Raw genomic sequence first — 72089 nt, 5'->3', positions numbered from 1 at the left:
TGACACTACAGGTGTGACATTTATAGTATGATTTATAGTATGATACACAATTGTAGGAGATTAAGCAGAGAATGAACAATAAAGAAGTAGAGATGAGGAATGAAGGCAACTCTTCTTAAAATTTAGAAAATAAAAGGTAGGGTTGGGATTGTACCTTGAGTTAGCAAGAAATAAAGTGATGGAGAGCATTTTGGTTAGGAGTTGGTTAGTGAGGAAGACTTGGGAATGTCTGCTGGCTGGGAGGAAGGACCCAATGGGAAGGGAAAGTGTGGTCATTTAAGAGAATGGGAAATTACTACCTGATAGTAGAATTGAGAGCATAAGAAGGATTTATATTTAAAGCTAAAAATTATTGTTGGGGTTAACATTGGAAGAAAAAGCAAACCATAACAGGAGACAAGGAAAACAAAAGTTGAGTGAAGATATGGAAGGATTGTGGTAGAAGGGAATGGGAACTGAAGACATTTATATTTTATAACTTGACATTTTGAGAAGCATGAAAAGGGTCAGAAAATCGTGAAGAGACAAATAAGAGGATTGGACAGTATTGTTCTTGGTCTGACTGAGGTTGTACATATGAGTGTGTAATGGGGTCACCCAGCATGATGAGTTGCTTGTGTGTTCACTAGGATCTCTATAGATGGGAAGGATTAAAACAGTGAGTGCACTAGGGATTGAGTTTAGCACAGTTGTCTCAGAAAAGGAGGAAATTAGGGAAAATGGATTATCGTTGCGTTTAGAGTAGAAATGGTTGCCTCTGGTTTCCAGAATGGGTAGGGGTAGGTAGGGGTAGAAAAGGAGGTGAAAGCAAGTGGTGTTAGGAGACAAGAATAGGGAGGTATAGAGAGTGGAAAGTCCAATGGGGTGGAAGAATATGTTTAGTGGGAGTGAAGGAGAGAAGAGCTGGAAGGCTCCTGTTGGAGACAGAGGTAAGAGAGGGCATTTATAAGGTTTAAGATTTCAAGGTTAGAACCATTTCAGGTAATAACAAAGTCATGGTGTGGCCACTGAGTCAATTGCTCAAGAACACAGGAGATGAAGGTCACTGGAATAAAGGAGGTTGTGATATTGTGATTTATAAGAAATACGTATGTGGTCATTTAGACCACATATATATTTCGGTTTTGTCCACAGTTCCTGGCTTACGGCTCCCCAAACCCTTGGAATTTCCTGAACAAGAAGAGCAACGGGAACATCTTTTGTCATAATATTTGGTCCCTTGCTTCAGGAACTGAGGAGTTTCTGAATTGCTTCAGAGCCATAAAAGTGAAATGGGTGTCTTGTTATTCATAACAAGCCCCTTTCCGCCAGGACTGGGTTTATGTTAATGAGATGACTTTCAGATAGCCCCTTAGGATGGGGGTGGGTTGGCAGGGGAACCAACTGTGACTAGAGGGTTGGAACTTTCAGTCCCACCCCCAGATTGGAGGGAGAGGAGGGGCTGGAGGTTGAATCATCCACCAATGGATAATGATTTAATCAATCATGCCTATGTTATGAAGGCTCCATAAAAACCCAAAAGGACTGGGTTCAGAGAGTTTCCAGGTTGGTGAACACATGAAGATTGGGAAGAGTGGTGGCCTGGAGAGGGCATGGAAGTTTCGTGCCCTTTCCCCAGACCTCACACTATATATCTCTTCATCTGGCTGTTGATACATATCCTTTATCACATCCTTTACTGGTAAACATAAGTGTTTCCCTGAATTCTGCGAGCTGCTCTAGCAAACAAATCAAGCCTAAGGAGGTTGTTAAAATCTCCAGTCTGTAGAGAATTGGTCAGAAGCACAGGTAATAGCCTGGGGCTCCCAGCTAGTGTCTGAAGTGGAGGGTTGGGGCAGTCTTGTAGGGCTGAACGCTTAACCCGTGGAATCTGATGCTTCCTCTGGTAGATAGTGTCAGCATTGAGTTGAATTCTCAAGACACCCTGCTGGGGTCCAAGAGTTGCTTGGTGTTGTGGCGGGAACTATCCCCACCCCATTGGAATTGGATCTGGGAACACCAACTCTAAAAAAGAGGTCAAGGCCAGTGTCATGAGTGGGTCATCCACATGAAGATTGTCCAAGAAGGTAAGAGGAGGGTATATGATGGAAAGAATATGATAATGTGGGTTCCAGGGTGTTCGATGAATGCAAAAGAGTGCCTGTGAAGGGGATCTAGAGATGACTGTGAAGAGAGTTTATCTGTCAGATGATGAGGGCTTCAAAAGAGGAGGAGTTATTGATGAAAGGAAGTCCAGAAGATATAGTGGGGAGTCTAGAAGCTTCCTACCAGTTTTCTTTACCCCAGGATATATGGAGTGTGGATGAATGAAGAAACAATAGTTTTGCAAATTCACATGCAGCCTGTGGGCCAGCAGCAGAGGGAATCACCTGGGAGCTTGCTAGAGATGCAGAATCTCAGGTCCTACCCCTGATCTACCGAATCAGAATCTGCATTTTATCCAGATCTCCGGGTGATTTAGATATATAATACCATTCAAGAAGTACCGAAGGAAGTGCCATTATCAGAGGAAAGCTAAGGTTTAGTGAAGGAGTAAAAGAAACCTTCCAAAAGATATGTCAACAAGGCCTAGCCATGTGTGTAGTTCACCTAAGTTGGAGAAAAGAACAGTTACACTGGAACTAAGGTATGAACTTAAACTGCTTAAGACTTTCCACCAATTCATGGAACACTACATCAAAAACTAATGATGTACTGTATGGTGATTGACATAACAAAATAAAATTAAGAAAACAACAAAAAAAGACTTTCCACCACTGGTGGGGTGAACCCAGGAAGATGATCTTTGTCGTGGGTTAGCTGCGGGTCTGCCGGGCTGTGGTGCCTCAGGCAGTTGGTGAACCTTCCTGGAAGGCTCTTCTTAGGGAGGACCATCAGTGCTTGTCTGTAGCTTGGGTTGTGGCTGAGGCCTGGTGGAGTGGCTTGGAATAACGAGGCTTCTTGCTATGGGACAGAATCCATGTTGGAAGGCAATGTGAACATTTCCTGTTAGTCGATGAGATAAATTAAATCCTTTGTGAGGTGCTGCTTTGAGACAACAGTTAAGTGTGCAGTGGTGGTGTCAGCAAAGTTCTTTACAGAATTTATTCCCCCAGAGATTTTGAGGTGGGTCTGGGAAAAAGTTGAGGATGTCAACAAAAGAGGACAAAGGTGCCTCCAGCCAAAAACTCATCAAAGTTGCCTCTAGCTTTTCAAAGCTTTGTTTACTGCGTTTTCTTTCTGTATTTGTTTTACTAGCTTCTTCATTTCCCCTTCCAAATAAGAGGTGAATATTAATCTAGGCAATATTAATTAAAATACCCTAAAAACTCCAAGTCTTAAAACTTAAACGAGTATAACGTATACTGGCTGAACATATGTGCACGTAATAGTATCAATATTGAAAGCCCCTGCTGTGAGAAGCCATAGCAAAGCATTTTTCGCAGACTTACTTCTGGGATCACTAATGATTAATTAGTGTGTATCATAATGTAAAGCAAATGTCACCCTAGCTACCTGGGGTTGCTGTCATTTGAGAGTGGAAGGATTTCCTGTTGATCACCAACAGTAAAATGAAAACTGCCTGCCATCTTGTGGAAGATGGTGGGTATCTCATGCCCAGCATAAAAAGCAAGTAAGTCTCTTAGATTCTTGCAAGTTCTCTTGGGGGTTTTCATGGACGCATTGTTTCCTGTAGCTAAGTGTGGTGAGAATTAAAATGGAAATGATCACATCTCAGTTAAAAATTGCACAATTGCATTTCCTTTCTCATCACGTATTTCGAAACTGAGGCATTTAGCCTGCACGGTAAATGAACAGTGTCTTTCCATTGGGTGGCTGCTTCCTGAAGAATTGTGAGTTGGCCTGACCTGCTCAGTTTATTGGCTGGCCCCAAGAGAAATCGTAGCTGAATGAGTATTTCAGACCTCTAGCTCCGAGGAGGCAGAGTGCAGGCTGTGAAGCAGTGGACTGAATGCCACGCCAGTGGTTTGGGTAGTTTTCGACTGAAGCAGAATTCTCGGCGCATTCAGGAGTTTTAACGTGCTCCTCAGGGGCCTTCAAATGGCTCTGCTCAGGCAGCCATCAGCTCAGTTGATTACTGTAACTCGCTCAATCCCAGGAAAATGTGTGTCCTTGGGAACAAATAGTTATTCCCTAACTCCAATTACAATTGAGAAAACAATTGAATCAGTAAAGGGCTGCTTGGAGGAGACAGGCGAGTAGAGCAGTGGAGGGAATTGGTGTTTGGAAGAGCAGGAAAATGACTGTCCGCAAGTTCCTGAACAGGTGGTTTGGGTGAATTTGAGGTGGGAGGGAGTTAAGTGGCTGTTTCCTTAAATTGACTGGTCAATTTAGTCAAAATGGTCAATTTGGTAAACTTGTATAGACCCAGTCAGAGTCTTTTTCAGAGGTACTGTGACAAGCTAGATCCACTCCCCTCTTACAGCCCCAGTCCGTAGTCCTTAGTAGTGCATTTTATCTATCTGCCTGTCTATCTCTCGATCAGCTTTAAATATCAAATAGACTTCTGGATTTCAAGTTCAAGTATGTATTCCTGGCTTTCTTGTAGTAGTGCAGGAGCTAATCTTAGTGATATCAAAATTTATTTTAAGAATATGGAAGCAGACTATGTATTAAAAATAATGCACATCTAAACACACCCATAAATTGAGAGAATAAACTTATGAGTGCCTGAGGGGAGGAGGGGATGGGCAAAATGGGTGAAGAGGAGAGGGAGGTGCAGCCTTCCAGTTATGGAATGAATAAGTCACAGGGATGAAAGGTACAACACAGGGAATGCTGCAGATAGGACTGTAATGGCGCTGTATGGGGACAGAGGGCAGCCACACTTGTGGGGAGCACAGCACTACATTGCACACCCGAAACTAATGGAACGTTGTGTGTCAACTACAATTAAAAAAAAATTTAAGATTTTTAAAATTTATTTGACAGAGAGCGAGAGAACACAAGCAGGGGGAGTAGCAGAGGGAAAGGGAGAAGCAGGCTCCCCAACATGGAGCTCCCCGATGTGGGGCTCGACCCCAGGACCCTGAGATCATGACCTGAGCCAAAGGCAGACCCTTAACCCACTGAGCCACCCAGGTGCCCCAGAATAGTTTTGATAAGAACTTAAAATTATTTTTGCTACTTTGCGGCCTACATTTTAATTGAAGGGCTTCCATGCAAGCTTTCCACAACAAATAGTTACAGAGTCATCAGAAATAATAGGACACTCTCAAACATTTATTATTCAGGAACCAGGTTATATATGAGCATGTAGTCAAAACTTGGTATTTCTCCAGTGAGAAACCACACAATTGTACCATCAAAAATGAAAGGAATAAAAAATACTTCATTCACTCAGTAGAAAATAGATCATTTGGTGACTTTTCTTTTATCCAGTTTCTAGTAAGAATTTCAGAATGTGCCCCCTCCCTATAAATTCTGATTCAAGCGTTTTTAACCTTATTAGTTCCCTGGAAATGAGAACTACATTTCCCAGGAACCTCAGTAGCATTTTGACACAATAATGGCCAATGGTAAAGAAAACAGTTCAAGTTTATCATGGTAATGTCATTCTCTTTGGATATGTGGCACATATTTCTGAGACAGCAAGCATGAAACCTGGTATGCAAGTTGAGGCCAAACTAACAGGGGAAAAACTTCTCATTTTCAGTTATGCTCTTGACAAAGTGTGAGTTTGAAATGTACATTCTTTTCAAATATGAATGTAGCTATATGTTTTACCTGTAAGAATAAATGTCAACCATGGGTATTTCAGTTTTTTAAAGGTACTTAGAATTTATTAAAGAGTTGGAATTTTGGGAACCAAAATAAGAATTTATGTTTTCCCGCTGAGATAAAGCTTTCTAATGGGTGGAATATATTCTAGGTCCAAAAAGCACAGTGGTGAGAAGAAATAAATTGCTTCCCAACTGCTGTAAGAGTGTAATACTCCTCAGTTTGATTGTTAACAGGCTGCTGTTAAGGCTGTTCAAACTATAGGTCTTAGCTTTCTCTCCCTCAGCATTAGATGATACACATCATTTAATAAGAGCAAGTTCATTAAATGTTTTACCCTTTATAATTTCAGGCTACTGGTGATGGACAGAACCGTATTATAATAGAAAGTGGAAGTTATTGGTATAAACTGTTTTTTTTTTTTCACTCATTAGGAAACACTGAGTAGCACACTTAAGGTTATGCTACCCTGGGGCATAGCTATTATACTTTTAACTAATGGAAATATTCTACTAGATCTGAAACTACTATGTGTTTTATTTGTTTATTAAAATAGTGTTTAAAACTACATGTTTGTTGCAGAAGATTACACACTTAAGAGGAAAGTGGCAAAAATAGCCTCTTTCTGTAGTAAAGGACCAGAAATGATAACGGATCCATCTGCAATTTAAATTTCTTTTTCTATAGGTATAGGTCCTCTTTGTGTGTTTTCTCCTGTTTTCTTTGTGTTAGCTTTGGCTTGTGCAGTATGAACACTGCCTCGCCTTTGGCCCCCAGTTGAAGCAGGCTTCATGACATCAGCGTCATCTTGTTCCTCCTCCTGATGTGTCTTTGTTTGATATGCAGTTTCATTTGGTGTCATTGTTTAGCTTAAGCAGTTGGCACTTGGGAAAGTCTGTGGAAACCTTCAATTCATCCAATCAGGACTGGCTGGGAAAAATATCGCTAATACAGACAACCCCATGTTTGGTTACTTAAGAATTGCATGTGAATTTCAGCCCTGATTAGAAAGAAAATCTTTGGGGGGTCACACAGCTGCCAAGGTAGGGGGAGGTACAGAGATGGTTGGAGAGGCTTAGATGAGAAAATCTCCAAACAGGAATGACTTCAGGTGTCTAATATTTGTAGTCTTTAGAAAGGGGCATTTGAGAGGTGAAAAGAGCCTGATACCTTACTGAGAGAGAGGACGCTGATTATACAAGAGCCCTGATTATATAAGTAGTGAAAAATTGAGTCAATCAGTTGGGTATTTTGAATTCATGACATCAAACAACTGATCGGGCTGTTCTCCACCCCCACTCCTGAGGGGCCTAAAAGGACTGGTTGTAGACGCAGCCTCTTACACCACTGTTCGGTCTCAGGTTCATGCTGATGGTCACAGCTCAGGATAGGGATGTGATCACATCTACCAGACACCGGCATGCATTTTGATTCATTTTGTTTTTATTTCTTTGTTTGTTTTGTCAATTCAGACAAAAGACTGGGCAGTTGAGTAGAAAAAATACCAGTCAAACCAGTCATTTGGCTGGTCTCCTCCCTCCATTTACTGACCAGTTCCACACAGCCAACTGCGTCGGTAGAACTGTACAGAGTCTGATCGTGTCCCTGGGACCAGACACAGGAATAGGAATTAGGACTTGAGCTGTACGTTTGCTGACAACAAATGTTGACAGTGTGACCCAGGGATGCTGAGGTTGATTTACGTTCAATTGTTCATTCATCCACAGTATTTCTTTTCTTTTTAAAGATCTAATTGGCTTTATTAAGTGATTCATGGAGCAGACAGCATCCCATCTAGCAAGTCGAGGGGAACTCTCTTTTCATCCACAATATTTCTTGAGCATTTACTGTTTGGCAGTCACTCTGCTGATGATGAACAAGACAGATCAGTTGCCGGGATATAGAGGCATTACAGAGGAAAATTACAGTACGGTGTGTTAAAAAAATGTGTAACTCTCTTTGACTTTGTAAAAACCTTCTTCCCTTCTTCAGTCCCTGTTTTCTCAGGCGAGATGGTTAGTGCCTGCTTCCTACACTCTCTCCCATCAGATGACGCTTTGAAATTCCAGAATGTTCTAACACTAACACTTCTGTGTTATGTGTCAGCACTTATTTCACATCAACTTGTAACTGCCACCGAGTCTGGGAGCACACATGAAGGATTTCTCTGTGGCTAGTTCCACAAAGGAAATCAATTGTGCTCCGGCCCCAGCACCTGTGGGTTGGCTTTGCTTGCAGAATATACCCTCCTGCCTGTGAAGTGCAAAAGGACCTCTAACGGGCAGACTTTCTAGCCCCGCTGCAATTGGGTTTGCTCTTACTCTCCTGTCGCATCTGCAGGGCACGCAGTGCATGCAGATCCCCCAGCCACCATCTCCTGCTTAAGAACAGCTTGAGGCACTATAGCAATCACTACCACTTTGGAAGGCACCAGATGGGTGTGCCTCAGTGTGTGTTGGAGTGTCAGCTCCAGGAGTAGTTTGACAAAGTGAAGACCTCCTCGATTCAGTCAGTCAAAACAGGAAACACTGGCTTTGGCCAATCCTAGAAGTGAATTGTCAACAAGATCATCTTCAATTACTCCCTGTATTTCTGTAACTCTCTCTTCTCTCTCTCCCTCTCCTCTCTCTCCCTCTCTCTCTCTCTCTCTCTCTCTCTCTCTCTCTCTCACACACACACACACACACACACACACACACACATTCTTCCCTTTTAGGACTGAAATCTTCCTGATTTGGCTCTCAGTAATCTCTTCCTCCAACCCACTTATTGTCCAAATCACTCACTTGACATTTTGACCCTAGCTATAGTGTTGTTAATACAAGTCCTGTCCTTCTCTCACATCCTACATCTAACCTTTCAGCAAATTCTTTTGGCTTTGCTTTTTATTTTTTATTTTTTTTGAAATATATCCAGAGTCTGACCACTTCTCACCATCTCCACAGCCACTATCCTGGTCCAAGCCACCATCACCTCTCTCCCAAATTACTGCAATAATTTTTTAACTGGCATTCCTGTTTCTATTCCCTGTATAGCCTATTTTATCCACAGCTGCCAGAGTACTTCTTTTAAAACAGAAGGTAGATGGTTACTCCTCTGCTCGGAACTCACTATTATCTTCCCGTTGTCCTTAGTTATAGAATAAATTATTTACTGTGGCCTCCAGGGCCCTACATAATCTGCTCCATCTCCAACCTCATTTTGTATGACTTTCTCCTCTGTTCACTAAGCTCCAGCCACAGTGGTCTTTTTGACTCAAACATGGCCAAGCTCATTCATAATGCAGAGCCTTCATACTGGTGATTCTTTCTGCCTGTTTCAAACTAACTGTCCCCAGACCTTCTTGTGGCTTGCTTCCTCGCCTCACTCTGATCTCAGCTCAAATGAACTCCTGCCTCTAGATCTTCACTTGATTAGCTCCTTCTCACCATGTGGGTCTCAGCTCAAGAATCCTCTCCTCAGAAAAGCCTACTTTGCCCTAAGTACAGTAATTTTTCTCTGCACACTACACATATTAAAAGTCAATTACTAGTTATCAGTACATCATATGAGTATTTGAAATTTTCTTGTTTATTTATTCCTTATTTATTGTCTCCCCATCCCTCTTCTAGAATGTGCCTTCCATGAAGACAGGGACTGTCTACTTTGTTAATTGCCATATCCCTAGCACCTAGAACAGTTTCTGACATATAGTAGTTATGCAATCAGTATCAGTGAATGAATGAATGAATGAATGAATGAATGCTGTGTAGCAGGCACTCTTATACAAAGAATTGATGCAAAAAAGGGAAATTGGAAAAATACCTGATCTGAATAATGCATATGGCTATGCTTTTATTTCAAGGTAAGAGTTTCCTTCTGTTTTAGTGAGGTATACCCGGAATAGCCAGAGGAGAAACTGCCGCTGAGGCTCACAACTGATAAAAGTCTTAAAAATTTCACTGCTACGGCATGCCGAAAGGTGTTAGTGTTCCGCCCACCATGAATGGAATGCTCTCTAAGGGGTGCTAAGTTTCCTGAGGAGACTCTTGCAGCTTTTCCTGAATATCCTCTTTCCTACCTCATCTGGCAAATTCTAAAGAGAAACCTGGCCAGCATGAAGATCGTGGGGAACCATTTCATGTGAAAAGACCCCTCCAACTCCTCTGCCATAACTTCACATCACCAGCACCGTTAACCCAAGGAGGAGGGGGATGGTAGCAGATATTATGATGTACCACATAAATACCCCATCCGATACTGAGCCCCTCCTCCCCTAGACTGCTAGGAATGCTGGCTGCTGCTGACGCACCGCTGAGTCCCTCTCCAGGCTCTGGCTTCATCTCAAGGGAACCACCTCACCTCGCATTACACCTTTCCTCTGGAGAGCAGCTCCTATCTAGAGACTTGATGGAGGACTACGGGACCTAGTCCCCTTGCCTCAGTTCAGGACAACTTTGAAGGGCCATCCCAGCTCGATCACCCACTGTTGGATTGCTTGAAGCCTCTATTGCAATTGCACAGTGGTTTAAGTTCTTCCTGTGTCCAGTCCTGCTTCCCCGGTTCTCTTAGCGGTGTTATTCTGAGAGAACCCCCCTCCTCCCCTCCCAAACTCCTGTGTGCAGGAGTGTATTTCCCAAGGAATCTGACTTAAGACTTGGTTCTAGGAAGAAAACTCTAAGATGGGATTTTGGAAGTGGGTTACCCACCAGCAAGCTCAAATGAAAACCATTTCACTGATGGTAGGTGGAATTCTAACATCCATTCTTGGCATCGTGTGGCTGTGAAATTGTTTCGACTTTTCTCAGTGGTGAACTGGGATGTAATACCAGAGGAAGTGAAGACACTGGCAGGAGCAATATCTTGTGCATTTGAGTGTTTGGGTGAAGTAATAATTATAAGGATTGGGGAATTAGATGGCTTTCTTTTCTTTCTTTCTTTTTTTTTTTTTTTAGAGAGGGAGGTGGGGAAGGGGTGGAGGGAGAGGGAGAGAGAATCCTAAGCAGGCTCCATGCCCAGCACGTGAGCCCAAGGTGGGCCTAGATCTCACAACCCCAAGATCATGACCTGAGCTGAAATCAAGAATCTGACACTTAATGGACTGGGCAACCCAGGCATCCCTGGATGGCTTTTTCTAGATGCTATGGATGCTTTTGACAAAGACAATGAAAAGCTAATGAGGACTAGTAGCTGATTTAAGGTGGAGTGTGAATGCCAAATATCCTTGGCAGCATATAAAGAGACACTCATCTCTTTCAGCTGGAAGGTAGAAAAAGTTGAGGATCGAGGCCACGACATAATTCTGAGGATCTCAGGTTTCCAGATAAGGTTTAATTCTCAACCCTAGCAAGTCAGTTTTGCCAAGGTCAGGACACTGATGGAAAGAAGTGGTACTCTGAGGCGTGGGATAAGGCATCAGGATCAATGCACTCTAAATTTTTGACTTCCAAAATTGCCGCAAACTCTCTATGCCTTAGAAGTGAGCTACTCCTTGTTGAAGCCTAGTACTCCCCCTAACTTGCTGGAAGATGTTATAGATATTTCTGCCTTGCAAGAAAACATGTACCCCTCTCTCCTCAGAATCTACCCCCGGTTCCCATCCTGGCCACCAGATACGTGATTTAAAATTAAGTTACATTACCCAGTTGTGGAAGTGCTAGGCCTCTTAAGGGAGAAAAGTGACTGTATACCAAAGGAGCCACAGGACCCATTCACCAAGGATTAACAGGGGCCAGGGAATTATATATGGTACCGGATCCTAACTGTGCTGGATCAAGAGGAGCAAAACATAAAGTTGGATAAATGAGAATTTACTAATATAAGATTACTTTACCATGACATAGAACTTACTCTGTCAAGGACCCTGCAGGATAGTGCTGACGTGCTGCTAGGATGACTCTTAGAAGCTTGGGAAAAGTGACCATCCAACATAAAGTGAAATAAAAATGCTAGAAATTGCATGGAAGATGGTGGAAGAAGGAATCAGAAGTCTCCAGAACTGGTCATACCAGTGAAAGGTAACACACTGCAAAACCAGAAAACCCACCAGAGCTGAAGTTTAGAGAGGTTAAGATTATTACTCAATGTCTCCTGGGTAATAACAGAATTGAGAACCTAGGTTTTCTGATCAGAAAGTCCAGTGATCTTTTCACTACACCAGGGTTGCTTTGTGAAATGCAAGGAAGAGAAAGCATAAGTGAATTTAAGACAGTCCCAGAATACGGTAGGGAGTAAGGAAAAGCATTCAAACAGACATTTTCAGATACATGCATATTTTTTAAATTTGTTTTTCTCCCTTAAAAATTTTGGCTGACACTTGTAAAATGATTTGATCATCTCCAGTTCTTTTTCTGAGAAATCCAAGGCAAGAGAGAAGTAATATTTATGGGGAGACTACTATGTGTCAAGCACTGTACAAGATGATTTACAGAATTAGTTCTTTTTTTTTTTTTTTAAAGATTTTATTTATTTATTTGACAGAGAGATAGCCAGAGAGGGAACACAAGCAGGGGGAGTGGGAGAGGGAGAAGCAGGCTTCCTGCGGAGCAGGGGGCCCGATGCGGGGCTCGATCCCAGGACTCTGGGATCATGACCTGAGCCGAAGGCAGACACTTAACGACTGAGCCACCCAGGCGCCCCTACAGAATTAGTTCTTATAATCTTCGGTTACTCTGTTATTTGTGGATGAGGAAATTATGGTTCAGAGGGGATAAATAACTTGCCCAGAGTTCCATAGCTTATAAGGACCTGCGCTGGGATTCCAACCCAGGTTCTCTGGCTTCAAAGTGCTTGTTACAACAATTAGTCAGTCAGTTAATCCAGAAACATTTAAGTGGCCCCAATTATGAACTCAGCATTGTGAAGGTGTATACAAGAAATATAAGCTAGGATCCCTGGCCTCAGAGGCTTGATAACCTATATGGAGAGGTAAAAGATTAGGATTGTTAAATCGTGTGGCACAGACTGATACTCTTAAAAGTACAGTCTGTGGATCAGCGGCATTTTCGTCAACTGGGAGCCCCACTGAAATACAGAATCTCAGGCCGCCAGCCCAGTCCTGCATTTTACTAAGATCCTCTGGTAACTTGCATACGTAGTAAAGTTAGAGACGTTCTCATATAGCTCATCAGTGCTACAGGGAGGAGGCAGGAGGGGTCAAGGAGGAGATGGCTGGAACCAGGTTATGCAGTGGGGGCGGATGGCTGTCACTCTCCATGTTGCCTGCAAGTTGGCTTGTCTCTTGTGAAAGCCAGTTCTAGTCTCCAGAGGGCCTGGGAGGGCCAGTCTGAGACAAGTGATGGGAGGATAGAGGTAGGTAGGGTTCTCTTTGCTTGAAGTATGAGGGAAGGATTCAGGGAAGCAGTATAAGGAACGGAGGAGTGGTGGAAGTGCAGGGGTGATCAGAGGGTTCTGATTCCACCGACAGGAATGGAGAACATACAAATTCATTTACACTCTTACTCCACATCCTTCCCTTCCCTCTTCCCTTGCATGATCACCCCCTCGGGAGGCAGGGAGGGGGCTGAGACACAGACCACTAGCTGGCAGTCTGGTGTGTGTGTGTGTGTGTGTGTGTGTGTGTGTGAGTGTGCGCGTGCGCACATGTGGACGCGTGCACGCGAGTCACTGTGTCTTTGGATGTGCGTGTACATGCTTAAGCCTCTACCTCTGGAGTCCTTTAATGCTATAGGCCAAATTGGTGCATTTTAATAATAAAGTCTCTTTCCAGATAAGCTTATACCATAAAGCTGCATTTTTTTTTTTGGTGAAGCTGAGTACAACTGGTCTTCAGTACAATTTCCATTTGCACTAGGGACTTAAGAACATTAAACGTCTTACTCTTAACCAAGCACCATTCTAATTAGGAAAAAATTGCATTAGGGAGCCCCGTGAATGTCTGAGAAGAACGCATTCATTCTTGATTTTTATATTTTAAAATATAGCAGATTGCAGAAATGCAGATTACGACATGTATATAGTGTTAAAATTGCTTTTGCCATTATAAAGATAAAAATAGCTCTTGGTTCAAATTTCCTGCTGCTTCTTTCTAAATGAAGGAGTTAAATACTGAAAAGCAGGTGGATGCTGCCGCTCCTTTAGAATGAGCTGAATAGGGTTGATGGCAGGAGCTACAGGGAAGCTATTGAGGCTGCAGATGCATATGCTGCCCTTACTTCCCACGAAGTTCAAAGTGGGGTGAAGCTGCCCGGGTAATTGGCTATGAAATAGCAAACCCTCTGGATAAAAATGGCCCTTGTACTTAATTGCCCATGGTTCTGGGCAGCGGGTAGCCACCTGGTTGATTAGTGACCCTACCTATATTCACAACCACCCAAGTTTAAGTGCGAGTGCAATTGTTAGGACACTGACACCGAGTTCAATCAGGGGCCTTGGAGTCTCAATCAGTTCTGACCACCCCTGGTCCAGATCCCCCACCTTCCAGATCTAAGCAGATGGTCCTACAAAGCCCCAACGCAAAAGCCCATTTTATAATTGAGCAGGATGAGGACATGCATATTTGTAAAATAGCAGCTACAATAGCAACAACTGTGATGAGAAAAAAGGCATTTTATGTGTGTAGTACTTAATAATTTGCCAAGCCCGTTTCCTGGAATTTCTATTATGGCCTTCACAATAAGCTTGTAACATAGGGCTGATAGTGCCAATTTCTTAGTTGGATAAATTAAGACTCAGTGAAGGTAAGTGAGTTTCATAAGGCTGCACAATTTGTAGGCAACAGAACTGCACTCAAATTTGTATCTTTTGACACGAAATTCAGTCTTTATTCACCGTAGTAGTTTGCCCTAATTCTGTCCTTCCTCAAAGTTCTGCAGAACTGCTTTAGCCCCAGAATACCTTTGAGTGGGAGATAGCCATGTGTGAATCATACACAGGCTTCCAGTCTGTGAATCAGCCAATCACAATGACTGTCATTTACTTCGCTAATACTCAATCATCATAGCCTGTTCTGAAGCAGTAACAATGACTGACACTTAGTGTGTGCCAAGTGTCATACGAAGCGTTTCACATGTATTTACTCATTCAAACCTTACCTTACAACTAACTCTATCATGTAGGTTTTGTTACTTTGTTTTAGCAACTATTGCCTTAATTTTATTTTTTCCAACTTCATTGAGATGTAAGTGACATATAACACTATATAACTTTAAGGTGTACAGCTTCTTGATTTGATACATTTATATATTACACAATGTTTACCACCATAGCGTTAGCTAACATCTCCATCATGTCACATAATTACCATTTCTTTTTTGGGGGATGAGAACATTTAAGACCTACTCCCTTAGAAACTTTCAAATATATAGTACGGTATTGTTATTTATAACTGAACTGCTGTGCGTTCGATTCCCAGAACTTATTCATCTTTTAACTGGAAGTTTGTACCCTTTGATGAACCTTTCCCCATTTCCCCCAACTCCCCAGCCCATGGTAACTACCATTCTACTCTCTGTTTCTAAGAGTTTGGCTTTTTAAGATTGTACATAGAAGTCATATTGTACGGTATTTGTCTTTCTCTGTCTGACTTATTTCACTTGGCATAATGACCCCAAGGACCATCCATGTTGTCACAAGTGGCAGGATTTCATTTTTTCTCATGGCTGTGTGTGTGTGTGTGTGTGTATCTTCTCTATTCACCCATTGATGGACACTGAGGTTGTTTCCATATCTTGGCTATTGTGAATAATGCTGCAATAAATATGAGCATGCAGATAACTCTTTGATAGCCTATTTTCATTTCCTTTGGATATATACCCAGAGGTGGGATTGCTAGAACATACGGTGGTTTTATTTTTAGTTTTTTGAGGAGCCTGCATATTGTTTGCTATAGTGGCTTCACCAATTTACATTCCCACCAACAGTGCACAAGGGTTCCCTTTTCTCCACATCCTCACCACCACTGTCATCTCTTGTCTTTTTGATGACAGCCATTCTGACAGTTTTGCGTGGTTTTGGTTTGTATTTCCCTGAATTCATTGATTAGTTCCATTTTTTGCTTAGGTCGTTAGGATTTTCTGTATCTAATATCATACCATCTGCAAATAAAGACAATTTTACTTTTTCTTTTCTGATTTGGATGCCTCTCTTTTCTTTCTTTTGCTTGATTGCTGTGGCTAGGACTGCCAATGCTATATTGAGTAAGAGTGGTGAGAGTAGGCACTCTTATCTCGTTCATGATCTTGGAGGAAAAGCTTTCAAACCTTCACCATTGAGTATGATGTTAGTGGTGGGCTTGTCACATATGGCCTTCACTGTGTTAAGATATATTCCTTCCACACCCAATTTGTTGAGAGTTTTTATCATGAAAGAATGCTATATTTTGTCAAATGCTTTTTCTGCAGCTATTGAGATGAGCATATTATTTTTATTTTTCATCCTATTAATGTGTATCACATGTATTGATTTGCATTTGTTGAACCATCCTTGCATCCCAGGGATAAAACCCACTTGCTAGTGGTGTATGATCCCTTTATTGTGCTACTGAATTCAGTTTGCTATTTTGTTAAGAATTTTTGCATCTTTGTTCATCAGGGATATTGGTCTGTAGTTTTTTTGCAGTGTCCTTATCTGGCTTTGGTATCAGGGTAATGCTGGCCTCATGAGTTTGGGAGTATTCCCTCCTCTTCAGTTTTTTGGAAGAGTTTGAGAAGGATTGGTGTTAATTCTTCTTTAAATGTTTGGTAGAATTCACCAGTGAAACCATCTGGTGCTGTGATTTTGTTTGGAGGTTGTTGAATACTGATTCAATCTCCTTAGTTGTTACTAGTCTGTTCATATTTTATTTTCTTCCTGACTCAGTCTTGGCAAGTTGTATGTTCCTAAGAATTCAACCATTTCTTCTAGATTATCCAATTTGTTGGCATATAATTGTTCATAATAATCTCTTATGAACCTTGTAGGTGGTTTTTTTTTTTTTTAAAGATTTTATTTATTCATTTGACAGAGATAGACACAGCGAGAGTGGGAACACAAGCAGGGGGAGTGGGAGAGGGAGAAGCAGGCCTCCCGCAGAGCAAGGAGCCCGACGCGGGGCTCGATCCCAGGACTCTGAGATCATGACCTGAGCCGAAGGCAGATGCTCAACGACTGAGCCACCCAGGCGCCCCATAGGTGTTCTTTTTAATCTCCATTTTATAGTTGAAGAAACTGAGGCACAGAAAAATTAAGTAACTTGTTCAAGGTCATATCATGCCAGAGCCAGGATAGAAACCCGAGCAGTGTGGTCCCTGAGCCCACCATTTTAGCACTATGCAAAATCACTTCTCTGTGGCAGAATTTGGAAATCCATCCACAGGTCTAAGACACACACCCAAAACTGATCCATAACAATCCTATAAATGCCCCAGAAATATGTATCCCTTTTATTGAATTGGAGTGGGAGACATGAGGGTAGATGGCCAGAGGTTGCCATGCTGAGGTGAGGGGAGAGATGAAACTAAAATTAGGGGGGGGGGGGAATACCCTAAAATTGGCACCTGTGTGGTTACCAGGTATTACATTAGTCAATTCACCTGTCTTCTTTCATCTTTATATTATAAGACCTATTTTTTAGGTAAGGAAACAGGCTCAGTGAGTTTAAGTAAATTGTCTAATATAGCTAGTAAGTGGCAGATCCATGATTGCATCCTACGTGGTCTGACTTTATTTATTTTTATTTTTTTAAGAAAGAGAGAGGGGTGGGGCACCTGGGTGGCTCAGTCGTTAAGCGTCTGCCTTCGGCTCAGGTCATGATCCCAGGGTCCTGGGATCGAGCCCCACGTCTGGCTCCCTGCTCAGCCGGGAGCCTGCTTCTCCCTCTCCCACTGCCCCTGCTTGTATTCCCTCTCTCGCTGTGTCTCTCTCTGTCAAATAAATAAATAAATAAAATCTTTAAAAAAAAAAAAAAAGAGAGGGGTGGGGGCAGGGGCAGAGGGAGAGGAAGAGGAAGAGAGAGAATCTTAAGCTGGCTTCACACCCAGTGTGGAACCTGATGCAGGGCTCAGTCTCATGACACTGAGATCATGACCTGAGCTGAAATCAAGAGTCGGAGGCTTAACTGACCGAGCCACCCAGGTGCCTCATAGGCAGTCTGATTTTAGAGCTTGGCCACTTAACACTATCAGGGTCACATAATGACAGTCATTAAACATTATCACTTACTGGGCACATGACAAGTGCCAGGCATTACTTTGAATACTTTATCCACCGTAGCTCACTTAATCTTCACAACAACCCTATGAAGCCAGTATTATCATTATCCCTATTTTGAAGATAAGAAAAAAAAGATACAGATCCAGTAAGTTGTGAAACCAGGATTTGAACCCACTCTTGCTTATATCCAAAGTTGTTTCCAATAGAGGGGAGATGGTGGAAAGCTGAGCTTAGCCTGTGATTGCCCAGGGACACTGCTGGCTATTTGCCTAGCTGACTCTGGGGGTTTAAAAGGAACTTGATAAAAAGAAGAGGCTTTGGATTTTCTCCAAAATGAATGTCCCAACAATAAAGCAGAGGTCGCCACTTCAGTGTAACCTTTCTCTTGCCAAACAGTGGACCACCTTGTGCCCATCTCTGAGTGCCCATGGCATCTGAAAAACATTTTTCATCAATGGATATGGTAGTTATAATGTCCATAAATATAGGTACATAAGTGAAGGTAGTCATAAATCATTCTTATCTGCTCCTTAAAGCAGGTTTCCTAAGGATTTCTGCTCATTAGCAGGTTTCATTCGTTTTATGCAATTGAAAGAACTATATCTTTTCTTTATACATCAGAACAAAACAACTGACACTCTCAAAGTCAATCTTTTGGTTAATTCCATCCGGTCTCCTTCACAGTTACTGAGATTTTTCTGTATTTCGTTTGATTTTTAGTTTTTCACATATGCTAAGGTTTAGGTTTAGAATTAAACCACTATCAATAAGGAAGCTGGAAATATGACAGCCGTGTTTCCAATAGTTTAGAAGTTAAGACATATGTTCTAGAACCAAACTGCCTGGCTTCAAATCCCAGCTGTGTAACTAGCTGGGAGACCTTGGGCTGGTTATGTAACTTGTCTTTGCCTCAGTTACCCATCTGTAAAATGAGAACAATAACGTTCTTTCCTTGTAGCCTTGTTAGGATTGAATGAGTAAATACATTTAGGTGCTTTAAACAGTGTTTCAGTGGTAAGTTCTCAATACATATTAGCTGTTATTTTATTAGTTGAGGCCGCAGAAAATAACAATTTAGGAGGTCCTGAGGGACTGTTATCAATGATTCTTTCCTTTGGTGGAGGACAGGTGAGGGTGGGTTATATCTTGCAATAAAGGGGGTAAATGGCTTATGTTGGCACTGGCCTAGGTTGAGATACACAAGTTAGTCTGTGATCAGTGTCTTAGATGGGAGAATGGTTTTGAGGTGGTAGTCACTATCTAGGAAGAATGCCATGTTCTAGGATAACTGTATAATTGCATCAGGGTTTCTGATCTTGCTGTTGCTAAAGATTGTTAAAGCTGAGATCTAGGACAAGATCTGACACAGATTAACACACATTAAATGTTGAATGAGTGATTGCATAGTCTATACAATATATTTAAACACACCAATTAGTAAATTAGAGCATATATTTTATCCCTTACTAATGTCAATGTCATGAAAGTTACTTAGTCTCTTTACCTAAATAGCCCACCATCTGATTGAGAAAGCAACTGGCTTATAGACTTTAGATTAAGTCCCAAGATGAGTTTTATGACAGAATCAGTGTCAGTTCCCTGCCAATGTCTACTTGGCATTCATCTCTTGTAAATTGAACATTTTATTTTTCTTTCTTGCCAAGGGATCAGGCTTATATTATTGACAGTATAAGTCAAAAGTGCTACAGAGTTAAAGCCCTTGGAAACAGCCCTAAACCAAAGAAAAACAGGGAGTCAGTGGACATACAATTGAGCCTTGAACAATGCAGGAGGTAGGAGTGCTGACCTTCCAAAGAGTCAAAAATCTGCATGTAAGTTTTGACTCCCTGAAACCTTAACTGCTAATAACCTACTGTTGACCAGAAGCCTTACTGATAACATAAACAGTTGATTAACACATTTTGCATATGTATGAAATACTATATTCTTTCAATAAAGTAAGCTAGAGAAAAGAAAATATTAAGAAAATCATAAGGAAGAGAAAATACATTTACAGTACTGTACTGTACTGATCCAAAAAGAAATCCACATACAAGTGGACCTGCATAGTTCAAACCCATGTCATTCAAGGGTCAACTGTATACTGCAGCTTATTTTCCCTCCGTTGAGATAACTCTGGAGTATTCTTCATTGTCTCCCAGAGTTCCCCAGGACTGAGTTCCGGTTGTCCACCGTGGCTAACTGGCTTGATTAGCACAAATGTTACTGAGTTCCTTTCCTTTGCTGTCGCTTGTGACTGCTTCCCTCCCAGTGCTTACAGGGATCATGTCCCAACAGACTACTTGCACTGGAATCCTTGTTTCAGGGTGTGTGTTGGTGAGGGTAACTCAAACCAAGATAGAAAATAACATGTGCGGGGCACCTGGATGGCTCAGTCGTTAAGCGTCTGCCTTTGGCTCAGGTCATGATCCCAGGGTCCTGGGATCGAGCCCCACATCGGGCTCCCTGCTCCGCGGGAAGCCTGCTTCTCCCTCTCCCGCTCCCCCTGCTTGTGTTCCCTCTCTCGCTGTGTCTCTTTCTGTCAAATAAATAAATAAAATCTTAAAAAAAAATAGAACTTAGATTTGATTTAAAAAAAAAAAAGAAAATAACGTGTGCTAGAAGATAATCAGAAACCATTTAACTGATCTATGAAAACAAAGTGCCCATTTTTCTCCCCGAATTTCTTTTCTTCCTCTAAACTAGAACTGGAACGGTAGAGCTGTCACTGTGCATGTTATTTTCTATTGCTGCCCTCCTACTCCTCCGTAGCAAGTAAGGCAAGACTTCAAGACTTCAGGCAGCTGGGCAGACTTCCCTGAGAGGTAGGCTTCCAGTTCATCACGTAGACTTTCTTCTCCTTCCTTGTGAAAGATGCAGAGAAGTACAATATGCTATTTGGGTCAATTATAATACACAACCCCACCTTTATATTGAATTGCATTTGAAGCTCTCCTAGACCAGAATGTTGAGATCCAAATAAATTTTGGAGAGAGGGCATTTCATCACCATTGTACTTACAGTTTTCCCTCAAACACTCAGCTGATCCTGGCACAAGACTCACCTTGGGATTTGGCCAAAAATCCCTAAGACTTGTTTTTTCCTTCGGTTAAGTGAAGGTTATATTACATGGAAGGTTATTTAGGTAAAGAAATAGCACAGTTTTCATGCTGTAGATATTAGTAAGGAATTACATATGTGGTCCAAACACACACAGTCTTGTTCTTCCCGGCTCACACGTTAGGAAGTCTCTGTCTGAGTCTCCCTTAACAAAGTAATTTTTTCTATCGCAAGACGTGGGCATTGAACAAAGGCTAGCTGCAGAGAAACATTCATATTTTTTTTACTTTTGTTCCATTCATTTCCAAAGAATCAATTCTAAATGTATTCCAGTGCATAAAGAAGAGGAGATTAAGAATGGTTTCATTGTGCAACTTCACAAATCTAGTAAGGTTCTCAGTTATTTAAAAGCCTTAGCAACTCACTGTATATTAATTGAGCCAGGAGGAGGAGCACTTGTGTCAAGTGAATCATGGGGTACTGTTTCTCCTAAGGCTGTTGTAGGGAAGAAAGAAAGTACAGATCTCATTTTTCTTAAGCTCATAGCTCTGAGAAGAATATAACTTGATCAGATTTGGCTTGAGCTTGTGACTTGCTATTTCCCGGTGTTGGAAAGGGCTTTGGGTGAGTGTGTGTCCTATGCCCTTCCTTTGTGAGTCCCTAGAACTCTACATGTACAGGTCAACTCCCACCACTTTATCCAATCTGGATAAATGAAGGATTAGACAAAGGAAGGAAAACCATTATCTGTTTTACTTCCAAGCAAAAGATAAATGTCAAAATGTTTAGTCAGTAACCTCTGCTCATTTCCAATCACGGTATACTTATTGTGGTGTGGAATGTAGGAAAAGAAAAGAGAAAAATTAGTCACTGTTTTGTAGAAGCCTGAGAATGCCTTTGAAAAGAAACAATGGAAAAGCGATCTTTTGTCTTTCTCTGACTTATTTCACTTAGTATAATACCCTCTGGGTCCATATAGTCAATGATATTCTAATAACATTGTTTGGTGGCTGATGGTGACTGTACTTGTGAGCACTGAGTCATCTCCAGAATTTTGAATCAGTAGGTTATACACCTGCAATAATATAGCACTATATGTTAACTACACTTCAATAAAACATGAAAGAAAATAAAGAAAATGTCTACTCCTATATTTCCCTCTTAAAAAAAAAAAAGTGATCTTTTAAAAATGAAGGGAAGCAGGGCACCTGGGTGGCTCAGTCAGTTAAGCATCTGCCTTCGGCTCAGGTCATGATTCCGGAGTCTCAGGATCGAGTCCCACATCAGGCTCCCAGCTCAGCAGGGAGTCTGCTTCCCCCTCAGGCACTCCCCCCTCTCGTGCTTTCTCTCTCTCACCCTCTCTCTTTCTCACATAAATAAATGAAATCTTTAAAAAAAAATAAATTAAAAAATAAAATGAAGGGAAACATATTACTGGAAAATATAAAACGATTGCAGAACTGCAGCAATATAGCATTGAGAGTAATCCTGGAAGTCACCCAGCCCAGTGTCCTAACCAATACAGGAATCTCCTCTTGAATTCTGAGTACTTCCAGTGGTGGCATCTTTACTGCCTCCTCAAGACAGCCACTCCATCTCTGGATAGCTCTAACAGAACATAATTCCTTATACTGAGACATTTTCACTTTAATGCATATGAAGATGCTAGAAAAAAAGCAAGCAAGCCATTTGCTAACAAAAGATTCCAAGGAACTGTCTTTATGATGAGCAACTCATGTTAAACCAATTTAATTTCCTTCTGCGATAGAGTTGCAGGTCTTGAATAAAGAGGAGAGCAATCAGTGTAGGACACATCTGGACTTTGCTAAAGCTTTGTGGATCTGCAAGGCATTTCCATTAATGAGTTAGGGATATCAGGTCTGGGCTATACTATTATGTGAGTCTTATTCCAAGGGCACTGAACAATGCTTGGGGAGGAACCTGGGACAATATATCCCAGAAACCACATAGGTTTGTCCCAGAGCTTTAAAATTTTTTTTCCGGCAAGGTCTGGAATGAGAGAAATAAGAGAATTCCTACTAAATTTGCAGAAGACACCACATCGGGAAATGGGGCTGGAGGATAGGGGAAATAAAAGCTGAAAATTCCTTGCAAGGCAAGAGCAGGATCTGAGGTGACCTTGACCAATTAGAAAAATGGTCTGTCAGAAAGAGGCTGACATTTGATGTTCAACAGGGACAGTGCTGGGCAATCCATGTGCTTCCCAAATCCAAACCACATGAATACCTGCTGAGGAATGGCTGGTGAAACCATCACTCTGAATCACACCTTGAATAAATGGAAACAAGACAGGGCCGTTGTTTAAAGAGCTGGTATGGGCCTGGATTTTGTGAACAGAGTTATGATGTACAAAAGCCAGGACATAATTCTTCTGCCCTATATTCTGCATTAATAGGGACTTTATTAAATACACTCAGGCATTCAGCATGTTGGTCTCCATATAAAACATGGAAGTAGAGAAGCTGGAGAGACTATCAAGGCAAAAAGGGTAAAAAGCAGTCCTACAGTATATGTGAGAAAAGTTGAAATGACTAAATTTATTTGAAGAAAGACTCAGCGTTGACTCCTCACTTGCCTTTCTTTCAGTTGATTTCTCCACACTCACCTGACTATAATACCTCCTCTCTGTATTGCTCATGAAGTTCTATCTAAAGATGTTAGGTGTCCCTGTTAAGATCTTTTTATCAGGCAGGATATTCCAAATTTGATTTAACTGGTTTGTTTGGTCACATGTCATGTAGATAAGCCAGAGTAGAAGAAAACATTTGGTGCTAAATGATATGCCTTATACATAACACGGGGCTGGCACACAGTAACTACCTAATGACTGACTATATGTTGTGGGAAGGAATGGGAGGAGGAAGTCACCTAATTTTTTTTTTTTTCAAGTCTGGTTCCTCTCTGTCAAAATCAAGTTGATATAAGAATGCTGTGAGGAAGAATATGATTAATTACAAGCTGTGAGTTGCCTAAGGCATTGGGAGGAATCTCTGGAAGAGCACTTAGTTAGAAGAAAGGGAAGATGTAAACCTAGGGCAGTATTATTGATGTCTCTAATTGGTGACATGCTAATATGATTTAAGATAATTATTTGTTTTGCTAATAACTCTCCTTAATTAACCTGCCTGAATGTGTCTAAAGCACCTTGCATGATAACCTGGTTCGTACTAGATGTCAGATACATGCTAGTTATTGTTTTGTAAATTTCAGAATATTTCTTCGATTAAACCAATTATACTAGCATTGATTTCCCTAATTCAGCATTGACACTTCATGCTGTGCTTTGAACTCTACCGAAAACACACTGTAAGAATTTACTTAACTAACCTCTGAAGCATAGAGTCCAATGGCTATCCAGTTTAACCTTTGAGAACTATTCAATTTGAAAAGCTACTGAAGGGCTTTTCCACCAAGATCAGGTACCAGGCAAGGATGTCCCCTCTCACCAGTCTTTTTCGGCATCATAGTGTAAGTCCTTGCTAATACAATAAGGCAAGAAAAGGAAATAGGTAAACATACAGATTGGGAAGGAGGAAATAAAACTGTCTCTGTTCACAGATGATCTGATCATTTATGTAGAAAATCTGAAAGAATCAACAAAAATACTCCTGGAACTAATAAGTGATTATAATAAGGCTATAGGACACAAGGCTAATATATAAAAGTCAATCACATTTCCTATATGCCGGCAATGAACAAGTGGAATTTGAAATTAAAAAAAACACTACCATTTTCATTAGCACCCCCCAAAAGTTTAATACTTAAGTATAAATCCAACCAAATATGTGTAAGATATATATGAAGAACACCACAAAACTCTGATGAAGAAATCAAAGAAGCACTAAAATAAGTGGAGAGATTTTCCATGTTCATGGATAGAAAGACTCAGTATTGTCAAGATGTCCATTCTTTCCAACTTGTTCTATAGATTCAGTGCAATCCCAAACAAAATCCCAGCAAGTTATTTTATGGATATTGACAAACTAATTCTAAAGTTTATATGGAGAGCCAAAAGACCTAAAAAAAGCCAAATCAGCATTGTAGGAGAAGAACAAAGTCAAGGGATTGACATTCCCTGACTTCAAGACTTACTGTAAAGCTACAGTAATCAAGACAGTGTGTTATTGGTGAAATATAGACAGATAGATCAATGGAACATAATAGAGAGCCCAGATATAGACCCACCTAGATATAGTCAAATGATCTTTGACAAAGGAGCAAAGACAATATAATGGAGCAAATATAGTCTTTTCAACAAATGATGCTGGAGCAATTGGACATTCACATGCAAGAACAAACAAACAAAAACAAGTCTAGACACAAACCTTGAACCCTTCGCAATAATTAACTCAAAATGGATCATAGACTTAAATGTAAAGCACAAAATTATAAAATTCCCATATGACAACATAGGAGAATACCTAGATGAATACTTTGGGTATGGTGATGACTTTTTAGATACAACACCAAAGTCACAATCCATGAAAGAAATAATTGATAAGCTGGACTTCATCAAAATTAAGAATTTCTGCTCTGTGAAAGACAATATTAAGAGAATTAGAACACAGACCACAGACTGGGGGAGAATATTTGCAAAAGACACATTTGGTAAAAGACTATTACCCAAAATATACAAAGAACTCTTAAAGCTTGGAAATAAGAACACAATCTAATTAAAAAATGGGCCAAAGACCTTAACAGACTCCTCACCAAAGGAGACATACAGATTAGGTAAGTAAGCATATGAAAAGCTCCATATCATATGTAATCAGGGAAATGCAGATTAAAACATCAGTGATGGGGCACCTGGGTGGTTCAATTGGTTAAGCGTCTTACTCTTGATTTGGTCTCAGGTTATGATCTCAGGGTCGTGAGATTGAGCCCCACGTCGGGCTCCGCACTTGGCACAGAGTCTGCTTGAGATTCTCTCCCACTCCCTCTGCTTCTCCCAGTGCTCATGCACTCTCTCTGTCTCAAATAAATAAATAAATAGGGGCGCCTGGGTGGCTCAGTCGTTGATCCTGGGGTCCTGGGATTGAGCCCCACATTGGGCTCCTGGCTCAGCGGGGAGCCTGCTTCTCCCTCTCCCTCTCCCCCTGCTTGTGCTCTCTCTCTCTGTATCTCTGTCAAATGAATAAATCAAAAATCTTTTAAAAATAAATACATAAATAAATAATAAATAAAATCTTTAAAACAACAGTGAGATATCACTACATACATATTAGAATGGCCAACATCTGGAACAGTGACAACAGCAAATGCTGGTGAGGATGTGGGGCAACTAGAAGCTTCATATATTGCTGGTGAGAATGAAAAATGGCACAGCCACTTTGGAAGACAGTTTGGAAATTTCTTACAAAACTAAACATACTCTTACCATATGATCCAGCAATTGTTGTCCTTGATACTTAACCAAAGGAGTTGAAACTTTTGTCCACACAAAATCCTGCACACACATATGTATAGCACCTCTTTTCATCATTGCCAAAATTTGGAAGCAACCAAGATGTCCTCCAGTAGTTGAATGGATAAATCAACTGTGGTACATCCAGACAATGGAGTATTATTCAGCACTTAAAAGAAATGAGCTATTGGGCAATGAAAGACATGGAGGAACCTTAAATGCAGACTCCTAAGTGAAAGAAGCCAATCAGAGAAGGCTACGTACTTTATGATTCCAACTACATGACATAGTGGGGAAAAAAAAAAACAACTATGGAGATAGTAAAAAGATCAGTGGTTGCCAGGAGTGGGGGGAAAGGATGAATAGGTAGAACACAGAGGAGTTTTAGGGCAGTGAAAACACTCTGTTATGATACCATAATGAAGGACATATTTAATTATATATTTATCCAAATCCATAGAATGTATAACATCAAGAATGAACCCTAATGTCAACTATGAGTTTGGGTGATTATGATTTGAAAATGTAGGTTTATCATTTGTAACAAATGTACCAGTCTGGTGAGATTGTTGAAGACGGGGGAAGCTATGCATGCGTGAGTGCAAGGGGTATATTGGAAATCTCTGTACCTTCCTCTCTATTTTGCTGTGAACTTAGAAATTCTCTAAAAAGGGGAGGTGGGTGGGGAATGGGGTAACTGGGTGATGGGCATTAATGAGGACACTTGATGGAATGAGCACTGGGTGTTACATGCAACTGATGAATCACTAAACTCTACTTCTGAAACTAATAACACACTATATGTTAATTCATTGATTTTAAAGAAAAAATAGGTAAAATGTAAAAAAAAAAATCCTCTAAAAAAAGAAAATCCTTAAAAAAATCTACTGAAGCTAAAGTTCTATGAGTCAACTGGAGGAAAACCCACCGTTAATCCTTCTCAAACAATGGAAGTCAGTACTTTTCTTGATACTTCTAATAGTAGAACATACTATAAGTTTTACATATAGCAGTGATGTTTAAACGGTAAATTTGTTGACTTTTTTAAGTAATGGGAGCTATCTTGGGTGCCTGTAATAACCATTCAAGATAAGCTTACTGTAGGTGACAACAATGTAAGTTCATAAGAGATATTTTTAGTTGAAATACTAAGAAAAAGTTTTAATGCTTTGTAATGTAAATTTCAACTAGATTGAGTTTTCTAGTTTTGTTGACACTTGTATTCTGTGAAATTGGGTGCGAATGACTGGAGAAGGGGTTGCAAATGCAAATGGCTAGTCAGTGAGAAAGGGCTCATTTCCTTCACCACCACACCCACCTGGGTCTGGGAGGCTAGGTGAGATTTGGCTCCGTTTATCCCCAGTAGAAGGAAGGTTCCTTGAGCAACAGTTGCAGTATGCTCTGCCAATAAAGCTCTGGATGAGCAACTGGAAGAGATAATTCTTGTTTATTATATGGTACTTCTTCATCCCGAGGCAAGAAGCAAAATCTTCAGTTGCTTTGCATTCTCACATACTTATAATTGATCACTCTCCCTGAATAGTTCTGAGCAGAACTAGTGTGATATATTTTTTTAATTAATCAAAAAGATGTGTCAACATGCATTTCCAAAAGAAACATTGTGTAATGGAATTCTCCTGTGCTAGAATTAGGCTGATCACTAATCCTGGTTTGCCTTGGATCATCCCATATTTAGAACTGAAAGTCCTGCCTCCTGGGAAGCTCCTCAGTCCCAGGCAAACCAGGACATTTGGTCATCCTCACTATAGTAGTCTGACTAAACAACGCTAACCAGTTGTGTGATCTTGGGTAAGTCACTTCTCTCCAGGTCTTAGCTTTCCCCTCTGTGAAATAGGGGACTTGGGGCGGGCCCTCTCTGAGTTCCATGATTCTATGGAAGTGCATCCTCTGGGTCTGACTCCGTATCTGATCAGAGATCTTGAGACGGTTGCAAGGCTAAGGATGTCTTCCCTAATATTGGCCCCCAAAGCTACAAAAGGTCTCCAAACATTCCTACCTTCCTTGAATACAGAACTAGACCTTTGCAAGCCAGGCTTTTATGTGGATTTATCGACAAAGCTACTTCTTTTTTATACCCATATCATGTTCTTGAGGTAGTAGGTTCCAGAAGATTGCTTTTCATTTTGTAAAGTGGCACATCCGCTTTGCATTCTAAACTTGCTGCTTTTTCTTTCTCCCATCTTTAAAATGTCCTCCCTAGCTCTCGGACACTCTGACTCTTAGTAGTTTTGATGAACAAGCCCATGTTCATATTACCCATGGTGCTTGTTCACTGCTGCAGTCCCAGCTGTCTGGTTTGAAGTGTGTAGTTGATGAATTATTGATGAATGAACAGAAGCTCCCTGAGAGTCTTTCCTTGTCTGTAAATGGGGGATAATTATACCTACTCTCAAGGGTTGTTGTGGGGATTAAATGAGATTATGTATTGGCAAGTGCCTAAGACTGCCTGTCTCATAGTGAGCACTAGGTAAATGTAATGCCCCTTCCCAGGTATTCTCATTCACTGACTTAGCACCTTTTCTACCACTACTCTCCCCCCTTTTCCCTATTTCTTCAACTTTCTGAGGCCCACTGCCCCCAAACATCGTTACCTTCCTGGTCTTTCCACTTGGAGCTCATCTCTCCTTACTCTGTACTTTCACAGAATTCTAGAATAATATTTATTCATTCTGCTTTATGTTACAGGCTCTAAATGCACTCTTCTGTGTTCTCTTATGTGGTGCTGGGGCCAAGACTTCGCAAACCACGTTTCTGCTTCGCCACGGTTCAGCTTGGCCATTAGGGGTCCCAAGGGGGAGACCACAAGGCTGGAGAAGGAAGAAGGCACCTGCTTTTATGTTTGTTCCCAGTGGACTTCCTGCTTGTTTGTGAATCCTGTGAGGATCAGCCCAGCCTTGCTTCTTTACCTTGGTGGAAGTTGGACCTTTTTGTGGCAGCAGCTGAATCCAGTTTGCAGTTTCTCCAACAGTCTCAGTACAAGCTTCATCACACTCCACCCCATCTTCCCTTCACCCCCAAAGACATCAGCACCAGCCAGCAGCCTTTCCTCAGAAGTTTGGATCCCAAACCCACAGAGCACTTTCTCTGAGAACAGAGACACTGCCGCCAGCCCACCCCCCAGGATGTGGGGCACAGGGTTGAGTGGCTCTCCCTCCCCAGATGTTACAGTTTCAGCTCAGTGGGGCACTTCTTCCAGACTTCTAAGTTTCAATGGTTCCAACCTTTTCCCTCTGTTCTTGCAGTCCTGAGATCCTACTTCTGTGATACCTTAGAGTTCTCATTTTCTCTTTTCAGTCATCTAGGCAGTAATTTTAGGCCTAGTTAACAATCCTTTACACTAAATTTTGCTCAAATAACTGGTGTGGTTTCTGTCTCTTATTGGACCCTGACCATTACAAGGGAGCTGGTTACAGGAGTCACCTCACCATTCTCTTTGAGCTTCTTGAGGGCTAGACCTGTCTTACTCATTTTCTTTTTATTGCTCCCAACATCCCCCCCCTCCCCGCCCACCATATCTCACACAGTACCTGACAGTATACAATAAATGTTTGTTGCTCTTTTTGGTTGAGTTGATTGAACTAATTTGGTGAACCCAATGAAACTCTTTCGTTCTGGCACATCTCACTCTGAGTCCTGAAAAATACTGCCCCTTGTTTTGGTCAAACAGGTGAACTCAAAGATACGGAAGCAAATCATTGACCTAAAAATGTGTCTATGGATGCATCTCTTGAGTCTAACTTTCTCAAAGTGTGGTCCTGGAACCATATTATAATCTATTTAAAAAACAGTTTCCCATGTGATTCTTTGAAACACTATAAAGTTGAGGGCAATATTTAGCTCAAGAATGGCTTGAAGGTCCATATATATGGCATACTCTTACATTTCTGGGTCTTTGCATAAACTCCTCATTGTTGACACATACGTCACCTCCCTTCTTTGAGCCCTTCCTTACTTCCAGGGCAGGATCTTGTATCCTATTTCTGTGCTCCCGTGCCAACCATCCCCACATCCCTTCATCATGCTAGTCCTTGCACTGATCATCTATGATTCTGCCCTCCCCCCTTGACTTGACCTCCTTGAGGGCAGGGGCTGAGTCTTTCATTTCCATTTATCTATAGAAGGTATATGGTAAGCACTGGGTATGTTTTGAGAAACAAATGAACATGCTTACCTAATTAGTTACAGAAAGGTTCAACAAAGTCCTAGTGTTGGACCCTGGACTTCTACTATTTATTCTTCTCCACTATTTGTTCTTATTCCTTGGATCATTATTGGTAATTTGCATTTACTCAGCAGATGTCCTTTCTTCTAATACCTTACTAAGGATTATTACAAATCACCTATTAAAAGGAACTTTTTGAAATATGCTTATTGTTATAGTTGTTTTAATTATTTGTTGGCACAGAGTAACTTTGGGCTTGTAGGAGGGAAACGATCCAAGAGCCCGACTTTTAGATGACCTGTGCTTGCTCTTATTTGCTTCTTACAACAACCTAGATTTGAGTTGGTAACAGCAGACATCAAATAAAATATACAGAGATGGAATCTCAGAGAAAGATTATGTTAACAGCAATTTCCAACTCTATGGGAAAGTGCATAAATTCATGGGCTGGCAAGGAAAATTGTCCCTGGACTCTTTTGTGATATAATGAGGGACCTTCTACATATTTTTAAAATGAAGCCTTTAGAAGCTAGCAACAAAAAGGGATCATTTATATTTTTAGGAATGGATGTTTTAAATCATTTTTCCAAGTTACAGAAGATTCTAGTATTTCTGGAGCTTCGTTTTTCGGTCTCCTCTAGGAGATGTATGGTTCTTTGTGAATTAAAGGGATGTATAGAAATGCAAATGTTGCAGGTTATAAAATTGTGTAAAAGGACTCTCTGCTAAATTGATTTCAAGCTATAGGGGACATTGTGGCTTAAACAAAAGAGAACAGGAAGTTAACATAAAAAGGAGAGAGATTCATATAAAGAACTTAATGCAGAGAAGTGGGAATGGATGCATAGCTTACTTAATAAAAATGGATTTGTATAGAAGCCAGATATTAGATTGTTCAATTTGATTATCTACCATCCTTAGCATATATATTTTTTTTACTTTCAAATTGCACCAGCTACATAAAATAGCATTCTTTATTTCAAATGTGGGACAGTGTGGGAGATCCTAATACAGGCTATCCTAAGGGAAGGAATTATGGCATACACATTATATTAAGAGCAAATTCAGTGTCGATCAGGACATATATACTGATTTGAGAGTTCTGCATATGTAAATCAATCCTGTATTATTAGAATTATTAAGACTATGCTGACAGAGGAGGGTCATTTAAAAACTTGTCAGAGGTCTTACTTGAAGAGAATTGACAACATGGGTTAAAAGGAACAGTGATTAGTTTTAGGGAGTTGCTAATAAGGTTTATAAAGAGTGAATATCAGCTTATCTAAAGTCTGGATGCTTATTTTCAAATTGCTCTCCCTCTTCCTTCTCTCTGTCATCAGCTTTCTGGAGAGAGGTGCGTTATTCATTTGTACTCTTTCTTTTCATTTGCAAATGGAACCCCGAAGTGGGTTCTAGAGTTGAAGCATTTTGGCATGTGAGAGTAATCTTTTGCATTGAAGACTGAAGATAAGCTGTTTCTCCTGGTCACAGATTTTATAACTAACTCAAACCTGTCAGCTTGCCATTTGCCAAATGGAGAGTTCCTCATAAAGAACTCCTATGTCTCAGCAGAGACTAATGACCAACATTAGAAAACATGGCCCAAGTTCATGTCCTGATGGAGAGTAGCCCCATCATGAGCAATGATTATGAGGTACCACAATGAGCCACACAGATATTCCAACCCAATAACTAATTCATCTTACAAGCATAGTATCTGACTGATCCTTTAGAATTCACCAAATCTGTATTACTTTATTGTTCCCAACTCCCTAAGAGGTGTTTTTTCTCCTATCTTACTTTCATTATTGATTCATTGAGCATTATTCCCTCCTCCACTGTCCCCAGGGTCTTGGCTTATGCCTCTATTACCCCATCTAGTTCATTCTGCCTTTTGTTAATTTTAAAAACAAATAAGCCAATTCATTGAGCAGTTATTATATACAAAGCACCATACCAGATGCTGCTACACAGGGAGAGGATACTGGGATGAATAAGACATCTGCTTTCAAAGAAGTTTACAACTATATGGTAGGGTGGACTGAGTTTCAGGAGGAGGAGGGAAGAAAGGGGAAGGTTGTGAATATCAACTCTCCAACACCCAAAATGAACTACTGGTGGTGTGATGTGCTCTAAGCATTGAGCAACTCCCTAAAACTAATCACTGTGCCATTATTGTTATAACCGCCACCCCCACTAGTATTAATTGTTACTACACTGTGAAGAAATGACATACTCAGAAGCTTCTCAGTAATATTGATAAACAAGTCCCTTTGACAAACTAGACAAACACAATTGGTGGTTGGTTGGGAGTACGTCATAATAAAGATCCTCTCTGAAACAGTGGAAATGTATTGGCAAGTCCTATATTTTCCTTTCTCCGTTCCAAGTGTCTGGTTAATAGCCAATAGCCAGAATTTCCTTCCCACATACTAACTTCCACAAGCATTTATTTTTCTTGTGGTTTTGTATTCACCTAGTCTTGCCATCTTTATGTTGTAGGCAGAAATAAGTCACAAAGAGGTTCAGATGGTATTTATTAGCTTATTAAACCCATAAGACTTTAGGGACACATTTTCTAGGAACCAGAAACTCCTGCAAGCTTAGAAAACTTACAGAATGCAATGTAGGATTTCAACCTGTCCGCTAATGGCACTGTAAATAATCACTGATTATTCTCTTTCTTAAGAGCAGTATTAACGGCTCAATCAACCAACTAACTGAAAGGACAAATGACAGGATGGATGACTGGCTGCATTATCAAAGCTTTGGATAGCTGCTCCAAGAACACCTTTCCTAATGAGTGAGGTGTCAGGCCCTAATAGCTGGTTGGTTTGGATATGATAATCAGAAATGAAGTAGTTAAAAGGATTGTCCATTTAAAAATCCCTGATTAGGGGTCAGGATGAGACTTGGAAGGGATCTGTAATGACAGTGTGCTTTGGGGCAATGTGCTTGCCTAACACAATGGGATATCCATTAGCAGCCATTGTCCTGCTTCCTTTGGTGTCAGAAGTGCAGAGTGACCTCAATCTATGAAAATTGGAAGGATACTATTTGTCAATGGAAGCACAGGTAGTCTTTCCAGGGTGTTAAATTCAGGAGTATGTAGGGGGAGATAGGGGTGGCAGGAGACACTAATGTGGCATATTGAAGGAAGCTCCTCCCCCCCCCCCCCCCGAGTGATCTTGTCCTGCATATGCTTGCTTATTAACTTTCCTATCCTGTTTGACCCATTTGGCAGGAATACCACACTCATGCACCAAAACCAGTACAGAAGCGGGGAGGACTGGGAGACACATTTTGCTGTTCATCAAGATAAAAGGGTCGATTTTTCAATTATTTTGGAGAGGGAATGAGAAAAGCATGGTCTCTGTTTCTCTTATCTCTCGGTAGTTTGATGAGAGTAACTTTTGTTGGTTTTCCTAGTCAGTCTCTGGAGGCAGTTTATTTGAGGCTGTGCCTGACACAGTGCATGTCACACAGTAGGAACTCAGGAACAATTTGTTGTGAAAATGCAGTATGAAATGTATAATAAGACAAATGGTCCATGGATTTATTATCTGAAGGGAAGAAAATCAATGGGAAGTCCATCCAGGAATCTCATCCTGCTTTAATATGTTTTCAAGATGTGTGATCATTTTTATCACAAGGAGAAATTTTTTCTTTTTTTTTTTTAAATTTTGTATCTATATGAGATGATGGATATTAACTAAACCTATTATGGTAATCATTTCATAACATATGTAAATCAAACTATCATGCTGTATACCTTAAACAGTGATGCAAGTCAATTATTTCTCAGTAAAACTAGACAAAATACATTTTTGCAAACAATGCTACTTGTTAGCAAAATTGTAGTCTAGGCTAGAGAGAATGAAACTATTCATATGAATGATATAGTCTTCAGCTCATGTGGGGGCAGTGTAGCTATTTCATTAAAATGGTAATCACCGGAACCTTTGAAACAGCCCATCTTGGGTTCATTTGTATTTGGGCCAATTGAACCATCTTAGAAGTAACATATATTCTTAGTTCCAAATCATAGGCTTTCTGTGATATAGAGAGAGATATAATCAAGATTCAGACCATTCATCCCAGTATCAGTTCACTTATTTGACACACATTGGACTTCTGCACTGGATGAATTATTGTGCTAAAAGCAGAGGGATAGTTTCCTAAGGGCAAGAATCTTGCCCATTTTTTCTACATGTATCCCCATCATCTAGCATAATACATAGAAGATGTAGCATATCCTTAATAGGTGCTTGTTGACAAGAGGGCGAATAAATGAATGAGGGAGGTGACAGACACCCAGAAGTAATTCTAATGCCAAAGTATAACAAATGATACAAGCTTAGTGCTGTGGGCACCAAGAGAAAGATGCAGTTAACTCCAGCTTGGGTAAGGTTGGTCATGAAAGGCTTCAGGTAGAACCTAGCATTTGGATTAATACTCTTGGATTGAATAAGATAAGACAGGCAATGCACTTGCACACACAGAGAGGAAGAAGAGCATTCAAGGCTATGGTAACATCACAAAGTGTAGCAGTGTAAAATCATATGCCATGTATTAGGAATGATGAGAGTACCAGTGGTTGGAAGGGCAAGGCCAAGTCATATAAGACTCTAAATGTCCTACTAAGATGTACACCGCTGAAGGTTTTAGAAGAGAGTAATAGGATTCAACCTATTAACCAAGGCTTTATTAAGCTCTCATTAAGTGCCTATATCGTATACTGTAGGGAGTATTTGCCTTCGTAGAACCTACACTTTGGATTTGCCGGTAACTATCATTTCCTTCAGGAAGTGTTTCCTCGCCCAAGTCCGTGCCACTCTATATTTCCCTCATTATAGAATTTATCATTGTGTATTATAATTGCTTATTTAGTTTTTGGTTTCCTTCACTGGACTGAGCTCAGTGAGGGCACGGACAATGTCTACTTTTATTGTTGTAATTCCAGTGCCTTGAACAGTTTCTGGCATGTAGTAGGTATTTAATAAACACGTGTTGAATAAACAAATAAGAAATAAATGAGTAAATGATCATGCAATTGTTAGTCTGCTATATCTACAAAATGCTGGGGAACCATTTATGGGGCATTTCTCCTGTAAGATGACGAGAATTCATTTGTGAGATTAGGGGGTCTGTGTATGTTACAGGTGAAAGGCCCTGCTAAAGGGCAGGTTTCTGTGAGATACTGGGGACTCACAAGTTGTGAGTTTCTGTTTAGTGTTGGGATTTCTCCAGGATGCTTTGAGTCTCAGGGTTACAGCCCAATAAATATTTGTTGGAGGACTAGATCAGTTGTGTACACAAAGTGTAGGAGCCCAGCAAATATTTGCTGAAGGCCTACATTCATTTGTTGTGGCAGATTGTATTTTCCAGCATGGCCCTACCCACATATTCATCCTATCTCCTTCACTGATGAGAGGTGGAGTCTGTCTTCTCACATCTTGAGACTGAGTGAATCTTTGTAACTGCTTTCACCAATTGAATAAGTTAGAAGTGAAGCTATGGGAACTCTGGCAAGGTCAGAAGAAATAGGTTGAATAGAAGAAATGATATGGCTTCTGCCCCCTCTCTTTCTTTTTCTCTTCTTTCTCTCTCTCTAGCCTTTGCTCTGGCTCCTTGGAATGATCACCTGTGGAACCCAGCCCCCATGCTGTAAGGAAGCCCAAAGTTGCCCATAAAGAGACCACACAGAGAAACACATGGGAAGAGCAACCAAGGCTCCTGATGGCAGGCATGAACCGGTGGAGATGTGAGCAAATGAAACTCCAGATGATTCCAGCTCCCAGGCATTGGGTCTTCCAGCTGAGACCTCAGGCATGCTGGAGCAGATACAAGCTATCCATACGGTGCTTTGTCTGAATTCCTGGCCCACAGAAACTAAGTTTAGTGGTAATATGTGACTCAATATTAGATAATGAATAATACACATGTACTCTGTAGACCAGACCAGTGGTTTATAACTTCTGCAAAAATCTTAGATCCATTTAAAAATCTGAAAAGCAAAGGTGGCCTCCTTTTTCCCTGCCTCCTGGTCTTCACAGCCTCCCTCTTATGTGTGGTCCAGGATATGTGGCTTACTTATAAACAATAGAATGTGGCAAAACTGATGAGCTGTCCCTCCAGTGATTATATTATCTTATATGAGACTCCCTCTTGCTATCAGACTGATCTAGAGTCTTGCTCTTTTTGGTGGTTTTGTCAAAGCAAGCTGCCATGAATCCTACAGCCACAAGAAAATGAATTCTGCCAAGAACCAGAGTGAACTTGGAAGCCTTGATGGCAGCCTTGCTGCGGATCCTGGTAAGCCATGCCCACTCCTGACCGCCAGGAACTGTGAGAGAGAGGTGTGTGTTGTTTTAGGTCACTGAATTTATGGCAATTTGTTACACAGCATAGAAAATGAATACAAAACTGTGGATCCTCTTTGAGAAAAATGTAGACTCACATACACATAGAATTCTTATGCAATGTTTTAGGTTGTTTAAGGACCCCAGATTCCCACGAATGGTTCCTAGGTTAAGAATCACTGTTCTCACTTGTTTGCAGGAGAGTGCAAAGCCTAGAAGATTTTCTTTGTGATGTTTTATATTGAATATTTTATGTACTTACTTAATAGTTCCGTACCTTGTAATTCAGCATGGTCTCCTTCGGGATTGAATTTTCTCTACTTCTGCATCTCTGGAGGTGGGCCATTGGTACAGTTCCACATGATCGGTCCACTCATAGAAGGAATCCACCCCCAATCACTTTCTCTGTCTCCCACCCCTGCCTTTCTAGATGCAAAATCAGGGGAAGATCGGCAGATTTCAATAACCAGTAAGCAAACAGGAACAGCCGATAGAGTGAGGCTAATGAGTTAATCATTGAGCAAATGCTAATGAACACAATTCAGTAAATGGTTGACATTTTTCTTATATTTCATTGGGAAGTTAAATTTAAGATACAACAAAGTTATTTCTCTTGATCATCATTAAAATGCAATACAAATAAAAATCGCTCTTCTAACCTCACTGTTAAAGCAAGTGTTTTCTTTACCGTCTTTCTTCATTAATAATTGCTGTGCTCTAATAAAATTAGAGGATGTGGAAAATAATACTTATTATGAATTCTCTAACACTGGCATGCAAACATCCTTATTAAAGCCAGTGATCTATGTTTTGTTGTTTAGATAAATGTCTGTAATTCTTGCCTTTTATTCTGACTATCCATTTCTTTGCTGAAGAAGCGCAATCAAGCTCTGACAGTGTCAACTCCCATTTTTGATGGTGCTGAAAGGAAGGGTCAATTTCCCTAAGGGACAAATGGAATTTTAGGGGGAGCTCCAAAGCATTGAGAAGCATAGGACACAACCGCTTTTTTGCCTTCTCCTCTTTCTCATCTGTACTTTTAAGAGTTAACACAGGGAAGGCAGCAAGCAAGTGTCCACACAGCTCCCTGGAACCAGCTTCTGCATGAGGAATATCTGGCTTATGGAGATGTCCTCATCTGCACCACACATGGGGAAAGCAGCCTACATCTGGGCCAAGTGTGGATGGCATGGAAGAGTCTACTTGCTTGCTTGGTAAATGACAGTGACGCAAGTCACATGTAGGCATGCCGATTGACTTAATCTTTCTCTACTTTCCCAATCACAAGCAATTTGGCTTTGCCTATTAATTTTTGTAGATACTACTAAAAGGAATACCATAGCTAATGTTATATCAGACCCAATTACGCTAGTGAACTGCTTCTATTTTTTTTTCTTTCATGCTGTGGCATTTCCTTTCCCCTGAAAACACTCTTTCACTCAGTCTAGCAATTAACTGCTTGAACAGTATAATAAGGAAGCAATTAAGAGGTGACAGAGAAAAATTAACACTCCATTTCACATTAAAGGCTAAGTGAGTATCCTTGCCATTGTGAGTTAAATGTGTCTTTGAAAACCTGTAGTTTGGATGTATTTTCCTTTTGAATAAGGAGCCCAGCTCCATGTTTTTTGTCTAGCATCCCAATCTGAAAATGGATGATAACTAATTGGGTGCTGTCTGCTTAAACAGGCTATATTAATTGCAGTTTGTTCTCCTCTAAGTGTCAAGGAAAACAAAATCTTTGTAATGTGTAGGCATAATGTACGGCTGCCTTCATTTGAATATGCAGGCCATGTCCTAGTGCAAATAAAGCAAACTCCTGGATGCAATGTTGCCATGGCAGGCAGCATTTGCATAATAAATAACAGCTATCATGAGACTTTCTTTATGAAGTTCTCTGTTGTGTTGTCAGCTGTAAGAGCCTCCACTAAAGCAGCCAATATTGAGGAAGTAGAGTGTGTTTTGCTTGCAAATGCAACACCCCAACCCGAGTCACTGTCAAGAATCCATTATTTTAGTGTTGCTGGCTAAATGGGATGGATTGTGTTAAGTACGTACAAGGAATACATAGTGAGCAGTATCAACACACATGCCTGAGATGACAAAAATATGACTTAACTCCAAGACACTTGGTCGGATTAGCTCAGGAACATATCATTAGCTTGCTCTTTCGTGCCAAGGTCTCTGAGCACAATAGGGGTATCTTCTACTTCATCCCCTGTATCACTTAAGCCTGCGTCAAATACCTTAGAAAATCCCTCTTGTTCCTGGTGATAGGGATTAGAATGATATTTTAAGGGCTGTGGGGCATTCTCAATAGCTTTATCCTGTGAAATTCAATTCTCATACTATCCTAAAGCTGCCAGAAGTTTCCTGATACCTATGTGGGAGCTTTCCTTTAGGCATTGTATACATTTACTTTGAGTTGGCATTAGCACTTCCCTTTTACCACTTCCAGAAACCCTTCTACACTGCATGTTCTCTGGGACTCAGAAAGATGGAAGGTTAATTGTGTGTGTGTGCGCGCTTCCCAGCGATTAACTGAAGTGCACAGAATGAGATTAATAAGAGCGTTGCCTTACATGGATTTACACATTCTGCCAATCTCTTCGGCCCAGATGAGATCCTCTGTTTTTGTTCCCAAGGAAAGAAGTCGTGGTCACCATCATCATCATCATCATCATGTTGGTTCCCGTTTCTTGTGTGCCTATTAGGCCTCCGATCACTGTGTTAAGTGACATTGTGTGCCTTATCTCAAGTAATCCTTACAATCTGTAGAGATCTGTTTTAGGCCTGAGAAAACAGATTTGAATTTTGTGTTATTTCACTCCAAAGCTCCTGCTATTTTGGCCACTTAATGCCCCGAGGGCAGAATTTTTTAAAGTGAACATTAATGAGACCTTCCTGAAACAATGGCTATGTTAATGACTGCAAACAGCACTGTATTTTTTTTCTCAAGCCAATGAAAATAGCAATATTCTTGACTCTAGGGAAGAAAGGTGCCACAAATCTGGAGCTGATTCTCACCTCTTTATAGCCTGATTTACAGGGGCAAAGAAGTTAGAAAGGAGTCTGCTCTTGATGGAGGCCAAATAGGTTGTCTTTTATTTCCAAAAAGCAAAAAGGAAAGAGAAAAACCAACAGCAAAACTTCAACAACTCGTTTTCAACTTTTTTTTTTTAAAGATTTTATTTATTTATTTGACAGAGAGAGACACAGTGAGAGAGGGAACCCAAGAAGGGGGAGTGGGAGAGGGAGAAGCAGGCTTCCTGCGGAGCATGGAGCCTGATGAGGGGCTCGATCCCAGGACCCTGGGATCATGACCTGAGCTGAAGGCAGACGCTTAACAACTGAGCCACCCAGGCGCCCCTCGTTTTCAACTTTTAAGAGCTTGGAAATATAGTCTAAGCTATTAAAGATTATTTATTATCCTTTTTTTTTTTTTTAACATTTCATTATTTTAACATTTCCTTGCTCATATGAGAACTTGCTGTTCAGGTGTCTTTATACAGCAATTTTCTGTGGCCAAGTTACACATCTTAAAATAATGATTCATAATGGAAATAGGGCAGGAGGTGGCTGCAGCATTAGCTAAAGAGCACCATTAGAATATGCTGTATCACAAAAAAATAAACACTTGGGTACTTCAGCTTTTAAAATGAAATCCTTAAAAGCAAGGCATCTGTGGCAAATGCAGTAATAATATTTAATAATTGTGGAGAGAGTGGTGGAAATGGCAGAAGGTGACCAAACAGTTGGAGAACCTGAGCAGGTTGTATAGTTAAGATCTGTACTGCACCTTCCAGAAGGATTTCGGTATCAAAGAGAATTTCTTGCAACCTAGTTTTTTTTTCCCTTTTCTTTGTGGTTCTTTATATAATGCCTGATCTGCTGTGGGCTGTGAGGCAAGGTTTTTTCCTTCCTTCCATATTTCTTTTCAGTGAGCATGTTCTTCAGCTATACCGTTGCCTCTCCAGCCAAGTCATTCTTGGATTATGGGAGTTTCTCTTTGCTGCGCCGTGATAGCGTTATATTACCAAAGAGTCTAGCTTTCCTTTTACTCTTGAAAATCAATCTTTGCAAAAACAAAATCACTGTTCCTTTGCATTACTCTGAGAACACACCAGTCCTTTGATGTGAAGCAGTAACAAACTCATGTTTCATTATTAGGAAGTGGCTGGGCTCTTTTACCATTAGTCAACTAGGCAGCATTTTCCCCAGTGTCTATGTTCCCAGCTCACCCATGAGCACATTTCAGTGAAGACTTCAAAATTTAACTGTAGCACTAATCATTTGGTACACTGCTACCCAGTCAGGAACTTGCACAAAGAAGCCCTTCATCCTCTCGTGAAGAGGATGAGTGGAGGTGGGGGGATGAAAGAAAGGGGAGCATTTATATAAAATATTTCAAGTGACCCCACTCATGTTTGAGACCCTAAGTACTGGATGTGTGTGCCTGTTGATGGGGAGTATTTAAAAGTCTGTGCATAATGACTTTTCTCCAGAAAGCATGGGAACTTTGCAAAATTTTAAAGAAGAGAAAGGCCAGGATTCTGTGATGAGATCGCTGTTAAGAACTGAATGTTTGTGTCCCTCCAAAATTCATATGCTGAGATCTAATCCCCAGTGTGATGGTATTAGGAGGTAGGACCTTTGGGAGGTGTTTAGGTCATAAAGGTGGAGCCCTGGTGAATGGGATTAGGGCCCTTACAAAAGAGACTCCAGAGAACTCTCTCTTCCCTCCCACCATGTAAGGACCCAGCAAGAAGACACTCCTCTATGAACCTGGAAGCAGGCTCTCACCAGAACCTGACTAGGCTGGCATTCTGATCTTGGACTTCCAGCCGCAAGAACCATGAGGAATACATTTCTGTTGTTTACCAGGCACCCACTCTATGGTATTTTGTTATAGCAACCCTAGCAGACTGGCGTTCATCCCCATGAATGCCAAAAGGTAGGAGCTGATGGGTCCTAACTCTTTGGTGTACTTGCCCTCTAAAGAGGAGAAACTACTTTCTGATACTTGCTCTTCTCTCCTCTCTAGTCTGCTGCCCACGGCAATGCAGAAAGCTTCCAAGTCTCTGGTTCCTTCTTGCCTTCTCTGCCTGGTTCTGGAGTTACCAGGTACTCTAAAGCTCACCACATCCCATCACCCCAGAAACAGAAACGACAGGTTCTTTAAGACATTCTCTCTACCAGTATCCCTAAACTTTTTTTGCATTTGTGAAGGATGCTGTAGCCAATGCGCTAAGGCAATCCTTTGCCAGGACATTTTCTGTTAGGCTCGTCCATTGCCACCGTCCGAGACATTAAAGGACAGGTCCCAAACACGTCCAGGATGAAGATCCCTTTTTAAAAATATTAGGTAACTCCACATGATCCGGTGATTGATAAGGTACAAAACACCTAAATACAACTATGACTCATGAGTGTATTTACATAAAGATGGAGTTTTGTGTTATGAACTACAAAGAGAGAAACAGTTATCTGAAAAACAGAAAGTAGTGCAAAATTGTGACATATACATGTGAGAAATAGTATGTATACTGTCTGCATAGAATGCACCATGAGTTTTTTTCCAAGGTCCCCGGTCCTCAGGTTGGGAATCTTGAAATTAAAGGGGTTTTCCTCTTTAGCCAAAAAACCTGGAGGCTCTCCTGCCCTTTTGTTTCCCTAATCGCTTCTCCCTGCTGGTGGTCTGGGCCTCATGCCCCTCCAGGCCTTTACAGAACACACTGCACTTCAGGGCAGGGTGACATTCTCAGTTCCAAATCCAGCATAGATGGATCGGCGTGTAACTCACCCAGTTTGGTGAGTTACTCATCCATTTGCTAAGGCTGGATTGAAACAAAACAAACCTAGCCTTTTCAGTTCCTGTTTTTGCTCAGCTACTCATAGAAAGAAAAAGGGAGGTCTTTTGTAATGTCTTTCTCCATAATCATCTGCCTACCCTACTTCCGGCCCGGACCCAGCCCACCACACACTCCCATGCCAGACACTTTCTCTCCTAAATCCCAGACGCTCTGACATGTGCCCAGCCTAGGACAGATTCCATCACCTTTTTTCTCCTGACTTTCTAGGCTGAATCGAATCCTTCTGCACACTCCTTCCTAATCGGATACCTTAAAAAATGCTTCTCATTGTATTTGCAACGTCTCTGCCACCATATCTGCTCAGTCCCCTTGGGGTGAGCGTGGGAGGGCAACAGGGCAGAGGAAGGAGCATTCGTGCTTCTATCCCAGAGCCCTCTTTCCAACCCTCAGATCTCTTCCTCCCCTTTGTTCTCTTTCCTGCCAGTCAAATTCTGTCTCATTACAGACGAATATTTTCAAGTACCCACATTTACATATACCATCCATAAGATAACTTTTGTCTACTGCAAAAAAAAGGAGGATGATTACATTTCACGTATAATTGAAAATGGGGTTGTTCATCATGCACATGAAAACCTCAATCAATTATTTGTAATTTGTCTTTGGTCCTCCCATCAGTGCCTTGCTGAAGCCTTTCATTGAATGTGAATGTTACTTACCTAGTGAAAGAACTTTCTGGTAATATATTTGTATTCATTATGTAATCATTGGGACCAGTAGAAGATATTTAGCTCTCTAATTCTGATGCTGTCAGTAAAGCCTCATGGAGCTACAGCAGAATTTAAAACACAAGCAATAGAGTCTTCAGATAGAAAGCCAATATGCCACTGGGAAAAGCCAGATTAGCTGGCCTTTATGCCCTTACAGAGTCTTACATTGTACTGTCACAGAGCTTAAGAATATCTTAGCATTTTAGAGCTGGATGAAGCTTTGAGATCATTTAGCCCAGCACTCTGATTTTGAAAATGGAGAAACTGAGGCCCCGAGAGAGAAAGGAACTCACCTCCGGTCATATGCTACTCAGTGGCTAAGACAGGAACCAAGGTACTCACTACAGCTAAAAATTAACAATAGAAATGTGGTTAAATTGTACAATTAATTTCAACACCCTTATCGCCCCAACAAAATGAAAAAAAAAAAAAAGCACGTAAGGAAAAACAATATGAATCGCAGCTTTGTTACTTACAGCCACTAGTACTTGCTTCAGTTACAAATGTGTTTCTTTCGATTTGTGATCCCAGATCTAATCCAGAAGCACAGCATGTGTCAGTTCACACTGTGTCATGTGACATAAAGCTACTTAATATAACCTGACTCAGAGTGACATTTCTATTGCACTGCATTGCGGTCGAAAGAAAGAACACCTTTTTCACAAGTGGGTAATTATCTCTGCCAGTCGATACTGTTTTGCTATTTGCAGGTAGAAATGGAAAGCAGGTATGTTCTTGAGAGTGCATCCTTAAAAGAGACACCAGAAAGAATTTATGGGAAATCTATTTGATTAGGGTCACAGGAGTTCAGGCACGAGTGAAAGAAAGTATGTGTAATGAAAGACATATGTTTGCATTGAGAAGCAGTTAGATCGGAAGGCAAAGTATAAAAATTTACATAGGAAGAAAGCTCAAAGTGGGACAGGGAGTACAGGCAAAGAGCAGCTTGTTGAAACTAAAGGGCAAATATTTAAGCCTTCTTTTTTTTTTTTTTTTAAAGATTTTATTTATTTACTTGAGAGAGACAGAGCATGTGAGCAAGGGGAGGGACAGAGGGGGAGGAAGAGGGAGAAGCAGTCTCCCTGCTGAGCGCAGAGCCCCGCGTGGGGCTTGATCTCAGGATTCTGAGATCATGACCCGAGCCCAAATCAATAGTCAGATGCTCAACCGAAGGAGCCCCCCAGACGCCCCTAAGCCTTCTTGATAGAGAGAGACACAAGGAAGCTACCTGAATGTGGAAGAGAAATGGTTTGACAGAAAACAAATGACACCCAGAACAGGAATAGCATGTACTTACTTCTATTTTGAGCATCACTCGGAGCACTTCATGTGTTTAAGTCTTTTATTCATGCCCACCACCCTGTAAGGCAGTTACAAGTCCTTTTCCAATGGGGGAAGCTGAAGCCTGAAAGATGAGGTGTAGGAGCTTCCTGAGGCTGCTGAAACAGACTACCACACACTTGGGGGGGGGGGGCTCAAACAATAGAAATGTAGCATCTCAGTTCTGACGTCTACAAGTCCAAGGTCAGGATGTGGGCAGGTTTGGTTCCTTCTGAAGCAGCGAGGGAGAATCTGTTCCAGGCTTTTCTCCTGGTCATCTCCCTGCATCTCTCCACAACATCTTCTTTCTGTGCATATCTTCTGTGTGTCCAAATTTCCCCTTTTTTATAAGCATGCTGGTTATATTGGATTAGGGTCCAGTGTAACTTTAACTTGATTATCTCTATAAAGATCCTCTCTCCAAATAAGTTCACACTCTGAGGTACTGAGGGTTAGGATTTAAACATATGAATTGCGGGGGGAGGGGGGACACAATTCAACCCATAACACTAGGCAATGGGTCCAAGTCACCAGCAAGTCAGTGCTGAGCTACAAGTCAAACCCTGATAGTCAGCCCGGGGTCTTCTCCAAACCACTCCTTCGCAGCATCTCTGTTTTGACATCAATATCAATAGAAGTTCATGCCAAGTGGAACAAAATTTGAAAGATCTGTGGGGCCTAGTGATGCAAACATGTTTCCTGTCGATGCAAAAGTTACCTGAAATGGAAGCAAGACAATGGCAGTGCCTAGAACAGTGTCTGATGGAAACCATCACCTGGAGGTCAAGGGTGAGGCTGACTTCCCTTCCCTGACTCATCTCCTGCCGTACACGACACACAGCCTTGCTTCTAAACACAATCATTGCCTTGCCCTGAACACCTGTGCCTGCACTTTCCCACCTCTAGGCCTTCGCCTCTGCTATTCCTTCTACTTGGAATGCTTGCCGTATCCACTGGTAAACTTGTATCAGTCCTTCAAGGTTTATCTCCAACCTCATCCCTCTCTCGAGATCCCAGCCAAATGTGGTCTTTTCCTCTTTTGAACTCAAAAACACTTTCCTCCTCTTTAGCACTTCATACCATAGTTTCTCTCAGGCCACGTCTCGTATCTGTGCATCTTACCCTCTTAACCTCGCCCCCTCTAACTCCATTCACACACTCCCACTGACAATACCTTTCATCACCCTGAGTGCCTTTTTTGGGTGTAATTCCAGATACTTTATTTAAAAGAATTTCCCCCAGCTTTATTAATAATAAAAGACAAATAAAATTGTATATATTTAAGTGGGTATACATTGTGAAATGATCACCGCAATCAACTTAATTAACATCCATTTCCTCACATAGTTACCTTTTCTTTTTGCGGTGAGGACACTTAAGATCTACTCTCAGCAAATTTCAAGCATACAATACAGTGTTATTAAATATAATCACCATGCTGTACATGGGATCCTCAGGACCTATTCATCCTGCATAACTGAAATTTTGTACTCTTTGATAACATCTCCCCATTTTCCCCACACCCCCCCAGCCCCTGGCAACCACCCTTCTATTCTCTGCTTCTGTGAGTTTGACATTTTTAGATTTCACATATAAGTGAGATCATGCAGTATTTGTCTTTCTGTGTCTGCCTTAATTCACTTAGCATAATGTCCTCAGGGTGCATCCATGTTGTCACAAGTGGTAGGATTTCCATCTTTTTATTTATTTATTTATTTATTTATTTATTTTTAAAGATTTTATTTTTATTTATTCAAGAGAGACAGAGAGAGAGAGAGAGAGAGAGAGAAGCAGGCTCCCAAGGAGCAGGGAACCCGATGCGGGACTCGATCCCAGGACCCTGGGATCATGACCTGAGCCGAAGGCAGATGCTTAACCATCTGAGCCACCCAGGCGCCCAGGATTTCCATCTTTTTAAAGGCTGAATAATAGTCTCTCTATACACACACACATCACATTTTCTTTATCCATTCATCTGTCTATATACGCTTAGATTGTTTCCATATCTTGGCTCTGGTGAAAAAAAAATACTGCAGTGAGCATGGGAGTATGGATATCTCTTCAAGATACTGATTTCATTTCCTTTGGATATATATCCAGAAGTGAGATTGCTGGATTGTATCTTGGCTCTCATCATCACCCCACAACAAGTACCCACCCACACACATTCTTTTTATACATGTATCTTTATTTTCATTCTTGAAACAACTTTATTAAGATATCTTTGACATGAAAATTGCATGTATTTAAAGTTTACAACTAGACATTTTGATATATGTATACATTGTGAAGAGATCACCATACTCAAGCTAAATAATTTATTCATCACATCTATATAGTTACCATTTGTGTGTGGGAGTGGTGGTGGTGGTGGTGAGAATATTTAAGAACTATCCTCCTAATAAATTCAAGTGTACAATATAATATTAACTCTCATCATCATGCTGTACATTAGATCTCCAGAATTCATTCATCTTGCATAACTAAAACTTTGTTCCCTTTGACCAACATCTCATTTCCCATCACCCCAGCCCCGGCAACCACCATTCTATTCTCTGCTCCTATGAATTTGACTATTTTAGATTCCAGATGTGAGTGAAATCATGCAGTATTTATCTTTCTACATGTATACATTCTTTAGAGCCTCTAAGGTCTTCCTGTTTTCAAGACCTCTTCTGCTTAGAAGACTCTTTCTGTACTTCACTTCCATATTTGAAGGTCGCTCAAACTCTTCCTCCTTCAAGACTCAGTTCAGTCATCACACCACCCCTCTGGAAAGCCTCACAGTCTTTTCCCCAACATACACATATGCACGTGCATGTGCACGTGCATGCACGCGTGCGCGCACGCGCACACACACACACACGAAACAGTCAAGGTTGGAGCTCCTTCTTGGTACTCTCTCAGTATCTCCAGGGAGTCTCTTTATCATGGCACTTGTCATACTTCCAATCATGATGTGATTACTTCTCTGCTTTTGTCATTGGTCTAGAAGTTTGTCGAGAGCAGGGACTGTACCTTATTCATCTCAATGTTCAATACAGAGCTGACATACAATTAAATGACTATTCAGATATATTGCAAACATACCCTTTATTAGGAACTTCACACAATCTCTAGAAATATAAAAAATATGAACGAACAAACAAATACATAAACATGGGAACCCCAGTGTTTCCTATTGGAGGTAAGTTAGACTACATTAGGATCAGTACCCTAGGAGGAACTTTGGTTTCCTGAAAGATGTAATGCATCTCTAAAATGATTGTATCATGACCAGGGCTGCCATCCCTAACCCGCATGTGCTCCTTCCATCAGGTAATTAAAGCCCCTCACCAGAGCACATAGCTTGTACGTAGAGCATGGGCTGGATTTCAGCATCTCTTCAACCACCTTGGCCTGGAGCCCTTGTGCAGTGAACAACCTGTACAAACATATGCAGTGGCCCTTTTTCTGTCCCCAGATCATATTCGTGGATGGGTCAAAGCAAACAATGGCATAATTCTTGCAGAGTCTGGGCAAATGATCCATTGGTACAGTAGTCACTCCTCAGCTTGTCTTATCAAGTGTTTCTTTTTTTTCCAATTAACACTTTACTTACAAAAACAAGTGGTAGGCCAGATTTAGCCCATGGGCTGTAGTTTGCTAACCCCTACTCTAACTGAAGCTCTCATCAACTCTGACCCAAGTATGAGTACTCTCACAACCCTCTAACCCATCGCCTTCCTGAAGCTAGAGCCATACTCATTCATTTGTGCATTGTCACTGGCTGCTTTTGGGCCACAATGGCAGAGTTGTATAGTTGTTATAGAGATCGTATGGCCCACACAGTCTAAGATATTTACCATCTGGCCCTTTACAGGAAACATTTGCCAACCTCTAAACTGAAGCAACTGGGAGTGAAGAGAAGTGGATAATTCTAGAGCTATTGCAGATGGACTTATTATCTTGTGTTTATTCTTTTTATTCCTTTATTTCTTTATTTATTAAAATCTTCAAACATGAAGAAAAATAGAATAGTGCAATGAATATCCATCGTCTAAATTTAACAGTTATTACTATTTTGTCATATCTATTTTCCCTGAGGTGATATAAAGTAAACTCGGTATTTAAACCATAAATACATTGATATGAATCTCTAAAAAATTTAAGAACATTTTCTCAAGTAACTGTAATGTACTTTATACACATAACAAAGTTAAGTTCCTAATATTTAAAAACCCATCAATTTAAAAAGTTTTGGTTGTTTCACAAAGGCTTTTTCTAGCTTGTTTATTCAAACCAGGCTAAGGATCTAACTTAATAAGAATAAACTTTAAGGAGATCTTATTAATCTCATATAGGAATCATGATGCAAATAATTTTCAAGAATTATTTCCTTGAAAACACACATCAATTCTAAGAAATAAATATTATTTTTTTAAAAAGAAATATATATTATTAGTTTTTCAATTTTATACACATAAATATCGGTGCTCAGAGAAGTTGCTTTCCTCAAATTACATAGCTAGTAAAGAGCAGAGCCTGGATTTGGAGCCAGGGATGTCTTCTTCTGAGTGCTATACTTCACATTGTATGCTTCCAAGGACTTGGGCCCTAACTGTGAGTTGTGAAGGTAGAGGTCAAAGATGAAGCCCAAACTTTTGGATTGGAGAACTGAGGGCCATTCACTGAAAGAGAGAATTTAGCAAAGGAGCAGTTTGGGGGTCAGGTTTGCATCCAGTTTTGAATCCTTGAGTGTGAAGTGCTTATGGGATAGAAGTACAAGTTTTAGAAAGAGCCCTTTAGGGGCAGGGTGAGCAGGACTTGTGAGAGGGCAAGGACAGAAGCAAGGAGGCTACGGGGAGTCACTACTCTGGTCAAGAAGAGAGATGATGGACGTCTGGACTAGGATGCTGGAGATGTAGAGAAATGAGCACTTCAGTTCCATTTGCTGAGATGGGGCACACTGGGAGAGGAAAATCAAGAGAAGGTCAGAGTGACCAGGGTGTAACCAGGAGGCAGAGGGTGATGAGAGAGGAGAGGCAGGCAGTGGCCCTAAGGAGTTTCAACTTTATTCTAAGGTTTTAGTGGGTTTTAAGGAAAGAAATGACAGGATCTGATTTATGATTTTACAAATTCCCTCTGGCTTCTCTATGGAAAATGGATAAGGGGACAGGAGTGGAGGCAGAGAGGCCATTTAGAAAATAACTGCTGTGCTCCTGGTGAGAAAAAGCAAGGGCCAGAACTAGAGAAATAGCAGAGGGGACAGTGGTGAGATGTTGAGGCATTATAAACAAAAGATGCCATGGAAGGGGGTGGTGGAAGTCTTACAAAATAGCCACAATTCTTCAATACTCCTCTCATTGATAAGTAAGTGGAGTCTCTATCCCCCTAAATAAATCTACGTGGGCTTGGCGCTGCTGTGACCAGTGTAGCAGGACAGGGTAATGCTACCTAACTTCTGAGGCTTGGTCATAAAAGGCCAAACCACTCCATCTTGTTCTGAAGGACACTTACTTTTGGAACTCTGAGCTGCCATGTCAGAAGGCAAACTTTCCGGAGACTGGAATGTTGAAGAGGACACAGGTAGCTTTTCCTATGCATAGTCCCAGCTGAGCTCGTCTTTCAGCCATTCCAACCCAGGCACTGGTCACGTGAGTGATGCAGCCATCTTGGAGGCGGATCCTCCAGCCCTAGCAACTGCAGCCCCTCGCTGTCCATGTTACTCCACCTGTCATTATGAGATAGAGAAGAGCTAACCCTGCTGTCTCCTTTCCAAATTCTTAACCCACAGAATCCATGAGCATAAGTAAATGGTGGTTTTATGCCACTAGGTTGTGGGGTTGTTGTGACACAACTGTTGATAATCAGAACAGGGTTAAACATGACAATGTATAAGGTATTGTCTTTGCCTCCAAGGAGGAGCATGAGAAAAGTAGACAAATGCAAAAATAAAAGCATTAGTTATGCATATTAATAGTTGTATAAGCCATATTCTATGAAAATATTGGGCAAAAGCAATGAATAAAACCAATGGCTAAGTTTCCGTCAGCATGCTCTAGGTGTTTTACATATTAAATGAATAAAGGCTCATGCATTTACTCCTCACAACAGGCCTGTGAGACATAGCCACTTAATGGAGCTTGTTTTTCACATGAAAAATAGTAAGGCACAGAGAGGATAAGTAATTTGTCTAAGGTCTCAACAACCTGGATTTAAACCCATCCACTTAGCCTCCACAGTCCTTGCCTCGTACCCGTAAAGTATGTGATTTCTTTCAGTCATGAGATACTAGTTACGGAATAACAGGGGAAGCTGAGAACATGCGCTCACATTCTATGTTATTTTCCATAGGACATTTTAGATTGGTTTTTTAGTCGCAGGGGGATTACGGACAAGTCCAATCATCAGTCTGATTTGATAAATTATACCAAGTCCCATTAAGTCTTCTTTGCATGGGTTGCCTCCTCACATTTTGTGTCTGTCTTTAGTTAAACCTCCATATTTTCTTTCAAAAAACCCCACTTCATTTGACAGTCCTCTTAGTTTCTACATGCATGCAAAGATAAATGGAGGTTTGCCTGAGATCAACATCCTGCAGCTACAAAACAGCAGCAGCATCTTGTGGATCCTAAAGAGAAAGGCATGTTGGGATTATTCCATGCATCTCATCCTTGGCTGAGGACTTCCTTGCCTTTCTAGAACACTTCTCCCTGATACTGGACTTGATTCTATTCTTGGCCTAAAAACATTGCCTGACTTGGGCAGACTCAGTCAAAAACAAATGTGATCACTTTATTCCACCGGGACTCCCATTGCTGCTCAAAAATCTTTTTGTTCGGTTAATTTGGATTTTTTAGAACACTCCTGCCGCTAGTCATTCCAGACTCCCCTGCTCACTTCACAAGTGCAGTCCCACTGCTCACCTCCTACTGTGTATGAGGCTAAGAGTTCCCTCTTCTACCTCCTCGACAGGTCTTTCCACATCCCTCTTGTCTCCTCACTTTCCCACTAGTCTCAGAGGAGAATGTGCTTCTCCTGTCACCTCCTTTGTCAGCTCTCTTCAGTCTCTCCTACAAAATAAATTCTAAAAGGTGCACGTCACCTGTCTCTTGAAACAGACAAGCAACCACATTTGTACTTGATGCCACTCCCCAGGTTAGTTGCAGGTTAATTTTGGTTTATTTTTCTCATTTTCTTTCAACCCCCTCTGTCTATGCTGTCTTGCTCTCCCCCTCTCCCTCAGCCCCCTTGCAACCCAATTCCTGAGCCTTCTATTCTACTCATACTTTTTTTTTTTTTAAAGATTTTATTTATTTATTTGAGAGCGAGAGAGCATGAGAGGGGGGAGGGTCAGAGGGAGAAGCAGACTCCCTGCCGAGCAGGGAGCCCGATGCGGGACTCGATCCAGGGACTCCAGGATCATGACCTGAGCCGAAGGCAGTCGCTTAACCAACTGAGCCACCCAGGCGCCCTCTACTCATACTTTTAAAGTTGCCACAATCTCCCCAACCCCCGTCTGCTGGACCGATAGCAGTCCTTACCCCATTCAACTTCTTTTTTTTTTTTTTAATGTGTGTGTTTTTTTTTTTTAATTTATTCATGAGAGTCAGAGAGAGAAGCAGAGGCAGAGGGAGAAGCAGGCTCCCCGCCGAGCAGGGAGCCCGATGAGGAACTCGATCCCAGGACCCCGGGATCACGACCTGAGCCGAAGGCAGATGCTTAACCATCTGAGCCACCCAGGCGCCCACCCCATTCAACTTCTCACCAGCCTCTCAGAGCGGTGGTTACCCCCTCGTTCTTCAACATTTCTCCTTCCTTACAAATCTGGGACTTAGAAGAAGGCTGATTCCTCTCCTGTCTCAGTGATAGCAGCCCCTGCAATTCCTTTGCTGTCATCTCTCTGTTCCCAGCTATCCCCCAACTGTGGTCATTCCCTGGGATTCCATCCAATGACCTCTGCAGAAGATGTAGAATCCCAGTCCTCAAGACTGGACATTTTCACGGAGTTGATCCGCTAGTATCAACTCCAAATCAACATCTCTGAAGCATTGTCCTCCCTTAAAGCTACGTCTCTTCCTGATAATGGCTCTGAACTTCAGAGTTGCCTTTGACTTCTCCCTCTTTCTGCCACCAATTATGTGCTGGCGGCATAGAAATCCATGCTAATATTAGCATAAGAAAAAGTAATTAGGAGGCCACACCTGCCACACATACACACAAATCACAGAGTGCATTCTCAAACCAAATCTAAGTGATTTTTGGGTTATTTACTGTTTCAGCACAATAAATGCCCTGGCTTGGATCATTGAGGGCGCACATTAACAGTGCCTTTCGGAGTTAGGGCCCGGCATCCTAATAGGGTTACATTGTGGAATAGCCATCTTATTTAATGGTTTGAAATTTGGGATCCTCTTTTCTTCTAATCCAGAAGAAAGCAATGTTCAAGCCATGTTAATTGATGTGTTTTGATCAAGAAGAAGCCAAGGTTCATATGAGGCTTATTTCCACAGTGACTAAGTGGAAGAGTCAACACATCAGTCTTCCTGAGCCCACCACAGAACTCTCATTTCCATTCTTCCATCCAGCAACTGACACTCTAAGTAGCTCAGATTCAAATGCAAATGCAAGCACAAGAATGCAGACACACTTTGAAATCAATAACATCGTTTTGTCAGGCAATTCATTTAGTATTTCTAAAAACCAGTGAAGTTTAAAAAACAAGGGAGTTGAAAGCTTGCTCTCCTGTTCCTCGAGTTTTAATGAGCCTATTCCTCACTGTGGGACAGAGAAGCCCTCATTATAACTTGTCAATAGAACATTAGCACCCAAGATGGAGGAAGCCCTGTGATCCCGGTTAATTCTTTCTTTCTTTCTTTCTTTCTTTCTTTCTTTCTTTCTTTCTTTCTTTCTTTCTTTCTTTCTTTTTTTCTTTCTTTCTTTCTTTCTTTCTTTTTTTTCCATCTGGATATAGTTGAAAAATCTTCTAATGGGAAAACTAGCATTTATTTGAATGGCTTTTTTCTAAATCATAGCTTCATCTCCTTAAGAATAGCATGTTACCCTTCCCATGTTGGTAAAATGTTTTTGACTGAGACTTTATAGGCTGCGATATTATGTGCTCATAAATAATATGCAGCTCTCCTCTCTCTCAAATGAGCTCCATGAGGCTGCAGGGAGAGGCCGCAGACGGCACACTGAGCGGTTTGTGCCTCCCCCACACCATATTCCACTCTAGCCTTTGAAAACGGGGAAGACCGGATTTAGGATTCTATTTTAGAGGGGGCTTTTGGAGGGTAGAGATGAAAAATAGGAGACGATTGGTGGTGGAGAGAGAACAACTCACTTACCCCTTGGCGTGTCACTTGACACTGTAGCCCTTGAAACCATCAACAAAGCAAAGTGAGACAAAACAAAGTGCAAGTTGCCCTCGTTTCCTTTGCTGGATCTGATAGGTGGCTTTGCGTGTCACCGTCTTATCGAGCTAGGTTTTGTTGTTTTTCATTGTTGGGACTCACTGATGACTGTGTATTGCCATGATAGACAGTTTTAGAGAAAAAAAAAATCTCCCTGCTTTTCCCCCCACCTGCTTTCCAGCCCCTGATTCAGGTCAATCTGGTCTGTGTGGTAGACCCTTTGATCACATAATGCTCTTTCCCTCTCCAGACCCTCCACCTGGCTCCCAACAGCCAAGCCTAGTATTCAAAACTGAACGAACCAGGCTCACCTTCAGTCTCTTCAGTTGGAGTAGTCTAAGAGACTTCCAGAAATTGATCTGGGTGTCCCTGTTCATTTACATAAGTTGTTTAAAGTAGCAAACAGCCCCAGAGACTAGAGCTTTCATAGTCTTTTCTGTCCTACCAAAAGTTTCACTTGGTTTGCCTTCTAGGGTGGGCTGTAAAATCTTACCAGTTTAGCTACAGAGTATTCATTCAGCAAACACATATTCGGTTCCGTGAACCTTTTCAGAAACATCCACTCTGTCTCAGGCACTGTGCTTGGCACCAGGAATACAAAGGAGAAAATACAAGGTCCTCACTCTTTAGGGAGACTGTATTCTGTGTGAAACGAAAGATTTGTGAACAAAAAAATTACACTGAGATTCAATTAGGAGAGGCTGAGGAACTGAGTGCCATGAGGAACAACTAACAAACAACCCAAGGCTGTCTTGGCTCACATTCTTTTCTTTTCCTTTAGTTCTTTTCGCCCTCACCAATTTTAGACAATTGCTGGTCAAAGCGTTTTATAACACGTGTCTTTGCAACAGAAATCTCTGATGAACGAAGTGATCAAGTTCATGCCACTAGCCTGCTTAGTGATGCAGTATTATCCACCAAAAATCTGATTATGTTGACTACATTTGGGGAGGTTTCTTGGTCCTAATGAGACTCCAGGTTCAACAAGGCACTCTTAGTCAAAGCTTAAAATACAGGATACCTAAGAGCATACTCTGACTCAGTGCTTTCTTCTTTACCTTATTCTAGAAGCAGGATGGCAAGGGGCTTTACGGTCACATAAGTTCAAGTTAGAATTCTGGCTCGATTCTTGCTAGTGGTGTAGCCCTGAGCAAGTTAATTTGTCCATCAGTTTCTGAATCTGTAAAATGGGCATAATAACTGTCCCTAATTCCCAAGGACATCGTGAGACCTGGATGGGCTGATGTCTATAAATGGTTTGTCATTGTGCCCAAGGCATATTTGGTATTCAGCAAATATCAACTCTGAATCATCATTCTGTGGCCCTGCTTAAGAAAACATACAAATAGGGGCACCTGGGTGGCTCAGTTGTTAAGCGTCTGCCTTCGGCTCAGGTCATGTTCCCGGGGTCCTGGGATCGAGCCCCGCGTCGGGCTCCCTGCTCGGCGGGAAGCCTGCTTCTCCCTCTCCCACTCCCCCTGCTTGTGCCCTCTCTCTCTCGATGTCTCTCTCTCTCTCTCTGTCAAATAAATAAATAAATCTTAAAAAAAAAGAAAACACACAAATAAAAATGATCCGTGGTTCTAGTCCCCGCTTTAAGACTGCCCCATGGTTTTGAATAAGCTGCTAGTACCTACAATAATGGCAGTTGAACTAGATGACTTCCATTGTCCCTTTTAGTGTCGACAGTCTGCGGTTGGCTCATTTCTTGGCATGATATTGTGAGTTCCCGGGCATGACAGTCACCCTGGATGTCCCGCAGGGTCTGGGAGCGACCCACTCACTTCCTGTGCAGTATCAGGATAATGCTCTGCTTCCAGAAAGAGTTTCCAAAGGCGGCAAAAATGATGTCCCAGAAGGCCTGGTAATGATTTGTTACCCAGAGTTTTAAATGGAATATGTAACTGCTGAGGAGGCAAAGTCTTCTATTAACCCCATAGGGGTTCTCTTAACTGTGTAGAACTAAAGAGATTGTCACTCAAAAGAGATCTTAATTCTAGGGTTTATTCAGTTATGCTTTTTCCCCCTAGCAAAGACGCTGAAAATTGGAGAAAAAAAAAGGGGGGGGGGAAAGATCAAGCATTTTGCCATTACTGTTTGAAATTTCTTTGAACTTCTTAACCCTGTGGTATTCTCAGAAGCATTTGAGTGCTTGTTACAGAACTACCCTGCATTTTTATAACACCTTGAGTATAAGCAACTCAAAGTACTTTGCCACATTATGAACTCTCCTCCTATCTCTGAGGTATTTCTCTGCAATGAAGCCAAGTTCTGTGTCAGCCACGAGTCACATTAGTCACTTTACTCTGTTAGCCACAGAAGATCACGTCCCATGGGCCTTTATCTCTCTATTGCCCACACTCCTTGATTTATTTGGATTTCCATGAGGTCTGAGGCAAAGGGTCTTGCACATTAGGAATCTCTTTGATGGCATTTCTGTGTACCTCTTCTGTCTGCCAGGGTCAAGAAGAGTTGCCTCTTATTTGGCTTTTCCCAGACCAAACAAACAAAAGTGGGGCAAGGTTTCCATGCCCTCCAGGGAAATAACACTATTCCACTTTCATAACTCAGCCCATGAAGACCCCTTTCAATACAGTGTTATCCAGACAGGTTCACACAGGGAAATAAAGTTAGAGTGATTGTGCTAGAGCATCTCTCAGAGCATACTAGTTTCAAACCTGTTTATTCCCAGACCGTGTCTTGTGGATACACCATATGAGACTGAATTCGGTTTTTGTTTTTTGTTTTTTCTTAAAGCTGCTTCCAGCCAATAAGCAAGGTGTCGCGATGGAATGCTTCTAGCAGCCTCAGGACTCAGTCTGGCTTCTTCTGTCCAACTAACTTCCTCTGTGGCCATGCCGCATGCTCGCACTTCATACCCTAACCAGACTGAACTTTTGATTTCTAGAATGAGTTATGTTTTGTAAACAACCGTTTACAGAACGCATGTGCGTGCACGTGGGCACGCGTGTACACACCTCATGGATAACACGTACATTTTCGGTTTCAACTTCAGTGTCACTCCAGAAGCTTTCTCTCCTATGATCCCGGTTGACTGTCTCTGCTCTGTGCTCTACGGTACCCTGTCCTTTTCCTAAACTTAGCATTTATCATATTGTTGTCATTTTGCTGTCTCTTCCATCAGACTTGCAAGCACTTTGAAAGTAAGGGTGTTGTCCACGCCCTGTAGTATCACCAATGCCTAGTGCAATGTGCCACAATTGTTTGTTGAATAAATGAATTGATAGGTTGGGTAGTGTACTTTTAAATATTTACTCTGCCATTTAATATGTAACCTCCTCAAATATCACAGCTTCTGGTACATTATCACCCAAGTGTCTTTAAGTCAGTCTTATTATTTATTCTTATTTTCATTTTTATTAAAGATTTATTTATTTGAAAGAGAGAGAGCAGGGGAAGGGCAGAGGGAGAGAGTGTCTTAAGCAGACTCTGTGCTGAGCATGGGGCCCACCGCGGGGTGCACTGCGGGGCTCCATCTCAGGACCCTGAGACCACAACTCTGAGATCACAACCTGAGTGGAAACCAAGGGTCAGATGCTTAACCCACTGAGCCACCCACGTGCCCCTGAATCTTTTTAAACCACACCTCTAGAATCCTGGTTTTGGGGGGCTTTTATACCCTAATTGTCTTACAATGAATGTGTAGTGCAAACATTTAGATCTTTTTATTCCCTTCTACTTCAGAACTGAAATATGTCCCTGGGTTAAACTGCTATGATACTAAATGGTTGCACATACAGTTCAGACTCCTAACTAATTTGTCAAGGGAAACCATGGAAACTGGCTGCTAAATGGTCATGAGTAAACTTATATTTCTGTATAGAAACAATGGATATGAACATGAATAAATTCTTCATTTGACCATTGTACATACTCTCTGATGAATGTAGAGATTCTTGCATCCATTTGAAGATGAGGATTTATTTGTTACTGGTTTTGTTGCCTTGAAGTTGAGTCTTCCTGGCTTTCTAGAATGAAGATGCATAGAACTTGTTTCCATGTCTAGAGGAATATCTGTTCATTCAATTGCCGCTTGATGTATCTATGCTTGTGCATATTGGGGGCAGTTGTGATATTTGTTGGACAAAATGTAAACAGAGGTAGATAAAAATAGAGACTTCAAATCATATGCTTATCATCGATCCAAACCATCCCATACAAGAGAGTAAAGAAGAATATTTGCATCCTCATGTCACTGCCTGCTCAGCTGGGCCATGAGGCCTGACTCTTTATGCCTCTTTGTACTCATTTCTACCTACTGAAATTCTGTCTTTTCAAGTTATACTTAAATGTATCCTCATCAGCAACTTCCCCTCCCCACCACCACCATGGGAAGGGATCTCAGTTTCACAAAGGAGCCCAGGGATCACCTAACTCAGTGGTTTTAGTTCTCAGCCTTGACAAAATGTTAGAATCACTCAAGGAAGTTTATAGAAAATGCTAAAGTCTGGGTCCCAAATGAGATCAATTAAATCAAAATATCTTGGTCTGAGGTACAGCCTGGGCATCAGGATGTTTCAGAGTATGCCAGCTGATCGGACTGTGCAGCCAGAGTTGATAGCAGTTGCTCAGAAGTTCAATGTGGCTAGAGCACAGAGGGTGAGGGTTAAGGGTGGTGGCAAGGAAGAGAGACTGGAAGTGTTGGCAAGGCTCAGCTGATAATCCATGCCAAGGAGTTTGGCCTCTGTCCTAGAGGCCCTGGGAGCCAAGAAGGGGTTTTAACTAGGAAGCAATATGACCAGTTTGCTGTTTAAGGAATCCGAGTTCTTTCATTTCTGTGGGTTTTCTTTTAATCATCTGTAAAATGCAGTGAGTGGAGTAAATGACTTTTTTTTTTTTTTAAGATTTTTATTTATTTATTTGACAGAGAGAGCACGAGAGCACAATCAGGGGGAGCAGCAAAGGGAGAGGGAGAAGGAGGCTCCCTGTGGAGCAGGGAGCCCGATGTGGGGGCTTGATCCCAGGTCCCTGGGATCATGACCCAAGTTGAAGGCAGATGCTTAACCGACTGAGCCACCCAGGCACCCTAGAGTAAATGACTTCTAAAGACCTTTGTCATCTAGCAGAAAGTTATTGGCAGAATCATCGTTCTTAACCTATAAGTGCCCAGGCCAATGCCTCCCCTAAGCACAGGCTCTGTCTGCATCTTCCCCTAAATACGGGCTTATGCAGAACATAGTAATTCTTTTAGAAGGCAGGTCCTTCTAAGGGATTTTTAGAGGGGATGACTGCTAACAATCAGCTTCTATATGACCAAGGAACTAACCCTGATGGAATGGAGGGCCTGCTAATTAGCAGACAGAAACCTTGCAGGCCAAAGCTTGCATAAAGGTCTTTCCTTGCTCTGGAAACAGGCTGGAAGCTGTGGGAAAATAGGTCCAGACCCTTCCGTGCCCCGATAAATATGGGTCAAGAGTCCAACCTGGATATTTGTTGAATTGACACTGCTTGTTAAAATTATACTTGAAATCACTGTGAGCAGACAGACCTTTATTTTCTAACTCTCTACTTTTTGGTGATATCATGGGTAAGTGAGGCTGTCAGAGAGGTGACCTCCAGATGTGGCATTATGTATGTGCACACATGCACAGATACGGTCGGCGATTCGTTATTGTGGTTTTTGGAAGGGCCAGGGAAATAGTGTAAATTGAACCTGGCTAAGTTGCTTTCAGTGGCATTTCAGGTTGCCTTTCTCAATAGTAATAATGCCCATCACTTGCACTGGGTTGGGGAAACGGTCTGCTTGGTAGATACTGGTGGTGCGTGGAAGTGGCTGCTTGGCATGGGCAGGCTTGCTTGTGATGCCGAGGGAGGCGTGCGTGTGGGGTCCGGTTCAGAAGATGCTGGAGTCTCATCTCCCCACCCTCCAGCCAATGCCAGCTTCTTTTTCCTCTTTCTGATTCATAGAACAACAGCACATCTGTTTGAAATTATATTTACTTTACACTGTCACCTGGAAGAAAAGGCTTCTGCTAATGAAACTGGTGAATTAATATGGAGTGCTCGGGCTCAGTGTGATGGATACTCTCAACAAACACCTGCACCATTAAAGGCAATTTTCTGAGACCGAATGCTGTTTTAGGGAAGACAGAAGCTACTGTAATTGAAGTCTTGGGGAAATGTGACCCTTTATGCCTTCTCTTGCACAGAAATCATCACATGTTGTTGTGTTGAGGTAAGCATAAAATTTCAATTACTTTTTGGGATCTGAAAATGAGAATGCCCTAGTTTGCCACCATTTACTTCTCTGCCTGTATCAGCTGTTTATCCCTTCCCTTCCTGGGCAAGAAAGAATTAAGGATTAAAAAAAAAGAAATTACCAAACACAAGAAATCTTAATCCATGTAATTACTCTAATTGGCTAATGGGAGTCTTTCCTCAATAGCCGACAGTTCTTTGCAGTTTACAGACACGTGTGTACATTTCGAAAGGAGTCTGTAAGGGGGTTCGCTTTTCTGTCTCTCGCTACAGGGACGAGCAGGAACCACGCATCGCACACATCCTTGGTGAACAGATGGAGCCCTTGAATTTTCCTCCAAACAACTTATTTTTCTGAAGTTTCCACTCCACTTGTTTGTTGAGATGATGCCTAATGAAGTATTCATTGACGGCAGGATCACTAATAAAACATAAATCAAATCGGGCGCTACACACCCTTCATATGCTGGAAGGAGGCAGCGGTGTGAGCTGGTGCTGTTTTCCTGTCATTAGCTTTTAATTTCAACAGCTACCTACTTGGGCCGCCCCTCTCTTTTCTCAGCTCAGGTATTTGTGCTGTTAGTGTGATTGTCAGTTCTGTTCTGCTTGAAAGGTTTCAGGGTATGTTGCTATGGTTACAGGTGCCAGAACTGGAAAGAAATGAAGGGGGTATCAAGGGTTTGACGTAGCTGTGATGAAGGCTCAGTGCTGAAATGTTAGCTATTACTTTGGCAGATTTTATGTTATTTGACAATGAATCCGTTTTAATAGAATATTTAAATGCCTTCTTGAATATATGGTACATTGAAATGGAAATACGGATAACTGGATTTAAAGTAAATGAATATTTTAAAACAGTTTTGCGTGCATACCCTCTGGGACATTTGGGAACCAGACGAACAGTGTTAGTGTAATATGTACTCTCACCTGAGTGAGTACTGTGGGCAATTTTATTAGCTCTCTGCGCCTCCATAGAATGCCAGCGGCCCCTTGTTTCTCTGCGTTTGTTGTCTCCTTGTCCTCAGCAGCAGTGTGGAATTCTGTATGTTTGACAACATGGAGAAGAGTGGGGCCACGGGACTGGTACTGAGATTTCCTCAGTCCTCTGCTTGCTTGTCACTGGAAGTATTAGGAGACAGGCCCGGGGGATTGGCTGTCGCCCCCTTTGCAATGGGAGACGCCAGGAAAGCTGGTTATAAGACGCCACACTCAGCCTTGCGGTGATGCTCTCTCTGGGCCCACCTTGCCGCTCAAGATGATCTGCCTTTCTTAAAGCAGTTGAGGAAGCTGATACTCCTGTTGCCAGTCTTTCTCCCTGCCCCCATCCTTTGTGTCTTCAGGGCCCGCTTCTCTTCTCTTCTCTTCTCTTCTCTTCTCTTCTCTTCTCTTCTCTTCTCTTCTCTTGGCTTCCGTGGTCGCCAAGGCAGCCTCCCCAAGTACCTGCAGCGTTCACTCCAAGCTCCCTCTTGCCCACTGCGTTTAGTATCCTCCTCCTCTCACTCAGGGACTTGAGGCAACGAGGACGCTTATTTCTTTTGTTTAAGATAAATTTGATTTGGACAAACCTTGGAGTGATCTTTCTCTCACCACTGTCCGCAGGAGAAAAACCCCTCCGTTTCCCTCCTCGGTGTCCACATCGTGCTTGGAACATGCACAGGACACTGGAGCCCAACTGCTGGGTTCAAATCTGAGCTCTACCATTTATCAGCTCTGTGACCCTGGGATCTTGTTAATTAACGGTTATAGGCCTCAGTTGCCTCATCTATGAACTGGGATGAATAACTGAAACTATTCCATGGAGTTTTCATGTGTGTGTATATATATACATGTACATATATATATGTATGATACATATATATAGGGAGAGAGAGAAAACATTAGGTAGGTACATATTAAGCACTACGTAAATGTTTGCTTTTATTCAACAGACATTTGTTGTCTACTGTGTGCCCAGCTCTATGCTTGGCCCTGGGCATAGAACAGGGAACCAAACAGATGTGATCCTTGCTCTCAGTGAGCTTCTATCTGGTGGAGAAGGCAAGGCGAGCAGGAAGGAAGGAATTACAATCAGGGGTGATGAGAGCTAACAATTCTTGCAACCCACGGTTTTCAGAACTGTCTAAACATGTCATCTCAAGAAAAACACCTGTATAGCCATGACAAGGAATTCTCTGCTCTCTGAAGTGTTTTGGGTCTACCCAGACAGATCCGTGAATGAGGAAAGGTAGTTGGCCTCTCAAGAAGAACTCCCACAGAGGGTTCAGACTGGAGGGGCCGTGTGACTGACAGCAATAAAAGTTTCACTTAAGCCAGAGTCTGGCCGGGACTTTCTCGCTTTTACAAACAACACAAAGGATCTAATTCTCTCTAATAAGCAGAGCTACCAACAGCAGTCTGTACAATAACTTTTAGAAACCTGACCTTGTGACCCAGAGGCCATCCTGAAACCACCGCACCCGCCTCCCCCCTTTTCCCCCATCACTCAATAAACGTCCAGCCTGATCTATTGTGCCACGGAAGAGAAGGCCCATGGAATAATTAACAATCCCCTCTCTGTTCTGCAATACTTACTCCAAACGTTGACCATTCAGAGGCTCTGGAAAGACTAAGCAAAGATGATGTTCTTACCAGGTGATTAGATGACAAAGAGCCCGCTCCCAGCCTTCCGGAGCACCATTGAATGCAGACCATGCCTCAGCATTCCTGGAAGCAGGGTAATTAAGAGCTGGCCCTTGTTAAAGGACCAACTTCTTCCCACCCTAGAGACCGGTCTGCTTATAACGGGACTGCTAAGAAGGGATTGCGACTTTGACTTGTTTTGAGTCTATTGAAAGATTTGAAACTGTGGGTTGTGCTAATGCCCCTAGTTGCAGGGAATGGTTCAGCAGCCAATGTACCACTATGGTAACTCGTTAGTTGCGGGGGGCGGGGTTGGTGTGCGGGGGCGGGGGGAGAACCAGCCCTATTATATAGGCTGGTGGAGCTCTTTGCTTTTAACCTGCCCTTGTAGAAATTTCCAAGCAGTAACTTTTTAAAAAAATTTATTTCATTCCTAGCAGTGACTTTGCTTGGTGGAAAGCAGGAGGAGCTGAGGTTTAGTGCTCTAAAGGGGAAGGCTTGGGCTTTGTTTGGTCCCCAGTGCCAGGACTGAGGAAACAGCGCATGCGCCGTGGCCAGGGGATGATGGAGACAGTGGGCTGGGTTGGCTTGGAGAATTGCCTGGAGCAGGGGAATGGATCTTAACAGAAGAAGGGAACCACCGGCCAGGACCCCCAGGACAACATCCATTTTCAGAGCCATAGTCAGGTGTGAGGCCACAGAGGAGCGTTGAAGCCGGGGGCCAGAAGCTGAGGATATGAGGACAAGGAGGCAGTAAAAGCAATCATTAAGAGCATGGCCTCCTGAGACAGGCTACCTTGGGGTGGGGGGTGGTGTAAATCCTGGCTTTGCCACTTCCTTGCTGTGTGACCTCGGGCAGTTACTTCCCTGTTCTGTTTCTGTTTCCCTGTTTCTGACATTTCCATAAAATGGAGGGAGAATAATGCCTCCCACAATTGCCATTCATTTCCCCGTTTGGTCTTAGATTTACTTCTCATCCTTCCCCTACCTCATAGGGTCCTTGGGAGTCCCAGTAAAGCTTCTGCCTCTGGAGCACTCGGAACAGCGTGGGCACACAGGCAATGCTCAGGGCACGATGCGATGGGAAAAGTAAAGGTCTGAAAAAGAAATGTCAGACGGTTGGACAATGGGAGCAAATACAATGAAGAGATTAAAGATGGATACACGGTGACATTGAAACCCACTACCCTGGCACCAGCTCCAAATAGCACCTTGGACAGATAACCCCACAGCTGGCTTGAGTACCTTTCTGCCGCTAGCACGCGGAGAAGGATCTGGGGGAGAGGAAGAGATAGTTGATACCTAGATACCTAGCTTCTATCAGTGACAATGTTTGCCTTCTACTTCTTTGAGGGTCCCACCCTCACCCTGTCCCTGGAAGAGCCTAGAGGTGGTGCAGGCAGCCATCCAAGAACGCTTTTTACCTGCAGCCGGGGAATGGGCTGTGAACAAGTCATGCGATGCAGTATCGAGCAGAGCACATTCGTTTCTAAATCGGATAGAACCAGATTTAAATTCCTGCACTGCTGCTTTCTGGCCATACAACCATGGACAAGCCACAGATGCTCTCTGCGCCTCAATTTCCTCATCTTTAAAATGAGTGATGATAATCCTTGTTGGGTTATTGTGTAGAAAAACTGGCACATCGCCTGGCTTAGAACCGCTGCTTAATAAATGCTAGCTTCTATCCCTCCTGCTCCTGGAGAAACTGCAGATATAATCATAACCCCATGCTACTCGGTTTATTTAACTTAGGCTAAAATATCACTCATTTGCCTCAGTCAGCTCTCATTTTATTTCCTGTTGGCCACTTGTTCTTCCTTGCTGGTTTACCTCCTTGCTCAGGGCTGAGTTATTTAGCCTCTTTATTTGGCACTTGGGCAAAGGGCTGTCCTTTTTTGTCCATGTACTGGCTGAATGCAATCCAACTCATCATGTACAGAGAAAAAGTGGGCTTGGGCTCCTTCCAGGCAAGTGTTGCCGTCCAAAGAAGCCCAGTGGGACGTGGCAGCAAGAATCCCAGGCGGTGTTCAACCTCCGAGTGAGAAGAGAGGCGGCAAAGTGGTACAGGGCAGTCTAGTTTAGCTGGAGCATGATTCCAGGCTGTGGCTGGAGAACCTGAAGCAGTGTCCATCTTCTAGGGAGGAGGGCTAACAGGACCAGGGTCAAGGGTGAGGGCTCCAGCCAAAGGAGCTGCAGATCAGGATAGACCTCACTGCCCAGCAGGATAGGAGCATAAATTAATAACAGATGATTACATAGATTTGTGGATTGGGAACACATGGCAGTGAATGGGACTTGGGCCGGACAGTATCTGAGCTTGGGGTAACAAAACTCATAAGGCCCCACCAAGTGGTGGGGCTATGTCTTCTGGGGGCCTTCCAGACCCAGGGGTTGTATGGATGATACCTATAGTTGCAAGGGCTGGGGAAAAACGTTCGCTCCTGCCAGCCCTTCCATCTGAACAGTCATAGTTTCTGCCCCTCCCATATCCTGTGCTCTTATAAATTACCTTGTTTTACAGACCTTGCTGGTGGGCCAGCCCTATGTAGACAGGTTTTATGCTCCATGATTCCACCCCCTCTCCCCACCCAGACACTACAGCTTATTAAAGAGCAGGTGGAAACCTGGTCAGCTATTAGCCTATAAGGTAGCCTGGCACAGACAGCTCTTTTCCCAAAAGAACGAGCTAGACCAGCCAGATTCTTGCTATGGAAAAGATAAGGAGAACTAGATTGTAGTGGATTCTAGGGTATGAAGGATCCAGGTAGAAGGGGTTGTGAGGGCCCAGGAAGAAGCTGAAGTCATCAGGAAACAGGAACTAGGAGTAGGCTGTAGCTCGGTTCTAGAGAAAAAGAGAGGAAAGCAGAAGGAAGCTGGAGGGAAGGGACAGAAGTGAGAACAATCAGGTTATACATGAGTCATGCTAATAACATAGCACTAGAGAAAAAGCCTAAGAATTCCAGCCATCAAGGTCCCCACAGCTGTCCTGGATCCGCTTCTGGTGATCGTAAGGCCTGGTCACATCATGGTACCTGGATGGACAGTTAAGGGACAGCTAACTGGTGCAACAATCCGCGCTGCTCACTACTTCCTAGTATGGGTGCTCCCAGGGAAGCGCTTCGTCACATGTGGTCATTTGGGGACTCTAGCTCCTTCCTTCTTGTAACTCTGCACTCTTGCTTCTTGGAGCCCTCTCCCTTCAGCTGGTGGATGGTGAAAGTGACCTGAGGAAAGCACCCCTCTTTTTCAGCTGCTTGGTCCTGTCATTGACACACGTCAGTTTCTCCACCTTCCCTTTGTACAAACTAGTTTCATGGCTCTAGCCAGGTTCTAGGAGGTTACGAATTTGAGTCTGTGGCCGGGCCGCCTCATCCTAACAATAGTTCTGCACTTTGGAAGGGGAGCATCAGTCTTTGTCAGCTGACCTGCCCTAATACAGTTCTTGAATCCCCTTTAACCATCTCTCTTACTGTGCCTTATCTATAATACCATCCTTTCCCTATCCATGCCCCTTACTTACTCTTGAGTAAGTCACTCTTCTTCACAACCAGTGAGCTTAGTTAAAACAGGAGGCTTTGGGGGAGAGAGTGTCTTTCCCTCTGAAAGTGGAAGTCTCCATATTGATAGTGCCTGCAGAGGAAGGTTCTTGGCCCGAGAATGTGTCCTGTTGTCTAGGTCCCTTGTCATCAGCCCTGAACAGGACAGATGATAACTCTCTCACTTCCTGGGCTTTGCTGTCACCTTGGGTCTTGTTTCTCTGTGTTCCCTTTTGTCTGCAAGTTAGAAACTCACCAACCCCAGAGAGATCTTTTACAAAACTTGGGTTCTTTCATGGTTCCTACTGCATGGGGAGAGGTTCTCTCAAGGCCATGGAGTTGCATTGTTGTATGTTCCTCCTTATGCCATCAAGCTAGGTTTGGCATTCTCTGGAATGTGCTAACTTGCTTGGGAAAAGCCTAGGGAAATAGATTCTTAGGCTCAATGCCCTATTTGGGTCACTTTTTAAGAAAATATTTATTTATTTATTTATTTATTTGAGAGAGAGAGAGAGAGAACACATGTGAGCGGGGGGTGGGGTGGGGTGGGGGGAAGAGCAAAGGGAAAGGAAAGAGAAAGTCTTAAGCAGACTCTACGCTGAGCGTGAACCCAAAACAGGGCTTGATCTCACAACCCTGAGATCATGACCTAAGCCAAAACCAAGAGTTGGATGCTTAACTCACTGCACCATCCAGGTGCCCCTATTTGGGTCACTTTTAATTTCATGATGATATTGGGGATCAGTCTGCCATTTGCATCCTACATTTATGAACCAGGCCTACCTGGGTGGGAGGGGGAAAGAGAGAAGCAGAGGAAGGGCCATGAGGTTGAGGTTCCCCACCATGAGGAGGGGCAAAGTTGGATTGGAGATTCTGGAGCATGATGATTTTTAACAATGTTTTTTTGGATAGAATTAAACATTTTTCCTATCATATTATTTAAACAATATCAGTTTAACACTATCAGATTCATTGAAATATTAACAGAAAAGCTAGTATAAACTACAAATAAAAGGCGACAAACGTAAGTAGTTTTATCATGTAGTTCTATCAGGAAATAGAAGAACTATGCCTTCTCCAGTATGTATATTTCCAGTCTTAATGGTTTGAAAAAAGGTTAGAAAAAATTTTTTTAAATCTCCCGTTGTCTTTCAGATGAAAACCTTGTTTTTATACCCCAAAGCTAAAACAAAATTTCTTCCAAAAAACTCCCTCCCTAGGCTCATACTAGAGCTGTCCCATTTCAGTTACATATTTAGATTTTCTCTGTCAAACGTGGACTGAACATGTGGACATGCACTAGGCAATGCACTAAGTATAGACACCACTGATTGGAGTTTTTGAACTCCCCTCTTGAGGGTAATTGGGCGGGCTTACTCAAGATTCCAAGTGGGACAAGCTTAGCATTTTTTCTTAAGGGGGCTTGTGTTAGGGCAGGGTTCTACTTGATGCTTCTGGGAGCTGAGAGAATCATAAAGGGAGTCTGAGCCAAAGTCCTTAGTGGCTAAAAAGGGTCATGCCGGAAAGACAAGTTAACAGATGCCAAGTCTCGAGGGGTAATATTAGGGCTGTAGGCCACTGACCAAGCTGAGCTGGGCTTCTTGAGAAAGCAAAAGCAGAATAATACCTGCTTGCAAAGGAAGTAAGGATGGGCCTGGATACGTCTTGGGATTCGTTTATTCATTCAATAATTTATTCACCAAATATTTATTGTGCATTGATTATATACCACAAATTGCATGTGACCTTACTGGTGGTTGTTGGTGTGGGTCAGCCTCATTTAAAGGTGCACATCCAAGCAAGAGAGTGTGCATTTAAATCCTGGCTCAGCAGCTTACTATCTGTGGGACCTGAACCAAGTTACATAACCTTTTTGTGTGTCAGCTTCCCATCTACAAAAAGAGAGAGAACAGAAACCTGCCTCACAATGTTGCAATGAGAATTAAATGAGAATTCTTGTAAAGCGCTTAACACCTGGTACATGGTAAGTACACATAAATGTCTATTAAATAACCAGAATAGAGTTGGAGAGGACCCCTGTCTGCAAGTTGAGATGGGGTGGAGATTGGGCTGAAAGATCCCTTTGTATTGTACAAAGAAAGGGTTTGAAAAGCAAATGAGTGGCACATAGTAGATTTCAGGAACAATTTTCAAACTAGGAAGTGAACATACTCACTTTATTTTATTTGTGTACATGTTTTGTACTCTGCTTTTTAACCATGAAAGATTCTGTGTCTTACAGCAAAAATATTCGCACTCAAATATTCCAAGCATGAGGGCCAACATAATTGCTGTGGTTGAGCTTCACATCTGGTTCTCAACTTTTGAGTGGTGACGGTAAAGGAGACACAATCAGTTGCGTAGTTCTCACTGTCACTGAGTGGGAAACATACACATTCATTACTAGAAACCAAACATGTTTCCTGCAGTCATTTTAAAATAAATTTCTCACATCAAACATTATATGAGAGGCAGTAGATGTATACATAGGTTCAGAATCAAGTGGATCAGGTTTCCCTCCATCACTTGTTAGCTCTGTGATCTGGGGCATGTAACTTAGACTTTTCAGGATGCCGTCTCATCTTAAAATGGGGGTAATAATAGCTCTTACATCCTAGAGTCTCTGTAAGAATTAAATGAGATATCAAGCATTTAATATAGTACCTGGCAGTCTCAGTCCCTTAATAAATGGAAGGTCTTCTTTTCTCCACTTCCTTCTCTCCCTCTTCCTCTTCTTCTCTTCCTTTCTCCTTTTCATCTCCCCAGCCTCCTCCTCCTCCCCTTATTCTCACTACCTGATCTGTTGTATTTGGAAACACTCTCTTCACATTCATTCTGGGTGCATCTAACAACAACAATGACAGCTAAGAGCTATTCAGCACTTACTATGTGCCAGGCGTTAGTCTAAGCATCTTACATTCCTTGACTCATTTCATCTTTATAAAAAACTAGGGCAATTATGTACAAGGGTGAAAACCATGTGGAATATTTAAGGGAGAGTGTTTTATTGGCATCCGGTGAAATATCAACAGGTAGATAGTGTCAACTAAGTTAGGGGACTTATTGGGTATGTTTTCTTACCAAGTAATTACTTTCCCATGGACTTACCTCTCCTTTGGTTAAAAGTGGAAGCCCAAAAGAGAAAGGAGGCCTGAGGTGGTTGGCTTAGACCAACTCAGATCTATGCCTTATGGATGAGGGCTCTCACTTTCTTTAGCTCTGCCTTTATTTCTAGACCCACTTATTCAACCATAAGCATAAGACTCAGAGGCCCAAACACATATAATTTTGTTTTTGTTTTTTTAGATTTTATTTATTTATTTGACAGAGAGAGTGAGAGAGCACAAGCAGGGGGAACAGTAGAGGGAGAGGGAGAAGCAGGCCCCCTGCCAAGCAGGGAGCCCGATGCGGGGCTCGATCCCAGGACCCTGGGATCATGACCCGAGCCAAAGGCAGATGCTTAACCATCTGAGCCACCCAGGTGCCCCAAGATATAATTCTAATAGAGGTTTGTATCCTGGGGTCCATCGCTATGACCCCCCCGCCCTGCCCCATGTCTGTGGATGGGCTACAGGGGCTCTGGGAAACTTGTGAGATTATGTACGACCCTGTGTTTATCTGTATATGTTTCTGGGGTGGTTGTTAATATATTCCATTAGATTCTTCAAGGGCTCTTTGCTCCCATGATGTCAGGAACTACTATCTTTTTTGAAGATTTATTTTAGAGAGAGCACGAGAGAGTGAGCATGAGTGGTGGGGAGGGGCAGAGGGAGAGGGAGAAGCACACCCCCTGCTGAACAAGGAGCCTGACGCGGGGCTCCATCCCAGGACCCTGGGATCATGACTTGAGCCAAAGGCAGACTCTTAACTGACTGAGCCACCCAGGTGCCCCAGGAACTACTATTGAAAAGGAACTGAGGAGAAGACTCACCAAAGCAGGATCACTCCTTGATGTAGGGATTTTCTGGGAGAGACTTTGAAACCATATGTTAGATGTCTTAGGAAACAGTAGGTCAAGGATATTGGTATTTGGGGATTCTGAGATCTTGATGCTGCCTCTGTTCTTATAACTGACAGGAACATAGGTGTTAGCTGATGCCACGGATGTGAAATGGGGACTTAGGTAGACTCAACAGATGGAACAGAGCAGAGGTGAATTTGTATTTCAGGCATAAGAAGAGGATCTGCATAGCTGTGAAAAATTACACTATAATCTATATTAATCTATACTTTGTCTCTCATCAGACAATGCTCAGTGCCCTTTGTGGGGTCATAGGCCACTTGTAAGGACTCCATAGCTGCCTAGTGGGTCTGTGGCCTAGGCCACTCATTCAACAAGTACTTGTCCTAGGACTACATGTTAGAAAGATCCCCAGGGGACTGCAAAAGTTAAAACATGAGTGGAGGAATAATAATAGCAACACATAATATGCTTCAGGCACTATTATAAATGTTTTACCTTTATTAAGGAACTTAATTTCACAACAACTTTATGAGGTAGGTACCACTATCCTCACCACTTTATAGAGGAGGAAGCACAGAGAAGTTATGCAATTGGCCTAAGGTCACACAGTAAATGCCATAACTGGGACTCAAACCCAGGCAGTGTGGCTCTAGGGCCCATGTTCTTAACCATTATATTTCACCACTTCACCCACTTGGACACTGGAACATACTGTCTCATTGCTCCCTGTGTCCCATGAGTACGTCTTGGCCCATAAGGACAGGAAAGAGCCTTCATATATCTTTTGGGTTCCCCTCTAGACCTAGCACAGTACTACAGAGTATGGGCATCGAGTGGGCCCAGGACAAAGTATCAATTACATATACTGCATTTTTTCACAGGTATGCAGATCCTCTTATTCATAAAATACAAATTTATTTAAAGATGTTCCAGAATTCCTCGTAGCTCTGTGCTATTATGAATTGTCTTAATGGACACTTAGAGTGTAACTTCTATCATTTGCGATGTTTTTATAAAGGAGTCATTTTAAAAGTTAGCCACCCCTGAATAGAAAAAAACACTTATCAGTCATGACAAGCTGGGTTCTTTTGTGTGGTAACAGACACACTCCAAATCTCAGTGTTTTAAAACAGTAGAGACTTATTTGAGGCACCTGGGTGGTTCAGTCTGTTAAGCATCCAACTCTTGATTTTGGCTCAGGTCATGATCTCAGGGTGGTGAGATTGAGCCCCATCTTGGGCTCTGTGCTGGGTGTGGAGCCTCCTTGAGATTTTCTCTGTCCCTCTCCCTCTGCCCCTCCCCCCACTCTCTCTCTCTCTCTCAAAAAATAAAACAAAATGAAACAATACTTATTTATTGCCCACACTGCATGTCACAAGATAGCTGCGTTCTTTTGATTAGTATGGTATATTTTTCTTCATCCATTTACTTTTTAATCAATATGTATCTTTATTTATTTTAAAGGTTTATTTACTTATTTGAGACAGAGAGAGTGGGGAGAGGGGCAGAGGGAGAGGGAGAGAGAATCTCAAGTAGACTCCCTGCAGAGCACGGAGCCCAATGCAGG

This window comes from Leptonychotes weddellii, chromosome X (assembly GCF_054177405.1).
Source record: "Leptonychotes weddellii isolate Sample4059 chromosome X, ASM5417740v2, whole genome shotgun sequence".
Classification (NCBI taxonomy): Eukaryota; Metazoa; Chordata; class Mammalia; order Carnivora; family Phocidae; genus Leptonychotes; species Leptonychotes weddellii.
This window is presented reverse-complemented; position numbering follows the sequence as displayed.